The following is a 71828-nucleotide window of genomic DNA, read 5'->3' as shown; positions in this document are numbered from 1 at the left end:
TGCCAATGGGCTCCCTCCCCTGGCAGCTGCCTGTGCCCCTTGTGCCCTCCACCTGCCCCTTCCGCAAGAGCCTTCTCCTCTGCATCTTTTGTGGCCTCTGCCTTGTCAGCCCTTGTTCTCGTCTCAGACTTCCTCTGCAGATGTGCCCTTTCCTCCCTGCCTGTTCCCCTGGGGTGCTCTGCTCACTGCTGCTGGCCTCATGACTACTAGCTGAAGAGGGTGAATTGCACAAAGCCTCCTGTGGATGCCGAATGCTGCCTTGTGCCATTTGTCTCTGCCAAGTGCCCCAGGAGCAGAGAGAACCCGCTCCCCGAGCAGGCGCTGGGAGCAGAGGCAGCAGCCGCAGGGCATCTCAAACTAGGGAGGGGTCAGGCTCTGGTTTCTGATGCTGTGCTTCTGGATCGCTTTGCCGACTGGTTCCTTTCTCCAATTCCCAATGCTCCCCTCACCGGCCCCTGCTGCAATGTCGCCCTCTGCTCTCTGCTCTTGCCCTCCCTTGATCTCCCTTCGTTTCCCCCGCCCAGGCTCCTAGTTGATCATCCACTCCCCTTTCCTCTGATCACACTGTCTCCTGCTGGACAGAATTCCAACAGACAAAACGCCAGCGGGGACAAGGAGGGGGCGAGGAACAAGCCGGCCACTTGCTACCTCTCACCCTGATCACTCTGCTTCTGTGCTCCATCCTGTCCACATCCAACGCTTGGACTGTCTTGTCGGCTTAGTGCCTGCCCCAGAGAGCTTACAATCGCTCTCTTATTATCCGATGAAGTGAGCGGTAGCTCACGAAAGCTCATGCTCAAGTAAATTGGTTAGTCTCTAAGGTGCCACGAGTCCTCCTTTTCCTTTTGCGAATACAGACTAACACGGCTGCTACTCTGAAACCTCTCTTATTACCTGTGGTTGCAGCTCCTAGCACAAGCCTGATTCAGGGCCTCTTAGTGTTACTGGAATACAAATAACAGCCAGCAGTAAGTGTGTTAGGACGCCGTTTCTTGGAGGGACACCAAACGAAGGGAAGCTGTGCCGATGATTGACACCGGCAACTCTTTAAGCAGCAGCAGCTTTACAGGAAGAGTTGAGGGGGGAGAGAGGTGGGAAGAGGTGACAAGGGTGACAGAGGAAGCAGTCACAATCTGTTGTTTTCAGGAGGGAGAGAAATCTCATACCCCGCTGAGCTGCCCATGTTGGACTGCTGAGAGCTCAGACTAAAGACACATCATTGGTGGCATCTCCCTTTAAATGTAGCAGGAGGCTGCCTGACACCGACCCAGAGCTTCCTTCAAAGTTCATGTCAGGCTCAAGGGGCAAAAGAAAAAAAAATCTCCAGCCCTATCTGTCCCCAGGGATGATCAGATCCCAGGGAAGCCAGCCCCAAGTGCAGAAGGAAAGCAATCCAATCCGCCTCAGTCCTTAGGAAATGCAACTGATCTCCCCTCATCCCCCACCACTCCTCACTCGCTTGCTATTCTCGGTCTCCTGGGAGGGCTCCCTTGCACATCTATCCCATTATGTGTGCCCTGGAAGGGATCAGGAGAGTGAGAAATGGCACCGGCACCAGCTCATGGTTTAGAATGTCAGGAAGCAGATGGTAATTTACATGTAGGTGTGAGGGGAAAAAATGCCTTTAACTTGGGGGTATTAGAAGTTTGGAGAGATTGCTTAAGATGAAAGTCTTATGCTTTGTTAGCAGCTGCAGCCTCTTGGGAGGAACTGAAAATTGCATAAAAAGAAAAGGAGTACTTGTGGCACCTTAGAGACTAACCAATTTATTTGAGCATAAGCTTTCGTGAGCTACAGCTCACTTTCCGATGAAGTGAGCTGTAGCTCACAAAAGCTTATGCTCAAATAAATTGGTTAGTCTCTAAGGTGCCACAAGTACTCCTTTTCTTTTTGCGAATACAGACTAACACAGCTGTTACTCTGAAACCTGAAAATTGCCTGTGATCTTGAGTGAAGCTCTACGTAAGGGGGGCACAAAAGGAAGCTAGATTTCCTCCTCCCTCTCTTCTTCCTTCATTATTTAGGTTCCCATAAATCCAGCTCCCAATGGGGACAGTAGGTTGGATTTTTCCCACTACAACTTCAAAAGCAAATCTGGGAAGTATAGAGCTCCGAAGGTGTAACTGAATTGCTGCCCAGCGCAGTGCTGGAGTCCCCCAGGTTCACCATTCCTGAAGGCTACAACTTTCCTATACACCATGGGCATATCACGAATAACCTGCTGTCCTGGTCTGACCATCATCTCCTCACCAGATCCTGGCCTTCCCTCTACATCGCTAGGGAACTGACACCACAGCACTTGCCTGCCAGCTAAAACTTTCACATCTTTTATGTCTTTTTCCGCTCAGTTTAGAAGGCCAATCCATCCAAGAGCAAGGCCAAGGTGGCAGTGAGATGGGAGAACAGTATAATCACCTACCAGCTATTGGCAGCAATACCCTGGCACCATGGCACCTCTCCTTTCCCAGCACCACCCAAGAAATTAATGCTGGTTCACTGAAGAACACTGCTTTACCAGCATGAATCTACTCTGACCTGGAGAGACCACCTTTGGGGAAAGGGGAGTTCTCACTCACTTGCAAGTCTTTCTGTGCTGAGGCTTTTGTGGAGTAGACACTTGTGTCTTCTAAAAACTAGCCTGAAACCACCAGATCTCTTCCTCTAGGCCAGTCACTATCCAACAAGGCTTGATCGGAATTGACAAGTTAAAGGTGCTGTAACATATCAAGCCCCCGAGACCCCCAGTCCCTCTTAGCCCTGAACCCATCTGCATTGTTAGCCAACAAGGGGATGAAAATGGGAAGTGTTGCCTGAAAGAAGACAGGCACATGTAAAGAACAGCAACCTGACCGCAGAAAGGAGACAAGTCAACTCTTGCTGGAATTAGCGAGTATCACGGGGTTGGGGAAGAAATCAGCCAGAAATCATATGATATGAGTTGGATGTGGGGAGATCCCTATGGGAAAATACATGTTTAGACTAAAGTGAACAGAGGTCCTCATTACTCAAGCAGAACAGAGGTTCCTTTCAGGCAAGTAGCTTCCAGCCACTGGAGGAAAATTGATGGAAAAAGCACTTTTATTTTTCATTTCATAGCCGTTAACAAAAGATGCAAAAAACTGCCTCCTGTAATGTAAGGAGTACAGAGCCAGCTGAGATTCCTAAATCTGTGAAATGAGGTGGTTTTGGACTATGCCTCCCAATAGGCTTTTTTATTTTTGTGCTCAGAAAACAAAATAAGTGAGTTATGATTTATTCACTGTCCATATATGTTAAAAGTGCTTTCCACAGATCGTCATCAACATCATCCTTAGCTCTATGGCTGAATGAAACTAATAAAGCACTTTGCAAAGGAGGGGAGACTGAGGCACAGAGTGGTGATGGTCTCGGCTAAGGTCACTCAGTATGTCAAAGTCAGAGTCAGAGAGAGATCCCCGGCTTGCTTACTTCCAGGCCAGTGCCCTTACCCTCTGAACAAAGCTATAAGCCTTAGCTCTGCTGCCTGAAGAGATGCTATGAGAAAGAAAATAATGAAAAACCAATCTTTTTAAAAATCACTTTCATCTGCTCTGGGACAGCAAAGGCTCAAATGCCTTCAGCATAACTGAATGATGTCACTGCAGGGAAGAGTTAAGGTTACCTGAGTGCCCTAATTGTGAATTTCCAAATCTGAACCTGCTTGGATTTCTTTTCAGTTTAACCTTAACTCTGACTTACCTGGGTTTACCATTCTTGTTTTTGGGGATAATTACCCCAGCTGTCATGTGACGTATTGTACCCGTCAGGGACTGATCTGTATCAACCTTACCCCCCACTCAGCGTTGGTTTTGTGTCTGAGATGGTACAGAGCACTCTGGATGCTGACTCCCGTGCTGTGACCATTGCACCCTGTCCTTCCTGTAGCACAAGGTAGGCCATTTGTTAGGTTTCTACGAGAGGCACCTTGACTCCCTCCTTGCCTGCTGTGTTGGAGCAGATCCTCTCTTTCAGACTGTATCTTGCAGAACTCTTATTTGCACCGCCTGGCTTTGTTACTGCTGCACAAGCCCACGCCTGTAACTCGCCATGGCTGAGTCACTGACCTGCTGCCAAAGGACCTGGTGGCATTTAGAGAATGCACGTCTAGTGCCTTGTCTTGTCTGGTGCTTCGTGCTGTTCCACAGAGAAGCCTGGAAGACTTCCTGGGGACATTATATGTTACGCTGCATTCCCTCTGATAAAGAAATTATCCCTAAGTTGAGCACTGGTAGATGAAGCTGGCTGGTAGGGGAATGCCCTGACATGCTCTCAGGGAAAGACTAGATGGCTCTTGTTGAGAAAGTTTTTTCCCCATGACTAAGAGATGATCCCATGAATATACTGGTGAAAAAAGGGAGCACCTCATTAATCTGTGAGGGGAACCCACTGTCCTTGAACCACGGGGGGGTTTAGCCCATGGTGTTTGTGGCTCAGTCAGCAGGTTTAACTGGGGTAATCAATGAGCACTGTGAAGTACATTGTTGGCTTGGAGGGGCTAGGGGCTGGGCTAAGCTGGCATTCAGGAGGCGCTCTGGGTGCCTGGAAAGAGCAGGTGGTTGGGTTGCGGTTCATGGCAGGACTTGGCAGCCAGCAGCTGAGGTGGTGTTGGAGTTGCTGGAGAATGGAAAGGCAGAGGCTGAAGGAGCTGGACTGCCCTGAGATCTGAGCAGGAGTCCTGGGGTGACTTGAAACCAGGGTGCTGCGACTGTGCATTGGTGGGGCTGGTTACTACACTAAGAATGGTGCTGGTTCGGTGGATCTGTACATGCAGAGTATAGTGTGCCACCACGGCTGGCTATAAGCTGCATAGCATCTCCTTCTCTTCCTTTAGCGGCTGATTCTACCTCTCTGCCTGCTGCCCATGCTCACCCTCAGACCTGCACCTCTTTTGCCTTCTGGATGGAGCAGTAACATCTCCTGCCCTTTGTGGAATCACCTCATTGCATTCTGCTCCTGTTTGGATGCCTCCTCTGGCCTTCCTGCAAGGCTCATGGGACAGCTATTTTGGATTTGCAAAAAGGAAAGGAGGACTTGTGGCACCTTAGAGACTAACAAATTAGTCTCTAAGGTGCCACAAGTCCTCCTTTCCTTTTTGCAAATAGAGACTAACACGGCTGCTACTCTGAAACCTGCTATTTTGGATTTGATTCCTACACAATCAGTTATGCAACATGCCCTTTTGCTGCGCTGCCTGTTTTGGAGTAATAGCTATGACACCACCCAGTGTAGGCAACTCCCAGAACTTGACATTTACATGATAGGCTTTTCTTTAAACATCCTTAGCTAGAATCATGGAGATGCCAGGGAGGAGCCTGTCAGCAGCTGTTGTTTTAATTAAAAGGGAAAGGAAGTGTTTTGCTGGATGATTGTTTTGGAAGAGAAATCTGCCACTGGGTTTCTGTACTGCTGACATCCAGCTCTGAAGGGGATGTTGATTGGGAAAACCAGTGGAGAGTAAAATTGCTGTTATCCCTTTATATGTTCCCCCAGGCCCTGTCTGCCGTTGGCAGACTGGTGTGAATGAGAGAGGGTAGGATCTGCCCCCAAGTGACTGTAATAGGAAAATAGGCAAGCAGAAGATATGCAGGGCTCCAGAATCGCCATCCTCCAAGCTATAATGATAATACTTTCCCCCTATATATTCCAGTGCCTCTCATCCCAGGATTGCAAAGCGTCAGTAGATTAAGTCTCTCAAAACTCTTGTCGGGAAGCTAAGTATCATTCTAGCCATTCACAGACGAGGCAGAGTCTCTGAGAGATACCAAGATTTTCAAATATGAAGTTAAGCACCTGAATCTGCACATACAAACCTAAAGCAATGGCTTGAGGCACCCACAATTTCCACTGACGTGCTCAGCACTTCTGGAAATCGGGTTATTTAACTAGGTGCCTTAGTATGGATATAGGTGTCTAGTTTTAGGCATCAATGTTTGGGAATGGCAGCCTTAGGCTCGCATAACACTGGAACATGGGCACGTTCGAAGAAATGGAAGGCACCAGACTGCAAACCAATCAAAGGAAATACTTCTTCACACAACATGCACTTAGACTGTGGAACTCATTGCCACATGATGTCATTAAAGCCAAGAATTGAACAAGATTAAAACACGGATTGGACAGTTATATGGATATCAAGAATATCCAGAGTTACCAACTCAAATTGTGAGGCCCTACACTCAACTTGATGGCATTTCTTTGGATGTAACACACACTGAGCCCCTAGCATGGGGGGGAGGTGGGATGGAGGAAACACAGAGCCCTGGCATGAGGTAGGAGGGTTGTAGCAGGGGAGGGGAAGGTGGCACACAGGAAGTTTGGGGGTGGGGTGGGAGAAATGGAGGGATGGAAGTTGCTCCTGGGATGTGCAAAGAGCTCAGCCACCAGAAACAACAAAGTGTGTCACCCTTTAGTCAAATGCTAACAATTTTTCAAGGGATATTAAGCCTCACGGTTCAGGGTATCAGCCAATCTCTAACTAGAGGAGTTAGGAGGAGGTCTCATGCCACATCTGCCTAATGTGAGGTTTCTTGCACCTTCCTCCGAAGCATGTAATTCTGTAAGAGTCAGGACATTGGGCTAGATGGAGCTCCGGTCTGATCCAATTCCTGTGTGCTCTGTGCCTCAGTCTCCTCAGCTGTAGAATGGGAGATAATGATACGCCCCTCCCTGCCACAGACACAGGGAGCCAGTCAGTCGATGCCTCTCCCGTGCTTTGCACATGTCGCGGCGTGTTCTAATGATGGGCGCTCCCTTGGCACGCAGCCCCTGACGAGCCAACGCGCTGCCCTCCCTGGGCCCCATTCTCCGCCAGCGTCTCGCTCGATGCAGGCCGTCACCCGTCAGCCGCTGACCATCAGCTCCTCTTTTGAAAGCCACTCAGCTGAGAGCTAACAGCAAGCAGCAGAAGCTGGACGGAAGAGCACAGTCAGGGGCCTGTCTCCCACCGGCTGACCGCATCTCAATCACACGCACAACAGGCTTGCGCGCGTGGGCATATGCTAATTGCTGCCATTGTTCCCCCACCACCCCTTTTCCCTCTTCCTCCCGCTGATCCCTCCTCTCCAACCTCTCCAACCGGCCCCTACAGCAGCTCTTCAGCATTTTGTGTGAGCTGCAGCTCAAGGAAGTTTTGTTCAGCTCGGCTAACCTTGGCAGACGGACAAAGGGACGATTGTCTGCCGCAATTTTGCCCTCAATTGATTTCCCGATCAGCCTTCAGAACGGCGCAGCCAACCAGGTCCTCGCTGACTAACATCATTAAATTCAACTCCAGGGCTAGGATAACCAGGGAGTTAGGAGCAAATTAAACCTTTTTAAGGGGGGAGGGGGAAAGGCCTGCGTTTCAATGAATGAGATCTGAGATGGCTGCAGTAGCAAGGGGGCAGCTCGAGCTGCCCTCACCGTCTTGGTCCACGGCCAGTGCTAGATAAGGCAGCCAGGGCGCTTTCCCATTCATCAAAGAGCAGCCCTGGGAACCTCCCTCTCGCCTCTCCCCCACGCACAGCTGCGTGCAGGACATTGAGTGCACGTTCACTTGCCAGGAGAGGGTTGTTTCCTTCCACAGGTGCTTTGGGTTTGTGAGTGTGAGTGTGTGTGGAGGGGCAAGTAGGGAGGCAGTGCTGGAAACGGAGCCATTCGCTGTCCACCTGGAGCTGACACAGAGCGTGCAGGGGGGCTAGCTGGGCATGGGGAGGGAGGCAGAGAGCTTGAAACTCATGCCATTATCTCAAGGAACTGGTGCAGATTTTTGCCTCCCCCCCCCCCTTTCTCTTCACCTTCATTGCTGCTACTTCTGGCATCTAAGGTTTGGAACATTCTTGGAGGCCCGTAGGGCTTCGGGCGGGTCACATCTACCGGAGACAAGAGCAGGCCCTATTTCTGCTTGTCATGGTAACAGCAGTTCCAAAATCTGAGCAGGCCTGGCTGCTGGGAGAGGGTCCCATGCTATAGAGGTCAATTCAAGCAGGCTTCATTTCTAGAAGGGCTTCCAGGAGTACAGTGGGGTTCCAATCGGGGCAGGCCACATTTCGGGGAGTGCCAGGGTCCCAACCCAAAGAAAACATGTAGTGAAAAGATCCATTTAAAGGGGATCCAGCTCTAAAAGGCCGAAAAGAGGCCGCTTTTGTTACAGAAAGATCCCCACTCTGTTCCACTCTCCTCAGGCTGGCTCCTGTTTGCAGATCATCTCAGTCTCTAAGGTGCCACAAGTCCTCCTTTTCTTTTTGCGAATACAGACTAACACGGCTGTTCCTCTGAAACCTCTCAGAATAAAGACTCTCTAGGGCGGCGGGGGACTAGAGCTTTTTGTATTCACTTCAGGGCCTTTATGTGCTTGTTTCAGATAATAGGGCCAATCACTGTCATTGATGGCTGGGAGACAAGGTGCAGGAGGAAATGTCTCTTATTGGATCAACTTCTGTTGGCGAGAGAGACAAGCTTTCCGGCCACACAGGCAGCCCTGTAGAAGAGCTCTGTGTGGCTCGAAAGCTTGTCTCTCTCACCAAGTTGGTCCAATAAAAGATATTACCTCACCCACCGTGTCTCTCTAATAGCCGGGGACTGACATGGCAACAACTACACTTCATACAACAATTGATGTCTGTGGGAATTTTGCCCTTGACTTCCTTGGAAGCTGGGTTGGGTCCAGTATCTTCAACACTAGGGATTCATAGAAGCCAGAAGGGACCATTGTAATCATCTAGGCCCGGGGTGGGGAACCTTTTTTTCTATCACGGGCCATTGACTCACAGAAAAAAATCAATCGTGGGCCACACACAGTCCCATGGAGTGGGGCTGGGGGGGGGGAGAGAGGTGAAGACTTGGGGCTTCTCCCCGCAGCGGGGAGAGCTGGCACTCGTGGCTCCAGCCCCGCTGGTGGTGGTGGTGGGGAGGGGCTCTAAGGCTCAGGGCTTCCAGCCCATGGCACCGAGACTTGCCACGGGACAGACGAAATTAAACAACAGGCCAGATCCGGCCCGGGGGGCATAGGTTCCCCACCCTGATCTAGTCTGACCTCCTGTATAACACAGGCCAGGGAACTGCCCCCAAAATAATTCCGAGAGCAGATCTCTTAGAAAAACATCCCATCTTGATTTTAAAATTGTCAATGACGGAGAATCTACCACAACTCTTGGTAAATTGTTCCAATGATTAATTATTCTCACTGTTTAAAATGTATGCCTTATTTCCAGTCTGAACTTGTCTAGCTTCAGCTTCCAGCCTTTGGATTGTTAGACCTTTCTCTGCTAGACTGGAGAGCCCATTGTCAAATATTTGTTCCCCATGTTGGCACTTATAGCCTGTCGTCAAGTCATCCCTTAACCTTCTCTTTGTTAAGCTAAGTGGATAGACTCCAGGAGCTCAGTCATTAGAAGGCATGTTTTCTAATCATTCTTGTCCCTCTTCTCTGAATCCTCTCCAATTTGTCAACATTCTTCTTCATTTGTGCGCACCAGAATTGGATTCCAGCAGCGAGCACACCGGTGCCAAACACAGGTAAAATAATCCTTCTACTCCAATTTGAGATGCCCCTGTGTATGCAGCCAAGGATTGCACTAGCCCTTTCGGCTACAGCGTCACACTGGGAGCTCATATTCAGCTGATGACCCACCACGACCCTCAAAAATGAGCCAACCGGCTGGGAAAAGAGTGGCAGCTTTCCCGGCCCCAAACCCGCCACCAGCAACATAACAGCTTTCTAGAACCGAGCTGGATTAACGACATTGACCGAGAAACCCCTTCCGTCGATGGAGGAAGCGTCGCCGCGACAGATGCAACAATCGAGTTGTGGCGCTGCATTGGAGGGAGAACCTGAGAAAGATGCCCATTCTCAGCGTAAACACTCCAAGTGATCAAGAGGTCACCACGTCCCTTGGTGATCTAAACCCGTGGTTAAGAGCCCTCATTGTGGTTTATCTTTCCACTTTGAATTTTTCCGAGTTCACCACCCAACCCCTGGATCTTCTCACATCTCTGCCTTATCAGGTGTCAGCAAGGAGCAGAAGCACCCGAAAGGCTGTTCTCACAGTCCTTTGGACTCAGGGAAGTCATTTCAGAAACATTCAAGGGGGCGAAGCAAAGTGGTGCCAGCATTTAGTACATTCTCCATTCCAAACTGCATCATGACAGAGAAAAACTAGGCAATTAGTGCTTTCCTAATGAGCACATCCAAAGTCCGAGAGGGGCTAAACATGGACGTCATGATGGAGCAAATAGACTTGTGAAAAGTCGTGGGGGAGCTGCTACCCCTACTTGCCCCACAGCAAATGACGCTCTGATAGGAATCACAGATCATGCTGCCAAAATGTCTCAAGGGACTGTAAAGCACAGGCTGCTCTATGCCTCTGTGAAAAGGGGGCAGGAAAAATAGTCCTACAGCATCACCGATATTCTTCTGACGGCTTGAAGCAGACTTGGTTCACTTAGTGCTGTCTCTGTGTCTCCCCATTTCCCAGTGGGCTCTGGCTGAGAGGGACAGCCTGGGAATGAGGCTGTGTTTCTAGCCAGCCACTCTAGCCAGACTCAAGCCACCAAAGCAAACTATGGGAAGTCAGGCCACCAACTCAAAACGACGCCAGCGACAGAGAGATCAAGAGGTGGTTTTATTTAACCACACCCCAGGCTTGCAGTTGTGTGCAGCGGGCTCCGCAGCATGCTGGGTGGCTCAACAGCGGGGGCACTTGCCTCTCACCTCTCCTCCTGGGACTATTTAAGTCCAGTCTGAGATCTTAAGTGCAAGGAATCGGTTGGTGCCAGCTGGAAAGCAGCCCATCCCAGGAAACCACTCTGAGCAAACGCAGTGGTCAGCCTATGGTCAGGAGACTAGCACTGAATAATCGCTCCACCTGTGGGGCGCTTGTGGGCTTTCTGAGCTGTCTTGGGAGGGTGGAGGGGGTTCTCATGGAAAAGGACATGCATGGACAGAGGAGGGATGAACTCCGCTGGATCCCGATTCGCGGGATTTTGCCCCATACCTGGAAGGCTAGCCAGCATTTTGCAAATCAGCTTTGAAGGAGCTGCAAAAAATGGAGCCTGTTTTATAAAGATCCAGGCAGGTGGCAGCCTGAACTCACTCCTCTAATCCCATCACTCACAGTCCCATGAAGTCTCTGGGTATCGGAACTCCCAAGTCTTCTTGAGGGCAATAGTTATATATTTTTTGTTGCACAGAATATGCCCGAACATATCCCAGGAACGTGATGGAACAGGGAAGAAACAGACTTTCCCACCATTGCTTTTCCAGCTCCTTGTCTCAAGGCTGAATCTTTTTGGAATGAAAATGAATAAGCAAGTGGAACTTGGAACACCTGCTGCACTTATAGTCCTATCTGCATCAGATAGTCTTAAAGTGGAAGATGCAAAGCAGCTCAGTGGCCTTTGCTGTTGTCAGGCACTTGGCTGCTTGAATTATTGTAGAGCAGGGGGTTCTCAAACTTCATTGCACCGCCACCCTCTTCTGACAAAACAAATTACTACATGACCCCAGGAGGGGCCAAAGCCTGAGCCCACCCAATCCCAGCCACCCTGAGTGCGGGTGGGGAGGCGGGGCCAAAGCCCCACTGCCCCACAGCTGCGGGAGAGGCAAAGCTGAAGCCCAAGGGCTTCAGCCCCAGACAGTGGGGCTCGGGCTTTGGCCCCTGGCCCGAGCAAGTCTAAGCCAGCCCTGGTGACCCCATTAAAACAGGATCGCGACCCACTTTGAGGTCCCAAGCCATATTTTGAGAGCTGCTGCTGTAGAGGATGCTGCAAGCACTGATTCACTAATGAGATGGGTTTTAGCAAAAGTCCCAGCCAATTCTATGTTAAGAGAATCAGACCGATTAACTCAAACAAAGGAGGGGAGGGAGTAGTAATTAATTAAGATATATAAGGCCAAATTCTGCTTTTAGTTACCCTGGGTGGAAACTGGGCGTGATACTGAAGGCAGAGATGCAGCGGAGAGCAAAATCTAGCCCCTGAAGTCCACGTTTCCTCATGTGGTAGCCCTGATAGGGGTGGTGCATGCTTGAAAACTCCATTGTTGACTCAAAGTTTTTATGTCTCTGGGGTCTACGTCACCAACAAATTCATAGGATCTAGGAGAACATCCATCAGTCTCTCTCATGCAATAAATGTGGTCAATGACAGATCTAGGCTTTCATCTGAAAATGAAGACCCTTAACCTTCAGTAGTTTATCTCTGCTTCAAGGCTGCACTTAGGAAGCAAAGCCAATCAGAGGCTATTCGAGGTGGGCAACCAGATCTCAGTGCTTCTTAACTTCTCATACAGCAACGGGGCCTTAGATTGGCATCATATTCCACTCGGCATCCAAACACTTGAAGCTCTTTGCAGCCAAGTGGTAACTGGCTTCAGCGAGGTCTGGATAGGAGTCTGGAACAGCATCACGGTCTTTTTAAACTCCCCTTCTTCAATTCTGCCTTCAGCCAACTCAGGCACCTAAGCAGCACCAACTGTTATGATTTAAAGTGGAGTGATCTCTCTTCTCTGGAGGAGTGTGAGGAGACGGAAGAAGAAGGATATCATTTGTTCTTTTAAGAAGCAATTGGCCCAACCACTCCTGGCCTACAAGAAAAGGGAGAGAAGATGAGAACAGGCAAGAGGAAGGGAAGCGAGGAACAGACACTGCCCGATTTCCCCTCCACCCCTCTCTCTGAAGCATGGGATGTTGGCTACTACTAGAGACAAATCATGGGGCATTGGTCGGAGACCCAGAATTTTCAGAATAGCTCAATGCCCACAATTGGCATCAGATTTTCAAAAGAGCTGAGCTGTCCCTGAGGCACCTAAATAAGGGGTGGATTTGTCAGAGAGCTGGGGAGAGGGCTAGCTCGGGGGGAGGGCTAGCTCAGTGGTTTGAGCATTGGCCTGCTAAACCCAGGGTTGTGAGTTCAATCCTTGAGGGGGTCATTTAGGGATCTGGGGCAAAAATTGGAGATTGGTCCTGCTTTGAGCAGGGGGTTGGACTAGATGACCTCCTGAGGTCCCTTCCAACCCTGATATTCTATAATATTGGATTCACCTTGGGTGTTGAGCCCTTTTGTAAACCTGGCTCTTTATGTAGGTGCCTCCATGGGACTGAGCTCTTTTGAAAATCTATGGCCAATTGTGAATGCTGAGCATGCAAAAGCTCTCTTGAAAAACGGGCTCTCAGTTCCTAGGGGAACAGACTTTCCTTCTGGTATTTCAACACATCTCCTTCCGGTCCCAGCTGGAAGAGAAGCAAAATCTCAGCAGGCTGTTTTGGAACTGTAACTTCACCTTGTGGGTGTCTCGTCATGGCCAGGGGTGGCTCTGTGGCACCCGGACTCAGTTTCCCCTCTTAGTTGCTCAATAACTCATAAAAAAGAGGCTTTCATGAGTCCAATAACAACAGCCTTCCATTGGGTCTGGTTTATTAACAAAGTAACAAAATACAGATACCCACGCCGAGGCACCATCTTTCCTGCAACTTCACTTTGCAGCTCCCCTTTCAGCCTCCATAGTCCTCTCTTTTAACGATTTGCCATTTGACTTAATTCATCCTCTCCACTAGTGGGAGGCTAATCAGCTGCATCACACCCACCTCGTTTTAGGAGGGTCTGTAACAAGAACCTGTATAGGCGTTTTGGATTTGATCATTAATGAAGATTATGGGAAGAGGCTGTAATTTTTTCCCCAAAACCAATTTGTACCCACAATTGTCACAGAACTGTGACTTCACTTCAGGAACTGGCCGATGGAAAAGCTGGGCAGCCTGGGAGAAAATTCCTCTCCACATGCAAATATTTGCCATAGCAGCAGGGAAAAACAGAGAATTACAGGCAAGAGACATGATCCTCGCCTTGCAGGCTCCCTTTGATCAAGTTTGCCCTGATAGGAAAGTCTCTCTGTAATATCACACTGGACCCTTTGTCTTTGAGATATTGAGTGAAATTCATCACTGGTGTAATGCAGTTGATAGCAGCAGAGTTGACCATAGGGATGAATTTACTCCTCTGTGCTTCCCTTTCCTGTTGTCTCCTTTTTGAGCAGCTGATCAATAGAGTGTGCACATCCTGGAGTTTTGAGGGAAGAAAGAGTGGGAGGCAGCTATCCACAAGTAACAATGAAGGAGCTGAAGAAGCTAAGCTTCAGCTTCAATGCAGAGCCATGTTTACAAAGCGGGCAAAGGCAGCTGGGCTTCCAATGGGGAGCAGAGGGAGCTAGGCGGGGGGCAGTATGACATAATGTTTGCACAGAGATTCCATGGTAACCTTGCTGTAACTCCAGCTGAGGCTCTAGGCCTGTTCCTTCTAAACCAGTAAAAGAAAAATGAAGAGGAGAAGTTGGGCAAAGAACCAGATAGTCAGTTCTTTTAATACTCAAACAGTGGTAGGATCTTTGGGGGAAAACACTCACAGAGGGCATCTTATTCATGGATCGTTGTTACACCATGTCAGTGACTTAGAAAACCACATGCAGTTGAAATAAGCATGACTGCCCAAAACTTTCATAGCTCAAGGGATGCTTTCTCTAGCTGGCTAGTCTCTGCTCAGCACAGCTGAAAATGTCATTCAAGAAGCCAGGCTAAGGAGACGCACTTTACAATGACCCCTGAAGGCGGCCGTGCTGTGGCAAGCCACCTCATGGAGGGAGCTCAGTAAAGGAGGGCCTGCTGCTGGGATCCCCCAGCTGGCGCCCTACAGAATTCAAGCCCATTTGCTGACACCAGAAATTTCCCAAAGGACCATCACTTCCAAGAGGGATCATAGGCTCAGGGAAGGTTTTTTTAAATAACCAAAATCCTAGGCCATTCAGAGCAATTTGAGGTCATAACCAGTACCTGGAATTGCCACTTGGGAGTAAATTAGGAACTGAGACAGAGCACTGCCAATAGGCATCATACGTTCCTGAAGGTTGGCCCTGCCTAGCAGGTACAGAACACCATTCAACACCACCAGCAGCTTCCTTATAGTTTATATCCTGTTACTTTGACAGCCCTGGGGTAGTGCAAATTCTGTAACTAATTAGTCCATCAATCAGTGATATAATCAGTGCCTCCAGGTCTCATTCTGTTGGAATCTATGAGAGAGATTGGTTTGGAGAGCTCAACGGAAGAAATTTTCCCCATATATACAGAATAACTTTTCAATGTCATAAGGTCACTTAAGCTTCCTTGGGATGGCCAGTTCAAACCTGAACTGATGATCCTGTTCCCGGGAGTGAGCTGATATTTTACTTACCGTTTCTGAAAGAAAACTGAACTTAAAACACAAAGTTCATATGAGTGAAGAAGTGCCAAATTGATCTAACATATCCAGACAATATAGATTGTAGTGGAACTCACATCCAGAGGGCAGCGAGGAAATGCTATCTACACCAGTAATCAGTCATTAAGATTCTCAAACTAGACTCACCAACCTTACCAAACAGAGCAAGAGATGAAAGAGAGCAAACAATTTTAATCACATGTTCTACTGGGGATAATTAATCATGATATTAAAACATAAAGGATGGGATTTTTCAGATCAGTGCATACCTACTTATTCATGCAAAAATATGCATGTCATTGTACACCTAATTTTCACATGACTCTTTGCAGAATCATTGTACATTATGCATACAAATGGTCAGTGATGTCACTAACTGGTATTTACTGTACAAGTGTCACGAATGTATGTACAAATGCTGTGCTGATAATCTGGCCTAAAAAGATGAATCATCAGGCACGACGGATTTTTTTTATATAGGAATTTTCCATCTATTATGTCAGTTTGCCCCAATATCTGGACAAGCTGAGTTTGTCTCTCTGGGTTGATTCTTGGCAACCCAAGAAAGCTATTGTCACACAGCGGTGGCCAGCAACTTCTTTCTCTTTTGGGATGCAATGCACACTGTACCTCCCATAGAACTGGCAATTAAACCTTGAAATCAACATAAATAACTTACTACATCCAAGCCAGCAAAGGGGACTAGCCATCTCTTCTTGGGGTCATTTCTCCAGCCCTTCCTGTGACTCCTAGAGGAAGTCTTGTATCAGCGCTTAGTGTTTGTTATAATGAAATGTACTGTTACCCCAAACTTGTCTCTCTCTCAACGATAGCAATTTTCATTGTAATGGTATGTTTTACAGGAAGCCTGCGTAATGACGCCAGCCTGATAGCTGAAGGGATGCGGAAATCTGGACGCTGTCACCAGCGTGACAGGAGTTGGGGAACCATTTTATCTCCACCGAGAAAAGAGCTTTTCTAAAGCAGGGGTTGGCATGAGGAGGTAGCTGGGTGGAATGAGAAATCTTGCTCCCACTAATCGCCCCATTACCTCTGTCATCTGTACAGCACTTTAGCCGTAATGCATGCCCCGCTGCAGCCCTGGGATGGACGGAAATACCACCATGGCTCCTTTTACGGATGGACAAACAAAAGCAGAGGAAGCACTCAACTGACGTCAGTGTCAGAAGGGGGTTAGCACTCAAGAGCTCTTGTCACCTGTGCTCGCATTACTAGAGTGTAACTCTTTCCAGGCCTAGATTCATCCTCGAAGCCAATCAGCTCAGCCCATTCCTGGTGCCTTCCAGGCCACTGGGATGGCTGCGCTCAGTAATCCGAAGCTCGGTATTAATGTGGAGAGCTAGCAGCTGTATTGAAACACCTCCCTTCTGGCTGGCTAACAAACGCCAGCTCTAAATGGAGAAACCTAGTGGGCCAAGTTTAATGCTGGTGTAAGCAAGCACAACTTTTGAAGCGGATGGAGTTATGTAAGGGCCAAATTCAAGCCCGAGGGCTTTTTCTGGTTCCGGATTAAATCAATGGCAAAGCTCCTGTTACCTTCCATGGGTTTTGAATCAGGCCCATAGACTGTAACTACACATAAACAACATGGAGGACTGGGAGTTCATATTCTATCCTCTAATGGAGAAGGGGTAAAAATGGGGTGGTGGCATTGAACAAGAATTTGGCTGCTGAACACCTTGGCAGAGAGGAGCACTGGGATGCAGAGCATGCCTGAATCAAAGGGAGTTTAATTAAAATTTCCCATGGAGCGAGATGAATGGATCCAGTGCCCCACAGGGAAGGCTCTTCTCTGCATCTGCATGCGCAGAACCCATTTTTATTTTCAAATATAGCTGATGATCCGTGGTCAGCAGGGAAAGCCAAAGAGACAATTTAATAGCTTCTTTGTGCCTCTGTTCTTCCACAGCCCAAGGGCTTGTGAGGAATCGTTGCCTTCCTTCTACCATTTGGTTCCTTTAAAAGTCTGAGGTTGGCACAGTCCTCACGATTCCATTTGCATCGGTTCAACATACAACCTGGCAGGAATGAGCTCGTAGGATCCAGCCAGCGTGGTTCCTGGAAAAGTGAAGCATATCTAACTATGTTCCGAATCCTGGCAAACTCAGAGCCAAATTTTGCTGCCCTTCTTTACATCAAATGGTGCTTTACTCTGCTGTCAAATGAATTTCCGTGGGACTAGTGGGGGAGTTAGGGAGTACTCGGGCAGAGTCTAGTCCTGAGATGACAATGTAAACAAATCTCGTAGCTCCGGGCAGAAGGGGATCAGCTGGGTGATCCAAGAAAGAACTCCTCCACACTCACCCCCATGCACAATTTGCTACCTGTAATGGGTTGTTTTCATCTTCCTCTGAAGCATAAGATACTGACCATTGTAAGAAACAGGATGCTGGACTCAGTGGTTTAATCCAGGACTCGGTTTAACCAAGGGTGGCAAATTCTATGTTTCTAGGATTTGGGGGACTTCTCCCAAGGTAGGCAAATGTGAACTTGAACCTGCAATGGGAACACTTCCTCACCGCCCCCCATGTATTCTTATAGACCCTAACACATGTTAGATACTTACCCACATGCCCTTCCTCTCTTCCTGACAACTCCCAGGTCTCCTCCCTTCTTACCATAGATGTCTTCAGGGGAAGATACCGAAGCTAGAGTTGAGGAAGGTGCACATCTCGGGTCAGTTGTGCAACCCTCCTCAGTCCAAGTTCCCTGACCTTTCGCTAGCATGGTCTGATGTTCCTGAATGTGTTGGACCTCAGAGGCTGAGTGCATGCACATTTGGAGGTTCAGGTGACCACTCTGCAGGTCTGATGTCTGTCCCAGGAGAGGAAGAGGAGAAATGGATGTTGTAGGCTGCTGGCCTGCTTCTCCAGCCCTGGAAGGACTGATACCCCACTCAAAGTCTTCAAGCTCCTGCCTCAGGGCGGCGCTATTTATTAATTCAAACTATAAAACTCACCCCAAACAGGCTGTAGGGACTCAGAGCATTTTCTCCTTGCATCTCTTCCCCGCTATTCAGGACCAGCCGCAGGAGCCCCCTTGCTGCCTATACCTCGTCTCCAGAAGACACCTCTGCCCTGCTCAGCTGGGTCTGAGAATGGAACAGGGTTGGCAAGCCCATTAGCCCTTCTTACTGATGTATTAATAGAAAAATAATATTTCAAACCCCTAGTGCTAAATAAGCTGGGCTGCCTTTTCATACTAGAGCAGCCCAACCCCTCTGCTTGTAAGTCAGTCGCCTGCCCGCCCTCCCCATATTGGCGTGCTGCAAGAAAGAAGCTGAGTTGGAACAGCTGCTGGAATTACTAGGAGCTGGTGGCTGGCAGGAGCAGTAAGTAAATCCTTTTGCTGCACTATTTTCTTCTGAAAGGCCCCATTCAAAGCCCATTGCTATCAATGGACAGACTCCCATTAAACTCCAGGGCTTTGGATCAGGCCCTAAGTGTGGGATTTGGAAATTTCATGATCAAAGAAGAAAACATTCTTTCCACTTGGTGCACCAGGGGCCTGGAAACGCATTCTGTGGGCATGGGTCATGTAAGGGCAGGAGGGACTTTCTGTATTTTCAGACCACACAGTCTGCCTTTTGCTTATTGCCAAGGGTATTATAATGATTGAGGCAGGTCTTCACCTGGTGTAAATCAGCTTAGCTCCATTGCTGGGATAGTCCTTGGAACTGCAGACTATTTACACCCAACTTCAAAACCAAATTGAGTTCAGTGGAGCTCTGCTGATTTACACCAGCTGAGAATCTGGCCCATTATTCTATACAGAAATCGAAACAGACGTTACATTCTCAACATGGGACAGTCTGTGTTAGTCTCAGGAGAAAAAAAATCCTGAACAAGCCTAGAGATTTTCACTGATTGCAAAATATAATTCTAAGAAACCTGCAAGGGCCAAAAAATGTGAACTCATAGATTCATAGATATTAAGGCCAGAAGGGACCATTATGATCATCTAGTCTGACCTCCTGCACAATGCAGGCCACAGAATCTCACCCACCCACTCCTGCAATAAACCTCTCACCTATGTCTAAGCTATTGAAGTCCTCAAATCATGGTTTAAAGACTTCAAGGTGCAGAGAATCCTCCAGCAAGTGACCCGTGCTCCATGCTACAGAGGAAGGCGAAAACCCCCCAGGACCTATTCCAATCTGCCCTGGAGGAAAATTCCTTCCCAACCCCAAATATGGCGATCAGCTGAACCCTGAGCATGTGGGCAAGACTCACCAGCCAGACACCCAGGAAAGAATTCTCTGTAGTAACTCAGATTCCACCCCATCTAACATCCCATCACAGGCCATTGGGCCTATTTACCATGAATAGTTAAAGATCAATTAATTGCCAGAATCATATTATCCCATCATATCATCTCCTCCATAAACTTATCGAGTTTAATCTTGAAGCCAGATAGGTCTTTTGCCCCCGCTGCTTTTCCAGAACTTCACTCCTCTGATGGTTAGAAACCTTCAAGTCTAATTTCAAGCCAGTTTATATCCATTTGTTCTTGTGTCCACATTGGTACTGAGCTTAGATAATTCCTCTCCCTCCCTGGTATTTATCCCTCTGATATATTTATAGAGAGCAATCATATCTCCCCTCAGCCTTCTTTTGGTTAGGCTAAACAAGCCAAGCTTCTTGAGTCTCCTTTCATAAGACAGGTTTTCCATTCATAGATAGATATTTAGGTCAGAAGGGACCATTATGATCATCTAGTCCGACCTCCTGCACAACGCAGGCCACAGAATTTCACCCACCACTCCTAAAAAAGACCTCACACCTATATCTGTGCTATTGAAGTCCTCAAATTGTAGTTTGAAGACCTCAAGGAGCAGAGAATCCTCCAGCAAGTGACCCGTGCCCCATGCTACAGAGGAAGGCGAAAAACCTCCAGGGCCTTCCAATCTGCCCTGGAGGAAAATTCCTTCCCGACCCCAAATATGGCGATCAGCTAAACCCTGAGCATATGGGCAAGATTCATCAGCCAGATACTACAGAAAATTCTTTCCCGGGTAACTTGGATCTTACCCCATCTAAAAACCCATCACAGTCCATTGGGCCTATTTACCATGAATATTTAATTACCAAAACCATGTTATCCCATCATACCATCTCCTCCATAAACTTATCGAGTTTAATCTTAAAGCAAGATAGATCTTTTGCCCCCACTACTTCCCTCGGAAGGCTATTCCAAAACTTCACTCCTCTGATGGTTAGAAACCTTCGTCTAATTTCTAATCTAAATTTCCTAGTGGCCAGTTTATATCCATTTGTTCTTGTGTCCACATTGGTACTGAGTTTAAATAATTCCTCTCCCTCTCTGGTATTTATCCCTCTGATATATTTATAGAGAGCAATCATATCTCCCCTCAACCTTCTTTTAGTTAGGCTAAACAAGCCAAGCTCCCTGAGTCTCCTTTCATAAGACAAGTTTTCCATTCCTCGGATCATCCTAGTAGCCCTTCTCTGTACCTGTTCCAGTTTGAATTCATCCTTCTTAAACATGGGAGACCAGAACTGCACACAGTATTCCAGGTGAGGTCTCACCAGTGCCTTATATAACGGTACTAAAACCTCCTTATCCCTACTGGAAATACCTCTCCTGATGCATCCCAAGACGACATTAGCTTTTTTCACAGCCATATCACATTGGCAGCTCATAGTCATCCTATGATCAACCAATACTCCAAGGTCCTTTTCCTCCTCCGTTACTTCTAGTTGATGCGTCCCTAGCTTATAACTAAAATTCTTGTTATTAATCCCTAAATGCATGACCATTCCTCGGATCATCCTAGTATCCCTTCTCTGTACCTGTTCCAGTTTGAATTCATCCTTCTTAAACAGGAGCTTTTTTCACTGCCATATCACATTGGCGGCTCATAGTCATCCTGTGGTCAACCAATACTCCAAGGTCCTTCTCCACCTCCATTACTTCTAATTGATGCGTCCCCAGCTTTTAACTAAAATTCTTGTTATTAATCCCTAAATGCATGACCTTACACTTCTCACTATTAAATTTCATCCTATTAGTATTGCTCCAGTTTACAAGGTCATCCAGATCCTCCTGTATGATATCCCGGTCCTTCTCTAAATTGGCAATACCTCCCAGCTTTGTATCATCCGCAAACTTTATTAGCACACTCCCACTTTTTGTGCCAAGGTCAGTAATAAAAAGATTAAATAAGGTTGGTCCCAAAACCGATCCCTGAGGAATTCCACTGGTAACCTCCCTCCAGCCTGACAGTTCACCTTTCAGTGTGACCCGCTGTAGTCTCCCCTTTAACCAATTCCTTATCCACCATTCAATTTTCATATTGATCCCCATATTGACTCCTTAGAAGTCAAAGGGATTTATCCTGAGAACGTGCTCAAAACTTTTATTTGCCCTGATGACTTTACTGACAATGTTCTGACAACTTATTGGAAAATCAACCAGAACACTAAGTGGGAAATCCCCATCTGTGGAGACAGCCAGCATAAGGCTTACAGAACATTTATGTCCCACTTCAACACTCAAAATAGGGTGTAACTGGTACCTGGACCTTGGACTAGCTCTGCACAGGGATGAGTTTCGCCTAAGGAACCAATACCTCAGCCTTTCCTCTTCTGCACTTGAGCAAAGCGATGTTGACTTCAAGTGAGGCTGGAGCACATGTAAAGAGCTCATGATCTGGCCCATTAGGAGGGCTTCAGAGTCCCTTTATTTGAAGAAAAATGATGCGCTGGCTGAGACCAATCGTCAGGGATCCTCAGGTACCCCGCAAACATTAATTTACCAGGGCTCTCATCTGCACTCCTCTCTCTCTGTGTCTTAGTGTGCCACCCATCACTGTGGCATCTGAGTGCCTTCCATGAAAAACCAAGAGCAGTAGCAAAGTCCCCAGTGGAGTTCATAGAATCAGAGAAGATCAGGGTTGGAAGAGACCTCAGGAGGCCATCTAGGCCAATCCCCTGTGCAAAGCAGGACCAACCCCAACTAAATCATCCCAATTCTCTAGCACTTTGCTCTTGGTGGGGTCAGAACTCTGTTTCAGTTAGGTTTCTGGGGGTAGGGTGGAGGGTTTGGGGCCTCCTGACTCAGGCAATATGTCCACTGAAATCAGGAGCTGCATTACTATTGGTTTTGTGGATTTGGGGTTTTCTCCTGCTGCATAATCTCCAACCCACTGGTTTATATGCTTCCCTTGTTCCCAGCATGCCTTGCCCCAGATACTACAAATGGATGCCCGGGGGACTACATTTCCCAGCCTGCCTTGCTTTGTGGTTGAGAGAGAGAGAGAGAGAGGTTGAGGTTGAGGTTGAGAATGAGAATGGCTGGAGCCATCCTGAGCCACCATGGTCCCGCCACCATTGAGGGGAGTTCCAGGCAACCCCTGCTTATGGAGCTGCAGCCTCAGGCAGCCTTAAGCCACAACTGCTTCACAGAGATGGAGGCCTCCCACTCAGTGACCAGCCACCTTCCCTATTCCAGGAACGTTTTTACAGGTAACCCTGGACCAGGTGAGTGGGTTCTAGAGGGTTTCTCTTACAAGCTGCAGAGGATCTGTACACTTCATTATAGCGGAGTTAAGATAAAAATTGTAGCGAGAACTTCTAACGTCTGGTCTCATCAGCCATAGAGCTGTCTGACCCACAAAACAACGGGCCCCCTTTCTGGTGAAATTTGCCCAAAAAATAAATCCTGCTTTTTGACCAGCGGTAGTTGGCCAGAAGCAGAAGCATTGACATGGGGGCTGTGTTCAAATCTATCCTCCGCTATTGTGCTTCACACCAGCTAAGGATATGCCCCCTAGGACTTCTGGCAAGTTCCAGCCTGAGAAGAAACAGTCCTCTCTCCACTGCTTCCATTCCTATGGGATCATTAGCCTGATCTGAAATCCATAGAGGTTGGACACTACTCCGAACCAAACCTTCAAACCAGCCTTTCTGAGGTTCACCCACTACTGAAAGGTTTCAGAGGAACAGCCGTGTTAGTCTGTATTCGCAAAAAGAAAAGGAGTACTTGTGGCACCTTAGAGACTAACCAATTTATTTGAGCATGAGCTTTCGATGAAGTGAGCTGTAGCTCACGAAAGCTCATGCTCAAATAAATTGGTTAGTCTCTAAGGTGCCACAAGTACTCCTTTTCTTTTTGCCACTACTGAAAATCCACCAGAAGGAGTCAGGTCTGCATCAAGCAGAATGCTTTAGAAGTTGCTTGGAGGTTAAAGTTTAACTCCTAGTTCTAAATATCAAACCAGAATCTGAATTCCAGTTTCACTGCTGGCTTCTTTCTGTAAACTTTGCCAAAACAACCCCCCTCCCCCACAGCAGGATCTGAACACCCCATCAGGTTGGTGAGAAATTCAACGTCTACCTCTGGATCTGAATTATGCAGTCCAAGCCCAGATCTTCAGGGAATATTGCAATGACCAGTGCAGACAACACCGCTGCCAATAAGTGGTGCTGTATCTTTATCTGAATAGTAAGTTGTCTTGTTTTTGGGGGTGATTGGGTGGAGGGCTGGGGAGAAGCAGAAGTTAAGTCCTGCCTGTGTGTGCTGGAGTTGTCACTTGCAGCATTCCAACAAATCCTTTTTTCTGTAAGCGAGGACTACTGTGACTGAAGTGGAAGAAATATTGCTGAACTCAATGTGAAAAGTTCCCAAGCTAGTCTTTGTATCCGTGTGTTTATTAGCCTGATTTTAAAGCTCATCTGAGTGAGTGCAGCATTTATCATCCCTGGGGTTTTACCCTTCCATTCATGGTAAAGTATTTTCATATCAAACCTGAACTTTTAACCCTTTTGGGCAGGTCAGTGAGGCCAGGCACAAGAGGTCAAACTTTGTCCTGTGGTTGCTGAGAGCTGTTCGCAAACGTTACCATCTTTAAAATGAAGGTTTAGAAATACCTCACTATTTTAAGAGGTTAAAAGTTGGAAGCTTGTTAAGGAAACTCTGCATTGTCTCGGGCACAGTCTGAATTTCAATCTGCCTTCAGATTTTAAAAAAGCAGTTCAGACAGAACAAGAGATGCTTGTTTCCCCCCATTTCCAAACCTGCATGCTAAGTCATGCTCTGCACCAGGCTAAAATGAATATGTATATTTCAGTGACTTAAAGAGAAGGTAATCAATTTGCTGATCTGAAAGCAGTGGGCACTGAGCTTTTCCAAAACGCGCTCTTTCAAGTCAAATCAATTATTAGAAACAAGGGCTGTTATGAGGTCAGGGCTTTCTGAATACCCAGCACATTTCTGAATAGATCACAGCCTTTATGGTACCTTGTTCAACTAGTAAAATATTGATCGGCAAAGTACTGTGAAGGTTATTACAAAAGTTAGCTTTCAACAAGGAGCAAAATCCTGAACTCCTTCCACAGGAGTAAGGACAGGGTAAAGCCTCAGAAATTGGCCCTGGAGTTGTAACATTTGTACTTGATTTCAGTGTATGTACAAGTGAGGGATCACTAGAGCTGGTGTAGCATGGACAAGTGTGCCATTTTCCCGACTGCATATCTATTGGACCTGCTCCTTGTTGCCTGGTCCTAGGTTTCTCTTGAACAGAGGCTGAGTATCCTGCCAGTCTGTGCAGTGGTTGTGGACAAACAACCCATCTGAAAAGCTGGTTGCATTTTTTTTTTTTTTTAAAATTTTGACAGGGGAAAAGGAGGAAAAAAGGGGGGAAATTTGGAGAACATTTTCAGGATGCATCTTTCACGTGTTTTGACCAGCTCTATGCAAGGAACTAGGATAAGATTTACAAACCCATTCTGCTTCTAATCTAAAGGGAATGTGAAACCACAGTGGTTGCCATTAAAAAGTCAACGTTTACCAAGTTGCCACATAGCAGCAGCTGAGATACTGCCATATCCTCCACCCGGTCCTTAAAATAGGAAGTCACTATTATGTTGTAGATGCTACTGTGTGGGAACAGGGGAGAAATGCTAATTTTTAGCACCTTTAAATTGGGATTTCAATGCCTTTGAGTGGTGCCTCACTACAGCTCTGTAAGGAAGCGTAGCAGGGCATGGCAGGGCCCCCTTGCTCCTGCATCTTCTAGGTCCACAAAGTCACTCTGAGACCCTCAGGCTAGTACCCAGTAGTGCAGTTTATTCACAGGCTTGTTCCCACCACTGTTTCGCCATGTACAGTTGGCCCTTCACCATCTGCAGGCAGGAGGGGAGAGCTACTTCCCTGCTTCTACTCCCTGCCTTTTCCTTTTCTTTTTTTCTCTCCCCACCCACCGACCCCCAGCTTCCTTCCTCTGAGGCTTTTATACAGCCCCAGGTTAATGAGGCGGCAGCTGTCTCTGCTTCCCCAATTAGGGCCAGGTTATCTCTAGCCAGCTCTAATTTATTCCCCTAAATAGGAGCTGGCATGACAGAGGGCTGAATCAGCAACCCTTTGTCCAGCACCTTGTCACAGGAGGATAGTTACAGAATTATTGTCCCTATTTTACAGCTGCGGAGACTGAGGCACAGGGAGATTAAAGTGGCTTCCAAAAGTCACACATTGATGGGAACAGAACTCAGGCATCCTAATGACCCATCCCCATCTCTAACCACCCTGCGCAGGGCACACAAGATGCCACCCACCAACTCAGCTCCAATTGCTCCTTTCAGACTCACAGGCTCCTCACTGAGAAAGTAAAGAGTTAGAGATGTGAGAGGCCCATGCCAGTGACAAGCCAGTGCCTCGACTGTCAGCCGTTTGTTCCAATTCCCAGTATCAACAAGAACAGCACTGGCCAAGCCTGTCCTTGGAACAACATCAGGGACAAAGTAATGAATATCATTGCCAATGACTTTAAAGGATGACATTAGCAATAAGAAGCAAAGGAGAGATGGAAGGAGAATCTAGGCCTTTGATCCTTTCCAAGTCTCCTTTCTCAGCTGCATTATGGGTGAGGTTTGTGTGTATGTGTGTCCTTGACACTGCATTAAAGCTACAGCTGAGGCCACTATCACTTTCTTCCCAGACATTCCTCAAACACAACTGCAGACCTGACCCAGCTCTGCCCTCGGCCTTCATGTGGTGGAAACAGCTGCCGGGCCAGGGGAGTGGGATGAGAGACGGAGAACCCTCGCTGTTTATTTTCATTCAGAGTCACATTGTTCCCATTATTCCTGTGAATGTTCAATACTAATGAACCCCCCCACGTGTGTTTGTACAGAGGCATGTGGGTCTGTGTTTGCATGTCTGGGGGAGCAAGTGGATAAAGTGCATGTGTTTCTGTGTTACAGGCAGGGTGACCTCAGAAATGTTGGGGTCTAAGTTTGTCCCGGATAAGCCTCTGTCCATTGGCAAACCAATCCAAACTCTCTGAATATGTGGGGGCTGAGACTCTCCCCAGATTGGTGCCCCCTGGGCAGCATTTCATCTGGTGACTTGGCACTTCTGGGCTCAGTACAATGTACTGAGACTGGCCCACTGGGCGGTTTCAATATGGCTTGTAAAGCACATTGAGATCCTCGTGGGGAAGGTGCTCAGGAAGGACACAGCAGGATTATTATAAGTGGATTGCTGTCCCCAACCACAGCTCAGCACAGGAAAAGTACGAAGAGCAGCAGAAAAGAGTTCCCAGGGTATTTCTACGTCGCCACTGAGGAAAACCTCTGGCTCTGGGCCGAACGCAGAGATGAGGGGTGTACGTCTGGCTCCACGGTGCTCTGGGAGATCCTGCCGCACTCAGTCACCTGTCGTGCAAGGGAGTCTGAGTTCGAGGTTAAAGCAGCCCCACCTTCGTTAGCTGAGCATAGGTGTTGGTGTCTAAGGTAATGGCACGTAGACCATCTTATGCAGCACTTCCATATTGGGGCCTCCTGTCTCTCTTTCTCACCCCCGCCCCCAGGTTTGCTCTTTCCTGCTGCATGATAAAATAAATGGATCCTTAAGAACCCCGGGGCCCTTCCCTCCCTGCTTTCCACAGGATCGGAGTAACACCCCTTGACCTCAAATCCTGAAGTCATTGGGAGTTGTGTCTAGGTAACCCTACCCAGCCCCAGGGAAATCGAGTGGTGACTTCAGGCTCGGGCCCATGGTGAATTTCCCTAGGAAGGGCACGTTTGCTTCTCTGCATACGCTGAATGGAGAGACGTAAGCACAGGCCAGCCAGGGAAGGCAGTGGGGACAGGTGCTGTCAAGCAAACAAACTGCCTGCGGCCCCTGGGCTCAGCTAAGAGCTGCAGGTAAAAAAGCAAACAGGATGTGGAGTTGCTGGGCCTGGGAACCAGATGATAAACCAGCCAGGGACAGAAGCGGAGGGGGGGTCCAGGCGATCAGCTGATCAGTACCAATGAAGGTGGCCCTCTGCCCCAGGGTGGACTGCAGTGTAGGATCATGCAGTAGTCAGCTGACATTGAAAGTCAATCCAGCTCTTCTCACTGCTACTGCTGCCCTTGGGATGCTTTTAGAGGCCACCCTTTTCCAAGGTTGCCTTCGGGAGGAGCAGCGAGAGAAGGTGTCAGCTCCGGCCAGGCATCAGCTGCAATGCACAAGGCAAAGTCATGCTAAGTAGCGAGTCATTATAAACCCGCCATTAATACTACTCCACCATTCAGCACCGGGCTGTGCACCACCAAAGCCGATGCCATCTGATGCACATTCTCCACAGAAACATTTCAGGCTATTTTCTTTCAGAAATACCCTGTGATTCTTCCCCTCCATTTTCCCCTTCCCTCCCCCCCGGCATGGTTTGTACATCCCAGAAATTCTGCAGCTTTCCCCAGGATATAAGGCAAAGGGTAAAATGGATGCAAAACCAGGCACCATTACCACCGTCCACAGTTTGTGCCATGACAGCAACTTACTCTTGAAAGTGGGCCTGTTCCAGTGCAAACGTTGCACAAAAAACACAACCAGTTTTCTTGCAAATATTTTGTGCAACTCTGCAAATTGTAGGCCTGACCCAGCGAGTCTGTTACAGGATTTGAGTCAAGCCCCATGGGAGTCAGGAGGACTCTTACCACTGACTTCCAGGATCCTTGGATCAGGCCCATGCTGAGCATCCTCATGCCTCATTGACTTAGGATCAGCACCATGGAGGACTAGGCTGGTTACTGGGAAATCCCTGGTACAGCAGAAACTATCATCCTTTTTTGCACGCAGCTGTAACACTTGCGTGTTAGTTTTTACCTTCCTTGGTGTGAATTTTATGCACTTCCTGTTCCAACAGGAAAATGACATTACCGTGTCACCCATAACACTTCCCTGCTTAAAGCAAAACACCTATTATCTTAATGAGGACTGGAAAACTCCCTTTGTTTGATAATAAGCAGCTCCAGTCATGAGAGATAGTGGGGAAGCTGATTAGAGTTTGGATGGCTTCGGAAGTTATAACATTCAAAAACCAGTCGGAGAACACTTCAGTCTCTTTGGTCACTCGATTAGAGACCTAAAAGTTGCAATTCTTCAACAAAAAAACTTCAAAAACAGACTCCAACGAGAGACTGCTGCATTGGAATTAATTTGCAAACTGGATACAATTAACTTAGGCTTGAATAAAGACTGGGAGTGGATGGGTCATTACACAAAGTAAAACTATTTCCCCATGTTTATTCCCCCCCCCCCCACTACCCACTCTTCCTCAGACGTTCTTGTCAACTGCTGGAAATGGCCCACCTTGGTTATTACTACAAAAGGTTTCCCCCCTCCTCCCCCGGCTCTCCTGCTGGTAATAGCTCACCTTAAGTGATCACTCTCGGTACAGTGTGTATGGTAACACCCATTGTTTCATGTTCTCTATGTATCTAAATCTTCCCACTGTATTTTCCACTGAATGCATCCGATGAAGTGAGCTGTAGCGCATGAAAGCTCATGCTCAAATAAATTGGTTAGTCTCTAAGGTGCCGCAAGTCCTCCTTTTCTTTTTGCGGATACAGACTAACATGGCTGTTACTCTGAAACCTTTGGAAGTTTAGTAGAAGCTTATTGTAAATCAGCACAGATTAGTAAAGATACCAGCTCTAAAGATATCAGCGTACGTAATTATATGTATTCAGCCACAAAAGCAGAAAACAGCCAAAGAAAGAACTTAATTCCTGCTTCTCCAAAAGATAACGATAAACATACATGACTTGACTGGGAAACAGGTTCCGATGCAACAGATGTGTTTAAAGCTGTGATTTTCAAAGGAGCTGAAGTACAACCCCTCGTTGAATTTCAGTGGGATTTCATCACCTAATGCTCTTGGGTTTTGTTTTGTTTTTTTCCTGAAAATCCCCCCTAAACCTCTTGCAACCTCACTTACACTTGGACATTACAGGCAACTCAGTTGGTCTCTTGCAGTTGCCTAGAGATGAAAAGTAGCTACGGCTGCTACCAGCATTGCTAGGATTGAGGTTCAGGGGTTAGAGGGTGAGAGAAGAAGTCAGGGCTCAGGGTTCGGTCATGAACTCGCTACAAGACCTTAGACAAATCATCTCACCTCCCTGTGTCTCAATTTACTTGATTATAAAATGCGCCCGATAATAATGACTTACTTGACAGGGGTGATGAATCTTAGGGTATGTCTACACTGCACACCTCTTGCGGGAACATGGAGGGTCTGTGTAGTTACACGTGGCAGTGAAAAGGAGGCTGCGTCCACACTGTGGGATGTAGCTACACGTTTCAGTGAAAGGCCCTGGCAGGGGGAGGCAGCGGGATAAAGCTTGTTCGCCGCCAGAGCCTTTTCCCATTGCCTCCACCCTGCCAGAGGCTTTCCCTGCTGGAGTCTTTCTTTATGTCAGGGTAGGACTTCCGCAGTGGGGACATGGCAGGACAGAGGGGGGAGGCACTGCTTGGGCGAGTAGAGAGCGCTGCAGGGTACATACCCAGGGACATGTTCACAGGGTTCAGGAGTGACTTTATTCTACTCCCCTAAAGAGGGCCTCGTCGTCAGCACTGCTCCTTAGACCTGTGCTAGGGGAGGCGTGTAGCATATGTACTCTACACACTACCAAAAGGAGAGTCAGTGTCGATGGACCTTAAAACAGTTTATATCTGAAGTGCTTTGAAATCCCAAGAGGCAAAGCGCTGCACAAGTATAGAACAATGTCGTTACAGGCACACATGAAAACGCACGGAATGAACGTACCTTGCACACACTTCAGACCGCAAAATGACACGGCCTTCTGAACAAATCAAGGCAAAGCAACTTGAGACACGGCCTACAAATCAACTATAAGGATTGGTAGGAGGAGCCGGGAGGTCCAAGAAGCTGGCACACCAGGCCTGAGAGGAAAGTGGTTTCTCTGGCTTTGACCTCTGACAACGGAAAGCATTCCTGTCATTGCTCAGGCTCTACAACAGCTGAGAAATAGCAAGGAAAGATGAGAAATGGCCCTGGATTGCTATATAATATCCATACTAGGATGGGTTTGTAGACATATGGTACATGTAGCAGAGACGGACTGGGAACCGTTTTGTTTAACCTCTCAGCCACTCAAGTACTTGGTGAAATCACTGTTTACTGTCTCATTGTGTGCATAGCTCCCTGGAGAGGCACAGGGCTAACCTGGGGTAGGGTAGTGACTGTGAGTAGTAAAGCAAATATGAATGAGGCGTGGCAGGTGGCTGGAGATGAGCGCTCTGTCCCTGGGCAATGCTAGCAGTGGTGGACCCAGTGCAGCAAATGGCTGGCCTGATGGAACCGACATGAAGTGCAAGGAGCAAACAGAGGGACGAGGCAACCGTACAGCTGCAAGAAATAAATTCGCAGCAACTACAACAAATAAGGCATCTTGAAAGCAACCCAGAGGAAAGCAGAGGGGGCTGGGTGTATCACCCAGGCTATTCACGGGCATAATGGGCCAGATCCTCAGGTGATGTAAATTGGCATGGCTCCATTGAAGTCAATGGATCACTACCTAATTACAGCAGCTGAAGATCTGGCCCAGGATCAGCTATTTGTTTCTTCTGAGCCCAGTGCAAACTCAAAGGCTGCAGAGGCCGAGGTATTTGCACGCTAGTTTGCCTGGTTGTGCCAAAGAGGCTGGTACGTCGCTCTCAGTCAAGGACAATTCGCTTTCCAACTACTTCCGGGCTGGTTAGTATAGGGTAAATCCTTAGCTGGTGTAAATCGGCTAATGAAGCTACCCTGGCTGAGGAGCTGAGCGTCAATTTGCCCCATCCCTAGAGTGCTCCCTTTCTTGCAGTGAGTGCAGCTGTGAGCATGTGTCTTTTTACCCTCTGGGACACCCCATGGTCTCTCTGCTCTCACAGAGCAGGGCTGCATGATCTTTTGCTTCCAAGAGACCTTTCAGCCCTTTGGGCTGGGTTTCTGGTTGTGAGAGCATCGGGGGCTGTGATTGGTTATCTCCCGGGAGAGATGGCTGGAGCCGTCAAGATCTGCGCTTAACAATGGTTTCCTTTCCCAGGCACCTTTTTAAAAAAAAAAAAAAAAAAATTCTTGCAGGCTTTTTACCAGCCCCTCTGTGCTTTTCCTGCCTAGCCTGGTGTGTTCCTGCCCCCACACATCTTCCTGGCCCAGTGATCGTTCACAGCCTTTCGTCCACCACTCACTGCAGAGAGGTTCCTCCCCTTAAAAGCATTTCTCCTGGGGCCCACTGTTGATTTATCCCACTGATGGTCCACCCGCGGCTCTCATTCAAGCAGCTGGGTTCCTGTGCAGTGCTCTCTGCACAGCGTGGGGCTGGAAACCCAGACAGTAACTCACTGAATCGTCCCTCCTGGGCCACGCTGGGAAATCACTCGCTGTCTCGTCCTATTGCACAACCCGAATCAAACAGATCTGTGGTCCAGACGTGTTGAAAAGGGTTACAAGCGGTGCAGTGCGAACTGGAGAGCTCACCCCGCCCCCCTCCCGAAGGAAGGGAAAGGGGACCCTGGGGGCGCGTCCAGTTGGTGCTGGGCTGTATCTGGTGTCACATATTGGGCATTGCAGTCACTTGGGCTCTGCTACTTTAAGATACATACCGGAGAACAGCTGCTGTTGAGATACTGCAGCTGCCCTAAGCAGAAAGCAAGGCTCAAACTACAGATTCCACAGACATCACGAGGACGCAGATGTGGCCACAGACTTGGAGTCTGGCATGGTGCTGTGGCCCGCATTTAATAGAAAAGACACTGCACTTTCTCCCCCAGCTCCCACGAGGCCTCAGTTCACAATAGGTTTTCTTTGGTTGAGGAGTGCTTCAGAGTGCCCCGCTGTGTAATTCATACATCGGCCAAACCCTAACCCTAACCTGGGGTTCGTCTCAACGCAAAACTCCACTCATTTCAGAAGCATCTAGTTGTCTCAAAATAGGCATCCCAAATCCATAGATACCCTGAATGGGTGGAGAGCTGTGAAATGATGGTTCCAATAAGCAGACTGAGGGACATCTGGGAAGAGGAATATCCTTGTGACATGTTTACCACATAAGTCCTCTCTCTAAGCAGGCTCTCTGCTGGAAGTTGACTTTTAGAAGCAAATGTGTTTTCATTAGGGATGGAACCAAGTTGCAAATTTGGGGGCAGGGCCCACAGCTGAACTTTCCTGAAGTTTGCAGGTGTTCAGACAAATCTGGCCCATTATTGAAAATGCTGCCAGCTGGGGAAGCAAGATCCTGGACGAGTTTTCCAGAGTTCGGAGTGGTTTGACCCTGCTCCCCTCTAGTGTCTAGAATTTTTATTGAAATGTGCCGTGCCATTGCTGAGGTGAAGGAGTTCCCAGCAGGAAGAAGACAAGGGACTTTCCCTTCTGCCCAGCCAGCCCACCAGGCGTGAGATGTGATGCGATGGAGATTTACCATGGAGTCATCTACTTGTGGAAGATAACCTGCCCTGCTCACCTCCCAGGAACTGACTGCTGAATTATATGTTGCAGTGACACCCTGACCCTTCTGTGAGAGAAGGAGCATGTGCCCTCACTCCCTGAAACAAGGGAGCCAGAGAAAAATGGCCAGGCTACTCCTGCCCCGGAAAAGGTTTGCACAGCACAATGGGAACTCAGTTTTGGTTGAGATAACAACAGGCTTCCCTACAGCACACAGCTACTTGAGAAAGCCACTTAATTCTTCTCTGCCTGTCCTCAGGACCCACTTCTGATCCCTGCAGCAAGCTAAGTCCCTCCTCTGCAGAGACCTAACCCCCAAAGAGCTTGGTTTCCTTTCCCTCCCAGCTCCAGATCAGCCCCTCCTACCTGGAGAGAAACTTGAGAAGAGAGCTAGGTACATAGTTGGGGTCCAGATCAGAGTATCCTCCCAGTGTGGGGATGTTCCCATTTGGGTTTCTGGATTGGACCCATTGTAGAAACAAGCCAGAGCTGTGGAGTTAAGAACAGTATCCAAACTTTCCCCAAGTTTGTGTGAGTGCGTTTCAGAGCCGGGGGTCTCTAATATGCAACTGTGTGTTCCCGGGGGCAGGGCCTGGGCTGCTGCTGTGTTTGGAAAGCACAGCTGGGCACTACTACAATCCAGATAACAATGATCATTGGCCTCTTATAAAACCCCAGCAACAGCAGCCAAATGCCACCAGAGCCGCTGTGCTGGCTGTGGGCTCAATCCAGCCGGGTGCTGAGCACACCGGCCCCCATCCCTTTAAACACACCAGTGGTCCCATTGACTTCAGTGGGACTATGCAGGTGCTGTGCTGAGTCAGAGTACCTTATGGAATGTTACCCTAAAAAACACGCCAAAGAGTGCCATGTGTTCTGGTAAAGGAAACTGGAGTGATAGTGCGTTTCCCATTTACATGGGGCTTGATCCAGCAATCAACGAAAGTGTTGCCATTGACTTCAGTTAGTGCTGGCCCAGATTTACAGCACCTTTCCAAACATTAATCGCAAGCCAATGTCATAAAAGGCATTGCTTCAGCCACCATCAGAGTGCAGCCACTTCTGGGGCAGAACAAGTCAGCTGTTTACCACTGCACAATAATGCTCAATAATAGTTTGCCAGAGGGGAAGTGAGGAATACACGTCTCGTGGCAGGAGGTTGCTTCAGGCAGGTGGGACAGAACCAGACTGGAATCTGGCCAGGTGCAGTTCTAGATCTTTAGTTGCTGTGTAGTTTGTCGCTCTTGCATTACAACGTGTAATATGAGTTTGTTCAAATAAAAGCTGCTGTTCATCTAATCCTTATTTAAGGACTGTATATTTGTTTTGGAGTTTACTGCAGTCATCAAAGGTTGAACAGCCTGAGGTTTACCCAAGGGACAGCTGTTCTTGGCTGACCTGCTTCAGAACAAGGGGTCTAAGGGAGTGTCGGGGCATGGTGCTATCCACCGGAGAAGGATGAACGCTGCAAGTGAGAGAAGCATTCCTGGCTACTTCTAGAACCAACCTCTGCAAGGACCAGGCAAATGAGGAAGAGAATGTGTGTGAGAGTGTCCACCTGTGTTCTGGTCGGGATGGGATCAATCAGGGGTATGAAGACAGGAGGCTGGACTAGAGGAACAATGGGTCTGACCCAGTCTGGCAATTCCTAGGGTCCTATTGGATGGAGAGAACCATCTCTTTGTGTCTTAGCCCTCCTGGCTCAGCTGTAAAATGGGGATAATAATACTGCCATGCTTTGTCTGTCTTGTCTATTTAGAGAGTGTAGCTCTTTGGGGCAGCGTCTGTCTCTCACTATGTGTGTGTACACCTCTGAGCACGAGGGTACTGGGGCACTACTGTAATAACAGTAATTAAAATAAATACATAATAACCAGGTCACAGCAAGCAAGCGGTGAATGCAGCCTTCTCCGTAAATCCACTCTGATCACCAGCCTGAGCTTTCCTGGGCTCCAAAGCGAGGCTGGCTCAGTTTGTTTCCTCCCCATCTTTCTCCGTTGTTTGGTGTAGTTTTGGCACTTCCAGGTTCCAGCCTGGCCACAGCAAAGAACATGGGAAAGGCTGTTTCCTTGGAATTTTGGGCCCGGTCAGAGCAGACAGCATCAGGGATCTTCTGGAAAAAACCCTCCTCCACGCAGGAAAGCCCAAGACAATTCAGGTTTCAGAGTAGCAGCCATCTTAGTCTGTATCCGCAAAAAGAAAAGGAGGACTTGTGGCACCTTAGAGACCTTAGAAACAAATTTATTTGAGCACAAGCTTTCGTGAGCTACAGCTCACTTCATTGGATGCATGCAGTGGAAAATAAAGTGGGGAGATTTAAGTAACTGAACACAGAACATTACCTGAGCTGTTTGGGAAATGGGAGAAGGGGAAAGATCACAAACATTTCGTGAGCTACAGCTCACTTCATCAGATGCATATCATGGAAACTGCAGCAGACTTTATATATACACAGAGAATATGAAACAATACCTCCTCCCACCCCACTGTCCTGCTGGTAATAGCTTATTAGATAATATTAGCTTAATAATATTAATAATTATTAATAATTATAATAATAATATAATAATTAATAATAATATTAGCTTAATAGATAAGCTATTACCAGCAGGACAGTGGGGTGGGAGGAGGTATTGTTTCATATTCTCTGTGTATATATAAAGTCTGCTGCAGTTTCCACGATATGCATCTGATGAAGTGAGCTGTAGCTCACGAAAGCTTATGCTCTAATAAATTGGTTAGTCTCTAAGGTGCCACAAGTACTCCTTTTATTTTTGGTTCCAGTTTTCACTCGTATGTTTGTTTTCATTGAAATTTTCTCACATCTCTCCATTTTATTATTATTAGCAGCATTGTGCCAGCCATGGGTGCATCCCTGAGTTTGCTTGTTCCTGGTAGTATGAGTCATTGCAATAAACATGATCCTTCACCTAGGAGCTCCCCAGGCTGTATTTTGTACATTTCTTCAGCAAGTGCCACAAAAGGAAAATGATGCTGATTGGGGCTATAAAGTGCTATTTTCATACACACATTAAATAATCACAGCAGCATGCTCACACGCATTCACCTGTATGTGGCATGCACCCACTCCAGACCTATGCCAACACACCTGAAACCTGCCTACACTACCACACACCAGTACTCTGCATCTCTCCCTCTCCCTCACACGCAACCTCATCCCCAGATCCTACTGTGATGAGCAGGGCTTGATTCTGCATTCATTGAAGTCAGTGGCACAGGATCAGCCCTTAAAGGGTTAGTAACTAAACCTGAAACCAAGGGAATTTGCCCAATTTTGGGGATCCATAAGGAAGGTTGCCATGATGGGCCCTAATTCTCAGTTGGGGTAAACAGACACACCTCCATTGACATTAACAGGATATGCTAGTGTGATCAGATGGCAGGATGGAGTATTTCTGTTAATTTAAAAATTACATCCCCTCCCAGATATTTCTAAACCCTGTAAATGAGGAAATGCTGATGCTTATGCCATATACTGTCCTTTCCTAGCTGCAGAAGTCCCTGCTGACTTCAGTGGGAGTAGGAGTCAGCCCGGGATCTTGGTTTTTAAAGTCCGGTGCATGTTGTGTCTCTCTCTTTGGGAGCTGTAACATTGCACAGACATGTGGAAACATAACATCACTTCATACAAAGTGCAATATATTCTAGAAGGTTTAAGAATTGGAGCTTCAGGACACAGGGCTTGAATCTGGTCTCACTTACACTGCTGTAATGTGGCTTACTCCTTATTTACACTGGTGCAACAGGCTCTAACTTAGACTGACACTAGATCTTGCAATACAGATTGCAGCTGCAAACCAGCCAAATAGCACTGTTGCATTCACTCACCTCAAATAGTTCTCAGAACAAGAGCTTGTTATCAGCCCTTTTGGGCATTCCAGTGCAGACGGTCCCTGCTTGCAAAACAAGCAGCTTCTAAGAGGGACAAACCGTGACAGCCTGATCCCTTTGGGCATGGCAGTCCTGTGTGACTCCTGCCAAAAGCAGAGTGTTCTCATGCCCTCCTGTCCCCCGGGGAGTCACCAAGAGGCAGATGTGGCTGCTGAACCCAAGCAAAACCTGCCGGCAGGATTGACAGCCTCGGCAGCATGGAGGTGTCCATAATTCATTCTGGCCAGCCTGAGATGCTTAGTCAATTGTTCTCAGGGTCTGTGTTTGTCACTGGGGAAGACGCCAGCGTCCTCTCTCCTCCTCGTGGGCCTCCCAGCTTTACATGTTGCAAAATGCAAGGCTTGATTATAGTCTTAAACACATCCATCCACTGTGTACATGATGTCATCGAATGACCACGCATGCAAGCATATTATACACACGCCATTGCTCTGTGAGGTTTTATTTAAGGGGCCGTACTCATGTAAGATAAACCGGAGCCAATTCAAAGGCCTCTCTCTATTGCAATGGTTCATGGATTCGTTTTTTAACTGAAATATTCTCTGTGTGAGTGAATTTAGTTTAATTGGTACTTGCTCTAGCGAGAGACCTGAAGACTGATGTCCTCTGTGGATATATAGAACAGAATGGGTGAGGGCGCTGCAGTCTGTCTTCATGCTGTCTTGCCAATCTGCCTCAACCTTGTCCTGGATGGACAATATTTAGGATTAATAATACTATTTAACCCTTATATAGCCCTTTCCCCATACAAACATTCACTAAATAATCCTCACAAAATCCTTAGGAGGTGGTAAGAGAAGTCTCAGAATTTTGCATGGGGGGAAACTGAGGCACGAAGCGATGAAGCGATTTTTCCCAAGGCCACCGGCCGGTCAGTGGCTGAGACACGATTGCGCTAGTGGATATACAGCACTGGGGTGGGAATTAGGAGACCTGGTTTTATTACTGTCTCTGCCACTTTGACATGCTGTGCCAGTCCACCTCTCTGTCTCTCCAGTTCCTCACCTGCTGTTTGCCTGACTTGTCCATTTATATTGTAAACTCTTCAGGGCAGGGACTATCTCTCACTATGTGTATGTAAAGCACCCAGCACCGTGGGGCCTTGATCTTAGCTAGGTTCACCAGATGCTATTGTAATATGAATACTAATAGCTTTCCCTACTCCATCAACTGTGCTGTACTCTGTGGGCAGGATAGCATAGTTCAAGCCTCAGGAGCTCACCCAGTCCTGGGCTTCTAATATGAGTCAAGCAGCCAGGTGGGCAGATAGTTGAGGGAGGTGTGGCTTCTGTGGACACCTGTGCACTGGGAACTCAGCTGAGACCCATCACACTCATTCCATAGGCCAATTTCCTGCCATGCTTGATAAGCTAGTTACGCCAGATGCGTACCTTTTCCAAGAGACTTAGGCCCAGATTTGTAAAGGTGTTGAGATCCTTAAAGGCTCCTTTATGCCCTAGGACTTCATACTTCCTTAAACTGGCTTGAGCTAAATCAAACTCCACTCAAGTTTCATCCTAACCATGGGACACTAATCTAAACCCTTGTAGGTCTAATGTTCGCCCATTAGAAGAGCTTCTGCCCTGTTTGTCTATTTTCTGAGCTGGTTCAGTGGTTTGGGATCTGTTTTGTTCAAACAGAGTGTATTTTACCCTGCTGATTATGAAATACACTGTGCCCTGTTGTTAATTAGCCTAACTGCTGAGAAACTCAGATTGGTTTTTAGACTGGGGAGGGTGGGGTGCCACTCCCGCCCCACTCGATAAACCTATAAAAGAGCACATTAGTGCAAAGGCAAGGTAGAGGTCCTCATATATAGGCTATGGGGGATGCCAGGCCCGGCCCGGCAAATATGCCCAAGATCAAGGAATTTACATCACAGGCAAAGATCTGTTAAACTGTCTTAGAGTTGAGTTCAGACGCTGAGGGGTTAGGAATAAGATCTTAGTGAGTAAGGGGTGGGGAATGAGGAAGACTGGGGATTTTTCCTTCAGGGAGGGAGATGGATTTAAGCCCAGACCATGAGCGTTGGGGCACTGGTTTCCTTGGCTGGGGTTCTAGAGAGGGTGATCTTCCTTGTGCTCTCTCTGTATTTGAAGTGGGATATGCTTTCAGATGCTGCCCATGGGCCCCTTCTCACACCAGGCAAGAAAGCTATCCGAATGCCAGCTCTGCCACGCATCGTGGGCCTACAAGTGGAAAGACAAGAGTCCCTCTGGTTCTATACCTCCCATCCTTCCCGACACCAAAGAAAGGTGTTCATCTTTAGTTCCACTGAGACTTCCTCTCAACTCTGGCCGCTCCAGATGTCCCCCATCCCTTTGCTTCATTGTCATCTCTAACGTTTTCTCCCGGCTTCTATTTCCCCTTTGGCCTGTACGCCAGTGTAACAGGCTGTGCGAGGGGCAGGGCAATGGGGATTCGAACCCAATACGTTTAAGGGGCAAAGCAGACATACCCAATCTGCTCCCTTCCAGGCTAACACAGCTGCAGGATAGTTTGCCATGCACTGGCTAGAGAATGGGATCCTGCATCAGTGATCTTAATGATGTATCTCACTTTCTGGGGAAGCCTTGCAAATGGTGTGTTACAGAGATGGCTTCTCAGGGTGCCCAGGACAGTGAGTCATCTTGTGATACTCCACCTCAGCAAGAGAGAGAATTGCTTGTGCTTAACTGGTTATCAGCTCCCTGACTCCCCATGCCCCCCCTCCCCCATCTGTTAGCCATCCAAACAACCGCCTCAGGGCTCTGCCAGCCCTGACCTTGCCTTGCAGGTAACAACAGATGCACTCCAGTCCCTGAGCTCCTTGAGAGCGGCCCCCTGTAGTATGGAGCCCCCGTCACTGGCCACTCTCAGAAATTACCAGGTTAGCTGTGCCCAAGGGAATAATTCACACAACTTGACTGGTACAACTCTGGATCAGGTCCTTTATAACATCACTGCACCGAGACATAGTTATGATAGATCATCAATTCATCATCAAAGGCTAAGAGCGAATGACTACGGCTAATGGAAACAGCAATGGGTGCATATAACCAAAAGTACAATGTGCTTCTTAGAGTCCAAACTTAAAGTTAACAGGCTAAAACCCTTGTCTAAATCAGTTTCTCACCTAACACAATGTCCTAGCATCACCCACCAAGGTGGCGGGGATCCACCTTTCATGAATGCAAAAGGAGCTTGCCTTTTTGCTTCCTCAGTAAAGGATCCTTTTGTTATTCCTTATATTTCCCAAAACTCAGAGTTTTGTCCCCAGAGCCAGGACAACCCTCCCCATGAGGTTCATTTCCTGCCGTGCTGGCTGCAAGTGTTCTTCACGTACTCATGTTGATTTCATATGCAAAATGGGCTTCTACTGGAGTGGTTTACAATGCTTAGTGTATGAACCTAGGCAGACAGCTGAATCTGCATCCTTTGGTCTGGCAAAACCTGGTTGTCAATTCTGCTTGGGACATAGCTTCAAAAATATATTTTCAGCACACAAACACAAGTCCTTAATGTACCTCACCCATACGTACCTCTCCTAACAGTTATGGGGATCATCATGACACCAGCTTTTATTAGACACCTCATAGGACCCTTCGTGGATAAATACTATGAACGCAGCATGTTAGGCGTAGCGAGTTTGTCAGGCCTTGTAGGAGTTGCTGTTACAGAACAGTGAACGCTTTGCCAGTTGGCATTGAGGGGTTTTTAGAGTCACAGTTACACCGTGAAGAGAGGAAAAGCGAAAGTCCACCCACCTTCTCTCTCCCTCGTTCTCTGCCTAGGTACATATCTGGCCAATCTCCGTAGTATCCTGATGCCTCCCAAACTGGGAAAGAAAGCAACAAGCAAACTTTACCCGCTCTCTTTTCTCTACCTGCAGGGGGAGCTAGGAAAGGGAACTGGGTTTTTTTTTTTGTTTTTTTTTTTTTGTCACCTCTTTTTCTCCCTGCTTCTTTGGCTCTCCAGCAGTCCCTTATGGGTGTGCAGCCTGCTTGGTTGCTATTGTGAGGAAGTTAAGAGGCAAAAGGCAGCTGCTTTCAGTTGCTGGCTGGAAGCGTCTGAGGAGCAAGAAAGTGCTGAATTTTCAAGGGGCCGGGATGTTTGCTAGAAACACTGGAAGGGTAAGACGCTGTTCCTGTGTGTATGGTACCTGGGCTGAGCATCTTCCCACGCTGAGGGCATTCTGGGCTGAGTGGGGCATGTTACATTAATGTAGCAGCAGGGCTGGCAGGCCAAAGCTAAGACCCCACATCTGACCAGAGCCCTGGAACTCTGGGCAAGTTTCGATCTTGATCAGAACTTTGCAGCTGTTTCCTTGGGCTGACCCAAAATTCCAGGCCTCACTCCCAGGTTTGCAGAAGTTTGGATACGGATGTGGATCCAAAGGTTCCTGCTCTGTCTCATCTCCAGTTAAAATGAAAAGCATTACAGGCTGAAAGGGGAAAACCTCACAGTGTTTCGGCGTGCAACCCTGCCGTGGGTGGGGGAAAGGAACGTTCAATCACATGCTGAATGGGAAGACGTTGAAAGGAAATGAAAGCGAGATATATCTCCCTTTTTCTTTTGCTAGTATCTTTCTCTTTTGCTGTTGTGCTTTCCGTATGCAAAGAGCAGCTCTCTACTGGTTTGGGGGAGAGAATTCTGACTAAGCAAAATACCCAAGAAAGAAAGAACGCAGAGTGTATGAGACTCCGTCTCAAACAGCCGTCATGAATTCATGCCCAGCACTGCCCCGCTCCTCTACTCACATGACTGAAAGGTGCAGTTCTTGGAAAAAGGAACCATAACTTGCCCCGTATACTGTACCCCATGCTTACCCTCCCTTCCCATCTGATAAACACCAGGGATCCTTTTAGAGCTCCTTTCTCTCGCAGGTTTGCATCATTTCAAATTTTTTCTTCCTGATGCTAAAACTCATGGTGGAATTTAAAAAAAAAAAAAATCTCTGTGCGCTCTGTTCTTTTCAAGGGGTTATTGAGTCCATGGGACTTAATGCGGTGTATCTCCTTCAAAAGCCCCTTTTGGCTGGCAAGGTGGCATGTGTTTAATGGGGCTTCTCAAAGGCTCGGCTTAATGTGGATTAGGTCACGGAAGCTCTGGCGCTGAACAGAAGGGGCTGTTCTGAACGGTCAGGCAGAGGCGAATGTGTCTCAGAGATGAGCAAAACTGTACGAGACTCGGAAAAGAAAGAACGAGATGTGGAATCGTAGAAATCAGCGATGAGCATCCCACAAGCACATCTAGTCAGTCCCCCATCAGGGCAGGAATGTTCAGAACATTTGCAAGGGCTAATACAGTATTAAATGGACCGACCAGGAGGGCGCTTCCTCCATGTCCTTTGGGAGACTAATCTGCAGTCTAAAACATGTCACTCTCAGGAACTTTTTCATTAGACAGCCTTTATTACCCTTCCCTTAACATCTGTATTATTGTCACTCCCTTAATCACATCTCATTGCTCCTAGTAATTGCCCTAGGTGCCATGCTACGCAATTCCTCCCTGTCCTGGACATTGGCAAAGATGTAACTGAATGCTAAATGACCCTCTTTAACATAACCAGGAAGATCATCCTGCAGGGGGAGATCCTTTACAAATACGCAGAAAACACCCTGAATAAGTTTACACCATTACTACAACTCCCCTTTTTTCTCTTGGATCGCTGTCCGTTTGGTAATTTATGTTCCTGTTCTTTTCTGCAGTGGCAACAGGTTCCCTTCCCCCTCCTGCTTCTACAAGGGATGTTTACTTCAGGGGATGTGCCCAGTCAGTGACATTTCAGACCCAGCCTCTAGATCCAGATTTTTTTTTTAAATAGAGCTTTATTTCTCCCTCAACAATAAATAGATTCTGGTGGGAACAGAAGAGCACAAGCCTGTTTTTGGCACTGGGCTAGGAAACCGCGCTCTGCTCCCTGAATGAAGGAAGGTGGTTGAACTGGAACAGATGTGGGCTCCCCATGGAAGGATATTGCACACATTATCTCCGCAGAGACAACATTTTTATTCTGAGCTTTCCCAGATTCCTTTTCAAAGCGGCTGTATATTGTGCTATTGAACTGTGTCCACCAGGAAATGTGCGTAATATTCTGAGCAGGAACTTTTCATGGGATCGTATAAAAGCATACATTCCCCCCCCCCATGCCTTATCCCTACGTCTAATTATAACCATATTTCCACAGACTTATGAAAGCCACAACTGGCTGTGGGATCGCAATGCACCTTCCTGCTCAACCCCAACCCAAAAAGCCATCAACAGCCCCCTGATTACAGTGCTGAGGGCTCGGTGCGATGAGAAAGAGACTGGATCCTTAGGCTTCCAACACGCACATGAGCCTGTGGAAAATCAGTTTTCCTTATTTCATGTCTTGGTGCAGCCTTCAGTCCAGCCACTACCAAATGCATCTTTCTGGCCCTAACGTGAGCTGGCATGAGGGATCTATTCAGGCTGCCCAGAGAGGAGAGGGCTGCGTGGGAAGATGGCAGAAGGGGAAGCTACTCACCACAGGGATGCCTAGTAGGGATGGGTTTGTGCACGGACTGATGGACTCAGATGTCTAGGGACCTGGGAGTCTTTTCTCATGGGGCCGAGCACTCATCTCTCCTTAAGAGGTCCCTGCAGCCTTCACCTCAATTTTCATAAGTGCTTTAAGTCACCTCTTTGGGGAAAGGGGTGGAATCAGGTGAACTAATTGCCCAGTTTGTGTATTTTAAGGTGATATGTTTGCATCATTTCCCTTATCAGACTGGGAAGCTGCTGGTAGCTGGATCACCTCCCGAGCGAGTGTTTAGTAGAGTTGGGTCCTGAGTCATGAAATCCAGACCTGGGCCCAACCCCCCACCCCAAAAGTCAATGGAAACTCTGTATCAGCATTCTGATTCAGATCCGATACGACAGCGAGGAGCAGCAGTGTGAGATAAGATAGATCAGTCTCTTATTGACACGGGTCTGAGATACAAACTTCAGCCCTGGATCCCGACCGTGGTCCAGACCTCCCCCATGTTCGGTGCAGGAGGCTTGGAACTGGTGATCGAGTTTGGGCCCCTCTCTGGTGCACACATGAATGAGCGAGGCCTGGAGAACAAAGGGTGGCTGCTGATGTGCACACACTCGGTTTAATATTAACTTCGGCAACGCACATCCCAGGGGAATCGGGCGCAGGCACCTGAGCCTGCCTCTGCCACCTGCTTTCAAAGCTTTTTTTATGGCCTTTTTACTCGGGGTTAAAGATAAAGAGATGGGAGATCCATGACCCCAGGAGAAAACTCGGCTGTGTGAGAAAATCAAGCATTGCTCCTGCCTGTGCGGTAGTTGCTTTGTGGGGAAGCAACCTCCAGAGCTGTCAAGCCATCACTTCTCACTAGCTCTACACCCAGAACCTGCTACCTGGGAGACCTGGAGCAGAACTCACGTCTTGTGGCATTTGCTGACACCGTTCTGTTCAATAGCTTTGAATCGCAGGCAAGCTTACAGGACTTTGAAACCAGGACTACAGGCAGTGAATGCTGCCAAGCTGGGGTATAGCAGCTTGCCTCTTTCAAAGCACCACACCTGGGTCTATGTCCTTCCGACTGACCCCAGTGTCTTGTGCTTTGTTTTGTCGGTTGGGTGTGGACCGATTGCTCCACTATTCTGTCATGCTAACGACTTATTATTATTTCTCTGCCTCGCTGACTCAAAGATGTATGGGAGAAGGCAGGAAAACCCAGGTCTTCAAAACTGTCCCTGCAGCAAGCCATAATAATCCCAAAGGAAAAACAGCTCCAGAGCTGGGATTGTGATTGGTTATTTTCTAAAGAGGCTGGGTGACAGCTGGTTAGTCTCTGCCACGCACAATTCAGTGAAAGAATAACCTCGTTTGTCTGTAATAAAACAATACGAAGAAAATAACCCTTTGAATTTCCATAGGTCAGTTCAGCTGAAGACCTGCAAGAGGTTGGCAAGGTTTAATGGAGCCGCACTGCGCGCCAGGGCGGTCGGATAGCTACCACCCTCACTTAGAGATGGGCAGACTGAGCACTGAGAAGCAAAGTGCCTTGTCCAAGTTCTCTCTCTGGCCTCGTCCACCAAGCAAACTTTTATAGCCCGGCTTCACAGCTGGTCGTACAAATGCCTGCACCCTGTCTACACTACAGCTCCTTCGCGGCTCACGTGACTGGCAGCGAATTACAGCTACCAAGCTTGCCAGCAGAGGCAGCTGGTAAGTCAAGGCCAGAGCGCAGAGTAGTACCCCGGTCCCCTGTCTCTGCTCTAACTACTAGGCAATATACCTGGCCTTCAGCAGCTGGTAATGGGCTCTAGTTACTATACAAAGAAAGGAACAAGCTACTGGAGGATAGAGAGAAGCACAGGGTCACTCAGTCCTTTGTTTCCCTCCCTCAGCTGTGCCCAAATTTTGGCCAGGTATGGGCAGTTACATTTACTACCATTCCCAGTGATTATCCATCAGAGCTTTAAATCCCTCTATGCTACCTTCCTTGGCTCTCCCTTCTACTCTGCTGAGCCTCTGCTGGGAGGGGGTTTCTCTGCTATCCAGCCTAACTCACTTGGACTCCAGTTCTATCACCCGTGTCCGCCTTCAGCTGGTCATCTGGGGCCTGATTTGAAGAGCATTGTCATTAACGGGAGTTCTTCAAGTCAGACCCCAAGGCCTGCAAGGTTCTTGAACCAAAGACGGTCGCCTCGCCTCGTGGCTTATCTGGCTGCAGAACAGGCTGAAAGTCTGGGCTCGGGAGCCCCAACTCCAGCCATGGCAGCCCCAGGGCTAGTCCCTGGCATCTGCAGTGAAACCAGTCAACCCACTGCTGGCACTGCTGCGCTCATCCCGGGTTCAAGCAGGGGTTCGCTGCACCACTGCAAAAGCAGCATTGCTTGTCTATGTGAGGGTGTCACCAGGGCAACCCCCCCCCCCGGTGTGATTTACCTCAGACGTTGGGCCCCATTTCTGCCGGGGACAGGAACATCCCCAGCACCACGCTAGGTTCCAGATGGGGGTCTGACAAGTGCCCTGCTTGGTGACAGTAGTCTCTCTGTTGGTTTGTGCTTGGCCCCGTGCTGATACATGGCAGTACCTTGCTGGCCCTTTGTTTCATCACTGCCATGTCCTGGCTGGCTGGTTCGATGATTCGTGATTGGGAGCTAGCTGGGGTGGCTCGTAGACTAGCCAGCCGGGGTCCCAAGAGAAGTGGCCGAAAACCCATCCCAGCTCCCCACCCTTGGGAGCTCAGGGCAGATCCTCAGCGGGGCTCTGGGGCACAGCTCTGTCGCAGTCAGGGGAGCCAGGTTGATTGACGCCAGCTGGGATTTGGCGTTATGAGTTCCTAACCCTCCCCTTCTTTCCAGGAGAGTTCCCACTGAGCAGGATGACACGGCTCACCCTTTGCCCTGCCGGACGTTTCCCCAGCCCAGGAAGCATGAGGCTGATCTGGAATATGGTACTGTTCGCAGAAGCCTTGCCCAGGACTTGGCCTCTGGGCAGGTAGTGGAGGGGGTGAAGAATGGGCCTGTGGACACATCAGGCTGCCACAAGCACCCGTCCTGCACCATGCAACAAGGAGCATTGGATTAGAGGAGATGTAGACCTACCTATTCTAGCACTGAATGCACCCGCCTGCCAGCACAGAGTGCATCCCTTCCAGCAGGAAGTATCAGCTGTTAAACTTATATTACGCTTTGTATTAGCCCAAAAGACCAGATTAAAGTACTAAAGTTAGTGCATTTCCCATTTATTACCCCTATGATTTACTATCTAAATATTGATAACAGCTGAATACATTGCTCACAGGTGCAGCTCATTGGGCCTCCACGCCTCCCTGCCTCTGAGATGCCAGATCTCAGCCAAGCCCAGTCAAACTCTCCCATGGGATGGGCTCCGTGCCCTGCCCCCATGCCACCTTGTGCTCCCCAACTTTGGCAGTGCATGGCTTCACCCTTAGCCCAGCAGGATGACACAAGTGACTTTTTAACCTCTTGACCTTTCTCGTGACTGTTTGGAATCGTCTCCTGTGCAGAAAGGGGAAGGAAGCATCTCTGTTTCCCCAGCAAGACTCGGTAACCTAGCCCCAAAGGTCAAGTGTATTTTGAAAAGTTGTGTGCAGCTTTTCTCTGCTTGCAAAACTCTTGACCTCTTACGAAAGGCCCTTGTCTTGCAAAACTGATGGGTTTTGGGAAACCTGCTGGATATCAAAAGGGAACTCACAGGTCAACGTGAGTTGTCTGATCAGTGTGGTCTAGTGACTAAAGGAGGTGAATGAGAGTCAGGACTTCAGGGTTCTGTCTCCAGTTCTGCTACTATCTGCAGTGCCTCAGTTTCTCCATCTGTGAAATTGGGATAACAATACCTGCCTCCCAGGGGGAAGACTCAATTAATTAATATGCGTAAAGTGCTTGCAAATTCTCAGTGCCTGTCCATGGTACTTACCTGGGCCCCATTGCTGTAGCTGTAATAGCTAGGCACCTCACAATATTTTTTATATTTCTCCTCACAACTCCTCTGTGAGGCAGGGCAGTGTAGTTATCCCTGTCTTACAGATGGGGAAACTGAGGCACAGAGTTGCCAAGTGACTTTCTCAAGGTCACACAGAATGTCTGTCTGTGGCAGAGCAGGAACGTGACCCCAGGTCCTAGGCTAATACTGTAACCATTAGACCATCTGAGTACTCATCAGCATCAGCCTGCTGCAGAGAATTATATCCCCTCGTCTTATGTGTGGGCTGAGTGAGAACTGAGTCAGACTAGCACCTTCTGGTCTATCATTCTAAACTCCTCCCCCTCCCCCCAGCTCCTGTAGAGATTATTTGAGATGGGACCATGTTGCTAAACCTAAAATGTTTAGCTTTAACTTTGTCTAGTTGTGTCTCTTGCCTAATTCATTTTTCTCTGATGTTAGGGTAACGGCACTGATTTGTCTCCGTTCCCACACCTCTCCCATCTCCAATTCATTCTAAGTGTCATTCACTTCCCAATAATTGTTCTAGCTTCCAAAGGCAACTGGAAAAGGATAATTTCTTGTCATTCTTGCATCTCTGTGTTTTTGCCATGAAAGAACGATTTTTGCTACACAGGCTGGATTTCTGTGCCGATGTTACCACTTTGGACAAAAATCACAAAAAGCATTCTCCTCCAAGCCAGCAGAATTCATTTATTTTAAATGTGGAAAAACTGCTTCGACTGGTGAAAATATATTTCACCTAGGACACAAATTGCAAAACATTTAGGAACTTGATGCAATGAACTGGTTATAGTGTGTGTGTCTGTGTGTGTCTGTGTGTGACTGCTGGATAAAATCAGAATTGTATGGCTGTGTGTCATAGGTCCTGTACTGCTCTGAGCAGAAGGTGATTCTCCTTCAGGAGCACAGCTTTTGCAGAGGGAGCATCTGAGTTCTATTCCCGCTGCTGCCATGGAATTGTGATCCCTCACCATGTTGTACAGCACAGGGACAACTGTGAAGCTCTCAATAGTCACAGGTTTGTGACAATTTCTTTGCATTGCAGAGACACATGAAGTGAACATGAATAGCTTCACGCAGCTCTAAGTGTGAAATCTTCAGCTCCATGTGAGAGCCAATGAGCTTTATGTCTGACACTTCAATCTCATCGGAATCTTTCTTGCTCCTCTTCAGGGCTCATTTAAACTATGGTTCTGCACTGCAAAGGTGTGTGTGCTTCTATAAGACATCCTGAGTTGTACTGAGGCTTTGTGTGCGTTGGTAGCAAATCACAGCGGAAGTTAATTGAAGAGATGCTACGGCCCACACAGTTCTTTAAGCTGAGCAGGATTCGGCATAAATGAAGCTTGGCACTGATGCTGTTGCTCTCAGCACTAAATGACTTCACACTGTAGTAATTGCGAGCATGTACAGTAGAACCTCAGAGAGTTCTCGGGAATGGAGGTTGTTTGTAACTCTGAAATGTTCAATAACTCTGAACAAAACATTGCGGGTTGTTCTTTCCAAAGTTTACAACTGAACGTTGACTTAATACAGCTCTGAAACTTTACTATGCAGAAGAAAAATTCTGCTTTCCCTTTAATTTTTGAGTAGTTTATGTTTAACACAGCACTGTACGGTATTTGCTTTTCTTTTCTTTTTTGGTCTCTGCTGTTGCCTGATTGCATACTTCCAGTTCCAAATGAGACGTGTGGTTGAGTGGTCAGTTCATAACTCTGATGTTCATAACTCCGAGGTTCTACTGTAGCTATGCAAAGGAACAGCTAGCTAGCTGGCTTCATCCTGGAGAGCCCGAATGCATACATGCATGAAATGGCTTTTTCCAGACATCAGTCCTAGTTCGCTAATTATGCCATATTCACTCTAATAACTCCTTTCAGCACAATGCATGCAAAAGCACCTTTCACCAGGTGCCCTGGATCCTGCAATGAGCGGAGCTGGAGGTGTTCATTGCTGTGGGCCCAGTTCTAATACTCCTTATTCACACAAAAGCCCCATGGGATTGGGCACTATCTATTTAGCAATCTTTTCAGCCCCCACTGAGAAGCAGCCACCTCTGAGCTGGAGGTCAGGCAAATAATATTGGTGATGGGAGATTTTAGCCCGTACGTTACGGTAAGCCCCAGTGATTACCATTGACGTTCACGCATGGCAGCTAGGATCTGAGTTTCTAAGGCCTCATCTGCGTTGGCAGAGACTGAGTTTTCTACCTCTGAAGGGTGATGGGCTGAGTCACCCCAAATGGGATTTGAACCTGGAGGTCCTGACAGTTGGAATAGCTCAACCGAGAAGCTCTGGCCACAGTGCCCCCTGTTTGAAAATTTCTGCCTCAGCCTTGTGCCTGTACGAAAAAGGCCCTGAGGCCCAGAAGCCGTGTGCAGCGTGTCCATGGGTTCACGGGAGCTGGACCCTATCTCATGCTGGCGCTATAAGCTGGAGGCTTTGCCTGTGCTCATGTGTGCTTCCCAGACTCAGGCTGCTCTGGCCCAACAGGCTGGCACCAACTAGTTTGATGTAAGGCCAGGAGAAGGGAAGGGGCTGTAGAAAATGTCTCTGCAAATGAATTTAATGGTGCAGCTAGTTCTTCAGCTAAGGGAAAGCGGGAAGCCAATTTCTGAAGCCTGAGGCAGGGCTAAAGGAGGGGTTGGGGGTGGCAAAACTTGGAGCCCAGCAGCTGAATGCTATAAGCCACCCTTTAGCGCCTTCCTCTCCAGCTCCATAACAGAGGTAGGTCTCAAGACCTGATCCCACTGAAGTCAATGGCAAAGCCCTCATTGACTTCAGTGGGGCCAGGATTTCACTGGGAGTCTGCAGGGGCTGCCACTTTCCCTGCACCGATGCTGGAACCGTTCTTTACTCCCTCCCAAGGTAGGTGGTGCCAGCACTACGAGGGGAAGGAAACCTCAGAGTAGGCTTCCAACACGTGAATGCCTGCAGGTGAATCACTGCTTTTATTAACATCCTTACTGCAAATACAGCCTGTAATGTGATTTCCTTGTCCGAGCCTCTTGGCAATGGGTAATGGATACATTAGTACTATGTCTTTAAGAACTGGCTGCCTAATTGGACTGTCAATCAAAAGTATAACTTCCTCCTGTCTGGAAAGCTCCATAGATGATCTTTTATCACCGAATAGAACAGATCTAAGCATTCTGCTGTAGAGCAAGTATTTAATAAATGGTTTCAGAGTAGCAGCCGTGTTAGTCTGTATCCGCAAAAAGAACAGGAGTACTTGTGGCACCTTAGAGACGAACACTTGTCTTTGTTACTAGATAGAGTGAACTCTCTGTATTGCTTTCATATTGTGCTAAAGGACAACTTCAAGACATCATCCACTTCTTGCTTCTTGTTAGTTACAATTAACAAGCACGGGAATTACCAGACTGGATCACACCCATGGTTGATCAAGATCAGTATCCTTCCCCTGACAGTGCCCAGCAGCAGATGTTTCAGAGGAAGGTATAAGAACCTAGCAGCAAGCAGGTGTGGGCTAATCTGGCTCCCACGGTGGGTCTCATCCTGATCTCTAATGGTTAGAGCCGTGCACCGCCATTCTTTCTGCATTGCTTCCTCCTTGGCAATATGGCTCTTGCAGAGAAGTTCTAAGGAGCAAAAGCCCATGGTGTAGATTAGAGGAGCACTGGACTGGGACGTACCTTTAGGATGCATTTCGGTCATTGCATCCTAGACTCTGTGATTGACACATGCTTCAGGACTGTGCTGAGTTAGAGAAAGGGTGAACGAACAGACCTATACTCATCTCTGCTGTCTCTGAACTAGAGCTGTGCAAATAACTGATTTCTGGTTCTCAGGCCAAACAGAAAAATGGAAAACAAACAAACAAAAAATTGTTTTGGGTCAAACAAAATATTGTTTCATTTTTTTAGTTTCTTAACCTTTTTTTTAAATCAAATTGAAGTATCATTTGAAACAAAACGTTGTTTCGAAGTAAAATAATCAAAAGTTTTCGTTTAAAAAAGGTTAACATGAAATATTTTTATTTTTTCTGAATTTTTTTTTCCCACCGAAACAATTTGGCGAATCGGCTGTGAATCCGCAAAATGCTTCGGTTGATCCAAATCTGCAGTTTTGGGTGGAAACAAAATTTGTTGTCTTGAAAAATTTCACCCAGCTCTACTCTGAGCCCAGCTAAAACACTGTGTGATTTTGTGGCAGAGACCTTCTGTGACAGGATAACAGCCAGGAAAGGACTAAGGGACACCTGCCTGCCACATGACCCAGCAAGGAAATTAAGGGACCTGTGTGTCCTTCCAGGCCTAGCAGCTGAGAAAGGCGAGGCTAAGGTCTGTGGAGTTGGGGGCTGCAGCCCACGTGAAGAAGGGGAATTGCTTTGCTTTGATGTTACTTCTCAGTTTTTTGTTTAACCAGCAAATTATGCCCTGCGGCAGGGGCTGAACCACACTAGGTGTGGCATTGCCTCCTTCCTGGGTGGGTGGGAGAGCTCATCAGTTTACACCTTCCCTGGGAGCTTAGCGAATAATTTAGTGGATAAGCAGAAGTTTGGCCTCTGTTTCTGCTTGTGAACTGATCTGGAGACCCGCAAATGTTTCTGCAGCTCCAGTTTCCTGGCTGAATCTCTTCCTGGAATAAGAAAAGGAGTACTTATGGCACCTTAGCCCTGGTCTACACTAGCAGCGTTAAATCGATGTAAACCTGCACCCGTCCACATGATGAAGCCCTTTTTTTCGACTTAAAGGGCTCTTAAAATCGATTTCCTTACTCCACCCCTGACAAGTGGATTAGCGCTTAAATCGGCCTTGCCAGGTCGAATTTGGGGTACTGTGGACACAATTCGACAGTATTGGCCTCCGGGAGCTATCCCAGAGTGCTCCATTGTGACTGCTCTGGACAGCATTCTCAACTCAGATGCACGATTGTTTGACGTTGCTCTGACGCAGGGAGGGGCGACTGACAACACGGCTTACAGGGTTGGCTTACAGGGAGTTAAAATCAACAAAGGGGGTGGCTTTACATCAAGGAGTATTTCAGGCAGGACTTCACGGAGGGTTCCAATAAGAAATGGTGCACCTAAGTAATTGTCCTTATTGGAACAAGGAGGTTAGCCTGGCCTCTGATTGATACATGGCTAGATTTACCTCGCTGCACCTTCTCTGTGAGTGACTGCAGTGTGACCTAGAGGAATGAGTCCCCTAGACCGGGGCGGGGAGGGAGTTTGCAAATGAGTACAAAACAAATCTGGTCTATTTCTTGTTTTGATATACTCCATCTATCTTTTACATCTTTGGCTGGCAGCAGACGGTGCAGAAGGACTGCATGCCATCCACATCTCATGGCTGCTCGGCAGAAGATGGTACAATAGGACTGCTAGCCATCCTCATCTCTTGCCTGCCCGGCAGAAGATGATGCAATAGGACTGCTAGCAGTCCGTATCGCCTGCCCGCTCACCATAAGACGGTTCAATAGGACTGACTGCAGGACTAAAGAGAATGACCTGATCAAGTCACTCCAAATTTAGTCCCTGCGCCCATGTCTGCCCAGGCGCTTCTGATCGACCTCACAGAGGCGACCAGGAGCACCTCGGACATGACGATGACGGCTACCAGTCCTATTGCACCGTCTGCTGCCACAAGGCAATGGGTTGCTGCTGCTGTGTAGCAATGCAGTACCGCGTCTGCCAGCACTCAGGAGACGTACGGTGACGGTGAGCTGAGCGGCTCCATGCTTGCCGTGCCATGGCGTCTGCACAGGTAACTCAGGAAAAAAGGCGCGAAACGATTGTCTGCCCTTGCTTTCACGGAGGGAGGGAGGGAACGGGGGCCTGACGATATGTACCCAGAAAGACCCACAACAATGTTTTAGCCCCATCAGGCATTGGGATATCAACCCAGAATTCCAACAGGCAGCGGAGACTGCGGGAACTGTGGGATAGCTACCCACAGTGCAACGCTCCGGAAGTCAACGCTAGCCTAGGTACTGTGGAAGCACTCCGCCAAGTTAATGCACTTAGAGCATTTTCTGTGGGGACACACACACTCGAATAGGTAAAACCGATTTCTAAAAAGCCGACTTCTATAAATTCGACCTTATTCCGTAATGTAGACATACCCTTAGAGACTAACCAATTTATTTGAGCATAAGCTTTCGTGAGCTACGGCTCACTTCATCGGATAAAACCTGTCTTCCTGGAATGTGTCACTCCACAAATCAATGGCAAATATGCTTAGATTCAGGCAGGGGGCTCTTGCCAGGGTCGGTCCGAGAAGTCGCGTGGCATTGTTTCCATTCCTCTACGGCGTGAGCCTGCAAGTGCTTGTGCGTGCAGCTATGAAATGAACTTTCCGAGTGCAGGACTCAGTTTGGAGCGAAACTTGGTGCAGCAGTAGGGCAGGAGTGCTTTTATCCCGTTCCCTTCCCGTGCAGATCACTGTGCCCAGGACCCTGTTTGTTTGGGCTCCCACTGTCTATTTTTAGAAGGCATGCTAAAGGCACAGACTAGAGTCCAACGGTGAACACCCAGCTTTAAACAGACACCTTTATTTAGCTCAGCTGACTCAGAACTTAATCTAAGTGTGTCTGGCTACACTTACACCAACTAAGGCCATTAGTTGATTTGATTAGACAGCAGGAGGCAAGCCGGGAGCTGCGGTGGATTCAGTGTTGAGTGGCCTGGCATCTGCAGCCGGGACCTTACAAGGGCATGCTGTCAGCACTATCTGTAAAGCAAACTATCTGGCCTACCTTAAGAGTAACAGCCTCTGGGGAGCGAGTGTGGCCTGGTGGGGTTACGACCGAAGGCTGGGAGTCAGGACTCTTAGGTTTTGCCATGAATTACTTTGTGACATTGCCTGAGTTAACCCATGCACAAGGGGATACTCATAGTTACCTCCACGGGGTTGTAAAGCTCTAACTAATCCATTTTATTCAAGGCTTATCTGATATGCCCATCACGGTATCTGTTTGCCAGCTCCTTCCGTAGAGGCTAGATTCTTAGAGGAAAGCTGCTTTGGAAGTGTAACAAGCCCATGGCCAGCTAAGAATTTCCAGGTTGCTATGGCTGTGAAAGAGCCTTGCAAACTGAATGAGGGAGCTGGGTAGTCTCCAGAGGAACTTAGTGCTAGTGGACATGAGTGGATGCAGTGCGGGAGGGAGCTGTGTTGTTCTTTGTGAGTGTTTCTAGGCAGGATCATCCAGTTGCTGGGGAGGTTTATGTGGTGATATCTGAAAGCGGGCACCCAAAACTGGTAGGAAAAGGTGTGCTCAGATTGGGTGCATCCTGACTCAGGGCAGAAGAATCTCTGCTACGTGGCATTGGCTTGACAGAGCCTGCGACTAACCTGTGAAATAGAACAGCCACCTTGCCTGCAACTTTCTTCTCCTAGCTTGGCTTTCACTGGACTTCGTTGCAGTGATGAGCAGTTGTCTGGAAGATGGGGCTAATTCCTTGGATGGGATACTATCCTGATATGACTCTGTCTCAGGCCTTTGCAAATGTGGCACACGCGAAGCATGATAAAAGCAATGGCTTAGTACATTCAGACGAGAATGTGTTTGTGTCTGTATTTTGCAAGCACCACATCATTCCATGGAGATATGATTTACTATACAGCATATGCTAGCAGGGATATTCCTAGTTCCTAATTTTCATAACTGTCTCTGCATAAATATAAGTGAAAAGAGGAAGCTCGGGAAATGGAAATACCATGTTGCAAGCTTTCTGAGTTGTCCTGACAAACATGCTGCTTTTTAATGACAATTAAAATTGTGCAATTGACATTTTGGCCGGGAGGAACAATACAGCCGAGAGCTCGCACCGAAGCTCCAGCACCTCCATCAGTGGGTGAGCCTCGCGTATATTGCAATTAAAACACAGTGAGCTATTGTCTCCACTGCCTAATTGTGTTTATGGTCTCAACTGCCTGCACACACACACACAGAGTATTTCTTTAAGAAATTGCATCATTGTTTAACCAGTCAGCTGGCAAAAATGTATGTGCTCTCTCTCTCTCACTCACTCACTCTCTCACACTCTCTCTCTCTGTGGCTTGGGCGTGTGGAGAACTTAGAAGGCAAAACTATAAATACAGAGGAAAAGGATTTAAATAGAGAAACAGCTGGGGAACTTTCCATAAACATACAATCTAAGCTGGGATCTCTAGAAGTAACAGGCCAGGGATAGCTCAGTGGTTTGAGCATTGGCCTGCTAAACCCAGGGTTGTGAGTTCAATCCTTGAGGGGGCCATTTAGGGATCTGGGGCAAAAATTGCAGATTGGTCCTGCTTTGAGCAGCAGATTGGACTAGATGACCTCCTGAGGTCCCTTCCAACCCTGATACTCTATGAGTCTGATCGCAGTTACATGGGGGTATATCTGGAGTAATTCCACTGACCACAGGAGAGCTCAGTAGAGTCACACTGGATAGCTTGGCACTATGGTCCAGTTCCATTGAAGTCTATAGAGCTATGCCAGTTTACACCAGCTGAGGATCTGACCCCCCATCTTTAGTAACTTGAGACAAGACCCTCACCTATCAAGTTCTACTCTTCCCCCATCCCTAAGAATTTTTTTTTTGGATGGGGGGAGTCCTGATCTGAATTTCACAGTTCAGACCCACCTCTCCCATTAAACAATCACCACTTTCTTATCCACCTCTCTGTTTAGCAGTCCCTATCTCCTGTTCCCCACTCTGGTATCTAGAAGCTTGTGTGGGATAGGTGCTGTAGTCCAGGCATTTGATTTTTCTCCTGATATCTTTTGTGTGCCTTGGGGAAGTGAGAATCTAATATCAAACTGGTTCTTAAATCCAGATTTTTTTCTCAGTGCTTCTGTTTTTAACCAACTCACCGGACAGCCACCGTTCTTACTCGAGTTCTGTTGTCATGGTGTGTTCTGGCCAAGCAGCGAGTGAGAGTCCGCTGGATTCCTTATTCAATACACAAGTGTCCCACAGTCCTCTTGCAGCTTCCTTTCCCAATTCCACCCCTCCAGCCAGCCCTTCAGCTCCTGCCCTGAACTCCCTCTGGCGCTCTCATGGGTGCGTGATATTTGCTCATTACTGCTCTAATCATCCAACATTAGCCACAATGCTTGTTAAATTGTGCTGAGTGGCATAAAGTGGGGGCAGGATTAGGGGTAGAGGAGCCAGTTTAGATTAAACACAACCGACCCTGATCTCTTGCCCAAAATTCACACCACACCCAAACATTTTGAAAGATTCAGTAAAAAGTTTAGTTCACTTTTTTTGTCTTGCCTGGCAGTCTGGCGTGTGCTGAGACCAGAAGCATAAATGCCATGAAGAAGACGATGCTCACACTAGAGTTCTGATCTGTTCTGTCCCACTTGCTACAAAGGGACTTGAAAGAGCTTTGGTAACTTTTGAGTGCTGACCTGAACCCAACTTTTTTTTGAGGTACGCCTGTCACTTGGAGGGCCCTGCAGCAGTTTGTTGTAGGAGGGCTATTTACACTAGATCGGTCTGCCTCCATGTGTATGTGGGGGTGGTTAATAGGTACCAGCACATAAAAATATAAAGCATTGTTCAGCAAATAGTAGGCTCAATAAAGCTGCTTCTGTTATCCATTGCAAATTACTTCCGCATTAAACATCTCTTAGCACTGCTTTTGCTAAAGCCCCCTACGAAGACAAAAGGTCAGCCCAGTCCTCCCTAGAGAAAGCCAAAGAAGACATCTGCCTTGGGAATGCCTTTAGCAACCTAACTTTGAGCCCATCCGGCTACACTGTCAACCAAAGGCAGGAGGGGAACGCAGCAATGAAAGGCAGGAGAAGACCAGATTTCAAGTAGCACCATGTGATCAACAGTGTCACAGGCAGCAAAGAGGTTGAGAAAGATGAGGGTGGAGCACAGGCTCTGGGACCTGGCCAGGACAAGGTAATTAGAAGCCAGTGGAGGGAAGGCAGACTGAAGTGCCAGGTACATTTATAGCCCTGCATAAGCATAACTGACAAAGATTTAAAGAACCTTTCTAATCCTTGTAGTGAACATACTTCAAAGAGCCAAGGCAGCATCCAGCACTGTAATAGTGTGGGCAGAGAGGACGAGTCTTGTTAATTACAGTCTCTGCTGCGATAGCTGTTAAATAGTTGGGGAAATGAACACTTGGCTGCAAAAGCTGAATTTGATTTTCCTTTTCTTCTCTCCCCCACTCCCCTGAATTCTAGACTAGTGCCCTAAAGCCATAGAACATCCAGCTGCCTGTCTTGAATTGGATTCATTTGGTTTCTGATTCCATGGGACTCTGCCACACTGGTCTCGCCCAGATGATAGATTTCTATCAGTTCCCAGCTCTTCCTTGCAGCCTTCAGATATTCTGGCTTTGACCTTGTCACATCTTTCTAGGAGGAGGTCCCTGAATGACTAAGTGACAGGAGGAGGGGACTGGAAGGGAATTCCAGTCACAGTTGCTGATTTGAGCTCTGGTGAGGAAGCGCTAAGATGCAGGAATATCAGATCCCTGGCCAGTGGATGGCTCTAGTGACTATGAATGGGCGAAATATAGAGCTTTTCACTCCTCAACTGCCTGCTTGATTGGTGCAGGAAATTCATATTTGTCATCGTCTGACGCTTAGTTAACCTCTGAGAAATAACTCCGGTCTCTGAGGCACGTGGTGATTTTCAAGGTCTCAGCACCCAACGTGCCCCCAGCAATGCCAACTTCTGTTCCAAATCTGGCCACTCCCCGTGGGCGCCTAATCAGGAGCCGAGCTCTTTTGAAAACCTCTCCCTTAGTTATTACTGTGATGAGTGTGTTGTAAACCCCAGGATCAATAGAGAGACTGGTGCTATAGACCGGGCCCTGTCTTTAGTGTATAGAAGTCCATATGGTACCCGCACAATTCCAGCCTGAGCAGGCAAGCCAACAATTGAATGGCCCCTGGAGACTGAACTCCCTCTAGGTCAATGTTAGGTTGGGATCCGAGTCAGGGACTGGGGGCTCAAAGCAGATCTGCTCTGTGCTATGTCTGCTAGTGAGTCAAGAGAGGATTTCAGCCCCAGGCAGCCAATTCATTAGGGTGGAAAAAATGTTTTAACAGCCCCCTCCAGCCGTCGGCAAGGACTGGAGCATGTTGTGTACGCTGGAAATGTTCCACTGCTATCTACCCGCTGAGGAAGACTGGCGTGATCTCAACAAGAAGTGCCCGGTTGTGCTCTCTGCACCCCATTGTCATGGGGTTGAAGGATAAACACAGCCGCAGCATGCATGCAGTGCGATAGCCCTTCACAGGGCTGTTTAATGTATCCTTTCACCGACAGAGGAGAATGCAGGCTAGCTGCCCAGGGCCCACGTCTCATTTACACCAAGCTCTAAGGCGGGGCCAGGCTGCAAGCAAGGATCAGGCCCTCAGCCTGCTGAGCTGTGGCTGGATTGGTTTCCATTCCGTGGAAAGTCTGAGAAAGCTCTTTTCACGCCAGTTCTAAAAAAGCCAAAACAACCCCCCACCCATTTCCAGCCTGCTCTCTCCTGACCTGCTGGCTCTGTCCTTACAGGATAGTGAGAGGAGATAACTTTCCAGACAGTTATCTAGGCCCGAGATATGCAGCTGAAAATGTCATTGTTGGATGGTGGGAGGTTCTCCCAGGGGACCAGCGTCGTTAGCGCTGTTGTCAACAGGGTTGCTAACGGCGGTGGGTTTAAAATTGAGACCGTGCTGATGCAAACCCCTCTCTAGTTCTCCATTTCTAGCTCTGCGTTCTTGCATAACTACCAGAGCACCTAGAGACTGCAACCAAGATCGTGGCGCCATTGTGCTAGGTGGTTTGCAAACGCACCGAGAGAGACAGTCCCTGCCCCGAAGAGCCTGCAGGATAAATAGACCAGGCAGGCAAAGGGCAAACCCCTACAGAGCAAAGTGAACAGCGATGGCTAGCAGATGGCAGGAGTGGGATAACCGGAAAAGCCCAAGGCAGTGGGGAAGGGGAGAGAAGGAGAGGTGTGGAGGGGCGCACAGAAGGGAGTGTGAAGCTGGAAGCAGAGTGACCGCGAGGAGCACAGAGCAAACCGACAATCAACAAAGAGAATGCCTTTGTGCCTTCCTCACTGTGGTATATAAGCACCATCCATTGAGCTCCTGCAGCAGCTCTGTTGCCCTAATGTCCTACCCCTGGCTTGTTCCCTTGTGCCTCCTCCTTCCCCTGGGGTGTGAGCATTTCCCTCCGCTCCTATGGGCCCATTCCTCCCCGATCTCCCTACCTGACTGTCCACCCAGGGCTCTGTTTGGGATGGTGCTGACTGAGGTGCTGACATTACGCAGAGCGGGCAGGGTTGTTTACATTTGACAGGGTCCCACCTCTCCTTAGATGGTGCAATCAGTTCTAATAAATACAGGCTGAGGAGAGCCTATCCAGCCTGAAGGAGAGTCTCTTGCGTCAACGGCTCTGGAGACCGGAGCGCTCTAGTTTCAGGCCCCAACCTGTAGGATTTTCAATCTCATGAGTATTTTCTTACTTGCAAAGGAGCAATTAAAAGTCACTAGAAGACGCAGGGGCATGTCGGGATGACTCACAGCCTGTTGCTGCACCTGTTTCACGCGCAGGGTAAGCAGGCTCCTGTCGGCCCATCATGTTCAAAGGGGGCCAGAGTGTCACAGTTAGTAATTGGGGCTGGAGCTTGGCATTTCCTTGGGATCTCCCGGGCCTCTGGGTTTGGCTTTCAAGGGAACGGTGCTTGGGTTTAGGCTGCTGAACTAAGGGATGCCATCTGAGTTCAGGTATCAGAGTAGCAGCCGTGTTAGTCTGTAGCCGCAAAAAGAAAAGGAGGACTTGTGGCACCTTAGAGACTAGCCAATTTATTTGAGCGTGAGCTTTCGTGAGCTACAGCTCACTTCAGTCAGTCACTGCTTGTCTTCTCCATCCCCATCTCCTGAGCATAAGGAGGCTGTTCTCCCCTCACCAGCTCTCTCCCATTCTTTCCTACCAGCAATTTCTGGAACGGGCTCTCCTTTCCCCTGGGTGGAGATCCTCATGCTTCCCGCCCTTTACCTTCACCACCAGCCCTGCTCCCTGCTGGACCTGCTGCTCTTCCTCACCCTGGCCATGGCTACAGCTGCCGCAGACCCCAAGTGAAGAGAAGGGGCAGATGGGACTAATCAGTGGAGGGAAGCAGGGCATACTGGGAATGCAGGCGTGGGACAGAGGGAAGCAGCTGGGTCAATTAGGGCTCACGGCAGGCCAAAACCCCATCTGTTTCCAGCCTAGCGATGCTCTGGATGTTCCACCAAAGCCCTGGGATGTGGCCAGACCTTAAGGTGTTTGATGCCTCAGAGTGAATGGCTAGGGTGGAGAAGCATGTGCAGAATATTATCACTCCTGTCTTCCAGCTGGGTGAGAGGGCTGCCTGGCCTCTTGTATCCGGCGTGTGCATGAAAGATGGGTCTAGGTCAGATCCGGCCTCCAATCCCATCTCAAGTTCCGGGGACCGTTGGCTTGGAATCTGCACCGTGATCCATCCTCTATCTCCTGAATGGGCTGTGCCAAATCCACAGATCCCTATGCCCCCCGAGCATGGGTGAAGGGCTTGAAATCTGGGTCTGAATTTTGTCGCTTGGGGGCTGTCTCTAATATAGACAGTTGATAAGCTACAGAGTATCTTGGGAGCAAGGGGCAGATGCTCCGAGGGCAGTGGCACCCAACCAGAGGGGTTATTGGAAGATATTCAGGCCAAATCCTGGTCTAGTTGAAGTCAGGGCTAAGCATGGCTCCAGTGTCTATCCTGGCCCTCTCTTGGCTGGAGAGCTCCTGCAAACACTCCGTATTTGCCCTTCCGTTCATGCCTGGACACCGGAAGTTCCGTTCCACTTCAGCAGGGTGATATTTGATCCGAACCATTTTCTGCCCTCTGGTATTTAGCTCCCAGTCACCATTACATGCTGCTCTGAACTGGGAACTGGTCATACTGGTCTCAGGGGCAAGGCTCCAGCCATAACCAAGGTGGGGAGCAAGTGACCCTGCATGACTTATCTAGCCGTGCACCACTGCCTTCTGCTGGAATATATATGTTCTTCCCCTACCAGCACCTGGCTCTCCGATGTTAACGCTCAGAGAGGGTTGGGCATGTGTGGGTCAGACCCTCTCGAAAACGCCAATGGGGTTTTTCGTGTAGAAATAGAAATGGGCCTGAGTCATAAAGTTGGCATCCAGATCTGAAATTGGAGGGACTCAGTGTCTGCCTTCAGCTCCCTCTCTAGTTAGAAACGATTCCTAGATTCTTAGGTTTTAAGGCCACCAGGGACCATTAGGGTCATCTAGTCTGACCTCCTGTGTGACGCAGGCCATAGGGGTTCACCCAGTTACCCCGCGTTGTGCACAGTAGCTTGTGTTTAACTGATGCATATCTTCCATAGAGTATGGTTCTCATCAGGAAATTGGCTATGAAAATGATATGTTGGGATCCACATTGTAGGGGGGCAGAGGTCACCAAATTAAAGTAGGAGAAACTTGGAAAGAAACTCTGAACTTACCCAGTTCTTCTGCGCTGTCATCCTGACTACATCTGCTCAGTTGACAAACTAGGGTGGTTTTTCGTACTTTCCATGTGGGATTTGAAAAGTCCAGCCCTTCTCGTTATGCCTCTTCCATCCACTCCAGTGACAAAGATTCTGCAATCAGGACTCCATGGATGTGCGGATCAGAGCAGAACTCCGTTTGCTCTCCCGCAGCTGTGTTGGGGCCGCACGGACAAAGCACAGTAATCATTTGTGTTTGTCAGAAAGGTAACCAGGACTCAGACACAACAGGGGCTTGATTGTTGCAGCACCTTGTACCTTGTGCAGCCATTTGCGCCTCTGCAAAATGTTGTTGTTATTTATATTGTGTGTAGAGGCCTCAATCAAGCCCCAGCGTGCGGGTGCTGTACACTTATATAAGGAAAAGATGGTTCCTGCCCCAAGAGATTACACTCTAAATACAGCTCCAGCATTCTGAGTAGGTGTCACTCTTCCCTCCCTTTATGCAGCTGTAAATGGTTTGGCAAACAGGGGACAATGGATCAAACAAAATGATCTCTTGAATCAGATGTTCCCAACCCATTGTGTCTTTTCTTAGTTGCACTTTGATCTGATTTCTCAAAAATGCCTCCTCTTTACTTCTCTCTTATTCACATACAAAACAGGGAGTGTTTCCTGACATTAAACTTTACATTAAAGAAGGGGCCTTCACAGAATAATGAAAAATCATTCTGGGACTGATGGAGAGCTGATCCCCGACTCCTGTCCAAATGTGCTGTTTAACCTTTGAAGGTTTTTGTTTTGTTCTGAAGACATTTCTCCCCTTTGCATAGTGACTTTGATCTCCTATCTAATGAAGTAATTATTTTTTAAAAGCAGTAAAGTTACAGCCCACTAAATAACGATGCAGATAAAAATGGCACTCCAGTGTGGTTTGTGTGATAATTTATGACTCTTTTGTCTTTCATTTTCAGTGTATGATACATCATGTGCTGAAATGTGTATCAGATGTTGGTCGACTATCGCATGTACATGCCTGCCCATGTATGAGGGCACAGAGGCATTTGGTGACCTGATCCAAAGTTTATAACATGCAGGATGGTGAGGTAGAAACAGGTCTTTGTGGCTAAGTACTGAGTCTGACAATGCTCTGCTAATTTACAGAGACTGGAGGGAAGAAAGGGAGATTATTAAAGACATTCAGCACATCTGTGCATGCAATGAATGTGGCCAAACCCTGAAAGAACTTCACAGGCTGGACTTGCAAAGTGGGGTCCAAAAGATGAAAGATATTATTGGCTGTCACTTTCTGCCCACTGTGCGTGTGTCCAGCCCTCCATTCTAACAACTGCAGGCTAGGACATGCAATGGTCTTGTGACACTTATTGCTGCTGTTTGTGCAGTGCCACCTAGAAACCCCAGCTGAGAATGAGACCTCCTTGTGCTAGGTGCTGTACAAACATATAATAAGAGAGAGAATACCGCCTCCAAAGAGCTCACAATCCAAATAGGCAGGACAGATTCAGGCTGGGAGAGAAAACAGTCACAGAGAAGTGAAACGACTTGTGCAAGATTACTGGTCGTGTCCCTAGGCCAGGGTCCTATCCACTGGACCATGCTGAGAAGAGCAGGCTCCAGAGAGTCTGGATTCCATGGGTCTATTTCTTCTTGTTTTGTAATTTGACATGCTTTTAAATTGCCCAGACGTTGGTCTGACTCTGACTCCAAAGAGAAATCCTGTGTTCCCAAGCAGAGGGGTATGGGTCAATCAAGCACAGACCAGACAGGACTTTCTTCCCCCTTTAAAAAGGTGTATTGAGTGTTTGTGAAAATCACTAGAATCACAGGCCTGAAGGCTGACACCTTCTCTTAACCCACAGTGCAGGGATTCCTCTTACATTTACCAGAACACAATGATCAGGAAGCCAACAGCTCCCAGTGTACTTTTGGGACATGCCTGGACATAATCCTTTCTTGTGCTGTAATGGCAGAGGATAACAGAGCCCCCGTCCCCGTCACCAGGCCTCCTCCTCAACTGGAGAGATGAGATTTCAACTGGGCAGGTGGATTGGCCAGGTGTTCAAACGAAACCGTACATGTCTCAAGCCTGTTGCCCAAGAAAGGAGCAAAACTCACTTTCCAGGATTACCAGCAGAGCACTCAGATTTGGAACTGGTTGGGAAATAGTATCTTGCTCCTCTGAAAAGTTTCAATGAAAATGAAAATTACTAGTTTATGGCAAAAATTTTCTCCACAAATTTTCAGGCTTTTGAAAAATAAAACCCCAAACCAAACAACTGCATTATTATTGTTTTTAGTTATTTATTATTTTATTTTTTGCACTGGAAAAGGCAACTTTTAGATGTTGTTTCCTTACCAAAAACTAAACAAACAAAAATGGGGTTCTGTTGTTTTGCTGAAAATGTTTAATGAAAAAGCAACGTTTTCACAAAAATCTCAGGTTTGGCCAAAAGCCGACTTTTCGTCAGAAAAAAGTTTGGACAGAAAATGTTTGGTCACCTTTGTTCAGAGTGTTTTGGGCAGTCGCCAGGAAAAGGTCCCCAGGCTGTTCCGCTTGTATCTCTAACTTTGGTCTGGAGGGACCTTTCTGCGGGGGCTCTGCAGTGGTTATCTCCTCCAGTTGGCCCTTTCCCTGTCTACTGAGACTGTCAGCAGTTATAGTGACACAGACAACTGTCCACTACCACCTGGAGTGAGACCATCAGTTCATTTCATATCAGTGACTGAATGGCGACTGTGTTCCGTAGCTACTAACATTGGCTGGATTTGAACTGGTGACACAGAGGTAAACTGGTTTTCCAATCCCCTGAGCCCTTGCATCCATTATATATGAACACGGCTGGATCTTCCCTTGAAAAATGTTCTTACGGTTAGTATTCTTTTTAAGCATGTGCTCAGGAAAGTGCCTCTTTGATATCATGTCTCTAGCTCTTGGGGAGGAGGAAGAGCCGTTAGTTATGCAACTAAAGTTGTCTTTTCTCCACCACTGTTAATAGGATGGAATGTATTGCATGCCCAGATAAATGTGTTTGAAGATGTGCAAGAATCCAGGCCACACGAGGTTTTAAGTCATGGGGACTCTTGGCTGAATAACAGGGTAACTCACCACCTGGCTCCTGGTTCTGATTTTATGGCTCCACTTCTCAGCAATGCACAGTGGTGACAATAGGTGTTCTTTGGAAATGAGAGACTGGCAAGCATGCTTTGCTTCTCGAGATGTAGCTCTTTTTAAAGGCACAATGAAGGTATTGTGTGTTTGTCATTAGAAGTCAGTAACAGGACTTGTTTGGGCTAGTCCCGTCTTCAGTTGTGAATTTTGGATGGTTTCCAGAAAGCTGTTTTCTCCTGGCATAATGTTAAACCTCCAAACCTTTTGTTCCAAGGGACTGCCTAGACTCGGGGTCCCTTGACTCAGGATGGAGAGAACTGCCTGATCTGTCCTTTGCCACACAAAGTTGGGTACAAAGACAGGACCAAGCCAATAGGATCCTCACCTGATCTCCTATGCGGATTGTGGGGTGGCAGAGTACAAGTTGGATCCATAATCCTGGGACACTCCAGCCAGGCATTGTCTGGGAAGTTGTTACCATTTAATTGGGGGGTTTACTGAGAGCAAGGTAGGTAATTTGCAATCATCTTGTCAGAGCGAGGAATTATAGCCTGCTCCAACGGAAAGAGAACTAAATTGTTCTCTAAATTGCCTGCTTTCTAAGGGAATGAACTTGGCAATGCCAACAGGGGGTTTCTGATCTATAGCGTGTTGCTAATGTGATAGGAATTTTTCTGACAGGTGGCAGGCCTTTCTTTAGGCATGACTTGCACACGTTGCTAATTGAATGGGACGCTTGGGTGCTCCCCCAGAGCACTGTAGAGGGGTGATTTTCCTCAGTGCCACCTGAGCTGCACCATTTGCATGACTTGGATCCTGCAAAAGTTTCTGTTCCTGCACCGGTTCAGAGACTGGGCCGGATGATCAGCAGATGTGAATCAGCTAAATGCAGCACATCAACCCACATGCTTCAGAGCACCAGCCAACCTCTAACTATGTGGGTTAGGAGGAAACATTCTCGGGGGGCAGGTTATCTCAGAACTGCCTACTGTGGGTTTCTTCCATTTTCCTCTGAAGCATCTGGTACTGGCCACTTGCAGAGACAGGCAATGGGGCTAGATGGATCATGTGTCTGATCTAGTCTGGCAATTCCTGTGGTCCACTGAAGTTATAAAGGAGCTAGCTTGAGTTATACCAGCTGAGTATCTAGCCCATTAATTTTAGGAGTGTAGCAAGTTTTTCTGGGATCCCTGTGAGTCACATGCTACCACAGCTCAAGTACAATCCAGTGGCTAGAGCACCAGACTGTAAATTGGGGGAGGGCTGGGTTGTAATCTCACCTTTTATATTGACACACTGTGTGATTTTAGGGAAGTCCCATCAGCTCTGTGCCTCAGTTTTCCCATAAGTAAAATGGGGATAATGATGCTTTTACCTTTGTAAAGTGCTTGGAAATGTATGGAGGAAAAATGCTGTGTAATTACTGTGCGTTCATTATTCTAATTCAGTGGGGAAGGACGATTGTTCACAGAGCCTTTCAAAATTCTACTCACCCTTTCCCCTGAGGCAAGTAAAGGCATCAGTGAAATATCATTTGTTCTTTCTGCCGTCATCCCAATAAGGATGTGATATGTTTTCCGGCCCGCTCTGTGAAACGTTAGTGGTGTAAGTATTGGGTTTGAAACATTTAGATGCCACGTATGAATGGGTTCAGTCCCGCTAATGACCTCTCAAACCTTGAACCAGACAAGCTCACTTCCCTGCAGGTGGCTCGGTAGGTGAAGTCTGAAGGTGACATGTTCTGCCCTACGTGAGTAGTAAATAGTTCTTGGAGCTTTTTGTAACAGCTGCGTGAGTCAAAGTTTCCTTTCCCCCTGCCCCACTGTGATGCAGAGCACTGAGCAGTTGCTGTTCACCTGGAGTTCAGGGTGGTGTTTGAACAGCTGTTTCCTCCTGTGGCTGTCCTGCTCTCCTGGAATACACTGTTCGGCAGATCCTCAGCGGGTGCGAATGGTCAGAGCTGGTGGAAATTGGCATAGCTTCTTTGAATTCAACAGACTTCAGTGGAGCCCTGGACACCAGCTGAGGATCTGCCCTGGGTAATGCAATGCTTTAGGACAGCGGCAGGGAGTGCCTAGCTCTCTCCTCCCTTTGGGATTGGGCTCCTGGGCCTTCTCCGCACTAGCCCCTTCCCCAGCTGTTGGTCTAGCTGGGCTCCTCTTGATCAGCTGCGTCCTGTTGTTGCATCAGTGGTTTGCGTTGTGATATTACAACGCAAGCGCTGTGACATGGTGAGGCAGGCTTGGCCCTGGGGTTCAGAGTCTATACAATGCTAACAGCCTCTGCAGCTACCAACCCATACGCTTAGCTTGCAAGAGTCAAAGGCAGATGAGTAGAAAGGGAAAGGGAAGGCAGTGCAGGTTTCCAATCCCCAGGAGAGAGGCAGGGGACCGCTTCACCTCATGCGGGGTTTGACTTTCACAAGTGCTGAGCCCCTGCAGCTCCCACTGACTCAGTAAGAATGGTGGGTGCTCAGCACCACTGAAAAACTGAGCCTGTCCTGTCTTTGCAGCACCTCTGTCATTTAACCAGGGCCCGGCCAGCAGATGCTGAGCTCTAGCGTGCTCTGGGACATGCCCGGACACAAACCGTTCCCTTTGCTGTAACTGTGGAGGATCCCTCAGTTAGTGCCTTCTCTACAGTGCCTTCTCTTCCACCTAAGCAAGGAGATTGGGAGCAGGTGGACTATCCCGGCAAATGACTCCCCCACAAAACCACCCGAGTCCACATCTGCCTTCCTCAGGGGAGGAGGCAAAACGAAATATCGACTTGCAGGGCTCTGAGATTTAGTATAAGCTCTTGAGGGTAGGGACCATGTCTTTCCTAGCTCCCAGGAGGTGGCTGGCATGCCAGACACTCAGAAATAAAGGACAGAAAATGTTCAAAGGCTGTCGGTCTGTTTACCAAATGCTGAATACACAGAAAATCTTCCTGGAGCCGTAATAAGCAGTCCCATACCAGTGTAGCATGGTTAACTGTAGAATAAATGCCCAAGGGGTTAATGATGGTCAGGATGATTCCCCAGAAGCATTTCTGAAGGTCTTCCTTCCCATAAAGAAAAGGAGGACTTGTGGCACCTTAGAGACTAGCAAATTTATTTGAGCATAAGCTTTCGTGAGCTACAGCTCACTTCATCGGATAAATGCAGTAGAAAATACAGTGGGGAGATTTTAAATACACACAGAACATGAAACAATGGGTATTATCATACACACTGTAACGAGAGTGATCAGGTAAGGTGAGCTATTACCAGCAGGAGGGCGGGACGGGGGGGGGGGAAGATCTTTTGTAGTGATAATCAAGGTGGGCCATTTTCAGCAGTTGACAAGAACCTGTGAGGAACAGTGTGTGTGTGTGTGTGTGTGTGTGTAATAAACATGGGGAAATAGTTTTACTTTGTGTAATGACCCATCCACTCCCAGTCTTTATTCAAGCCTAAGTTAATTGTGTCCAGTTTGCAAATTAATTCCAAGTCAGCAGTCTCTTGTTGGAGTCTGGTTTTGAAGTTTTTTTGTTGAAGAATTGCCACTTTCAGGTCTGTAATCAAGTGACCAAAGAGATTGAAGTGTTCTCCGACTGGTTTTTGAATGTTATAATTCTTGACGTCTGATTTGTGTCCATTTATTCTTTTACGTAGAGACTTCCCCATGTGGCTATTCTGCAATGCAATTGATTGCTAAGTGGGCTGTCTGTCTAGTTCACTTCCCATTGTCTATGGCTCAGCCTTGTTTCCATTTAGAAAGCTCTCTCTCTCTCTCCAGAATGGTGCTGTTCTGGAGAAGGAACTTATTTTGTCATGAAATAAAACAATATCATTCAGGAAACACTGGCCTCTTCCAGCCTGCCAGCCTGGATCTGAATACAAACCCCACAGAAGTCAGTGCAAAGACTCCAGTAGGTTTGGGGTTAGGAGGATGAGTCTGTTATTAGCCTGGCATTCAGGAGACCGGGATTAAATTCCCGGCTCTGCCGCAAACTCCCTGCGTGACCTTGGACAAGCCAGTGAGCAGCTCTGTGCCTTAGTTCCCCATCTGCCCGGCCTCAGAGGGTGGGTGAAGATAACCACATTGAAGACTGTGAGTACTCAGATGCTAAGGTAACATGGCTGCCATATATTGATAGCTCGATGGATCCAAGCTTGCATACCAGAGGTTTGCAAACGCTAAATTTCTGTGAGCATTAGGGTTTTTTTTTTTTGTTAACCTTGTTCCTTAAACAACATCAGTGGTGCCTCAGCATCCTCGCTGCAGTGTCTAGGACTGTTCCCCTGCTCTCTCTCACATATAGCTCTGATTCCGTAAGGTGCTTAGGCCCCACTTCAGCAAAGCACTTTAAATATATGCCACCCTTTAAGCATGTGCTTAGGCCCCAGGTGTGCTGAATTACTTACTGAATTAACTACTTTGCTGAATTGGGATGCTGGCACTGCTGTGCGGATGAGTACAGTATGAATACCTAGCCAGGAGTGCGAAAGATACAGCTCGTAAAAACTAAACTGACTCTGGCCCAGATCTGATAAGATGCCCTTTTGTTTGGAAGAATTCACAGTTCAAACAATGGTGGTTAAAATGAACATATATTGACACTTCGTGCTCTTTTACCCATGTTTTAGTGAGGGCTCTTGTTTGTTGAATCGTTCTTTTCTTTGCAGTTAACTTCTGGACCGGGAGAATACAACATACACAAGCATGGAGTCCTCAAATAATTCCCAGCACTGGAGCACTAACCAGCATATGGGTGGCTAGGATAAGCCAATGTTAACAGAGAGGGAGACCAGAATAATGGGAAAATCGGAGAGAAGCCAGGCTGCCAGATATGTGGTTGAAGGATATCTGAGGGCTGGGAGCTCCTTTGTCATTTATTCTAATGATAATCAGGTGGTATTCACGGGGTGGAGATAAGCACCCTGAAGGAATTTCCAGTGCAATTCAGCATTCAAGAGCTGGGCTAAGACAACTCAGACATTCCCTACAGAGCCTTAGTAGCTGAGAGCTGCTCTCACCCTCTCTCTTGGAGAACGCAGGTCTGGGATTTGTGTGCTTTTGTTCAGGAGTCACTTACGGGGGCTGCCCACTTCCAATCTCCTCTCTCAGGTGGAAGGGGAGGTACTGCGACCGAGCTGTGGGATTTCTCAGCCTCTGCAGTTCCAGCAAAGGGGAATGGTTTATGTCTGGGCATGTCCAGCAATGTGTGAGAAGCTCGGCATTGCTCCCAACAGTTTATTCCCCGGTGCTTCGTCCAGTCTAGTGTTAATCTCCTTAGTGGGGTGAGCTGAGTGCTGGAGAACGGTGCAGAATTGACATCTTGGGGCGCGTCTTCCCCTCCCCGGTGGGCACTGAAGGTGTTATTCTGCCAACTGAGTGTTCGCCCAATGTGAATGTAGCCCTTCTAGGTGTGAAGGAAACCCTCTGAAGAGCAAAAGCTTCAGTAAACTTAGGGTTGAACAGCTAGCCCTGGACTGGGGACGAATTAGCTACGGATAATACAGTGTAGCCTCTATTAGGGACCATGCTTACTGGGCAGCCGCCTGCTCTCAGAGACCACCCTGCTGCACCCCCAAGTGCATTGAGTGCAGTTCTGCTCCAGCTTTACTAGAAGGCTGACTCCGTAAGGCAATTGGCTTTTGCTGGTCCCTTGGGTGAAAGCGCTGTAGGGAGAGAGTATGGACAGAGACAGTGAAACGCCCTGCCTCCACACCATGCCCCATCAATATGGGTTGACCCCGAGATGGAGGGACCATTACGGAGTGGGGGAGGGGCTGTTTGGGTTCTGTGACTGCCAACTGCACAGGAACACTGGCCTAAATTTTCAAAAGTGACTAGTGATTTTGGGTGCTTTGATTTTTGAGGGGGCTGAAGCTGAACCCCAATTTTCAGACAGCACTGAGCATCTGCCCTCTGCAAACCAGGCCCCTTTGAGATGCCCCAAGTTGGGGCTCCCAAAACTGAGGAACTGAAGAAGACTGGACACTTTTGAAAATGGTCTGTAGTCCTGAGGGCTTGGAACCGAGGGCTTGTCTAAAGCAAGGAAAAGTGCCCCGGGTAACTTGTCTAAGAGTGCAGTTAAACTAGCAAAAACCCCTACTGTTGGCATGCCGTGCTAATGCCCAAAGGGGCTCTCTCTGGGGTCACCAACCCTGATGATTTGCAGTCCCACTGTGTGTGTACATTGGCAGTTTGTGGTGGTGCATAGCTCAACTGGTGCAAGAAAGCCCAGTAACGAGTGGGTCCAAGGCTGTCTGTGGTGCCTGCAGGCTGAGCTCTGTCGAGCACGTGCCTGAGAGCACGAGCGTTGGATTCTGTGGAAGGGGGGAAAGAAACCCAAAAACCTACTTCACCGTGAAAATATCAATCATATGGAAATGTCCTTACAAAGTTGATCCTTCCTGGTATTTTCTCACGCTCTGAAGTTGGCAGCAGGCTCCGGGAAGCAATGTTGGAACTTGTCCTGCCATCCCATCAAGGCAGTTTATCTCCACCATCAAGCCCTGGAGCGGGGAAAGCTGCAAGTAGAGACAAGGGTGCTCCTACTCGCTACTTTCTATAGCGTCATAGCAACACGGGCTGAGCCACTGCCCCAGGGGCAGATCACACACACACCGTCAGGCCCGGACATGCAAAGCAAAGGTAAATCCTCCATCCCTGCCCATCTCCGTCATGGAGAGAAAAGACAAAAGCCCATCAGAGCTCTAATTATAACTGGCCAGCGGCTTCCTGGCTCCCCATTCCAAAGAACATTGCCTGCAAGGAAGCAACTATGTGATCTCCATTGGCCAACCCCCAAGATCATTCCTCCCTAAGGCAAACCCACCCAGAGGGATCTCAGGATGCAACTCACTCACCTTTGGGGAGACTAGAGAAACCACCCTCAGACGGACTCCTTAAGAATGGCTAAGGAACCCTACA

General features: G+C 48.0%; 1 long non-coding RNA gene across 1 annotated transcript; it reads right to left on the bottom strand.

The window, feature by feature from the left end:
* Nucleotides 1–12494: 12494 nt before the first annotated feature.
* Nucleotides 12495–32014, bottom strand: LOC140899295 (uncharacterized). Its single transcript, XR_012155266.1, has 3 exons — nucleotides 31904–32014; nucleotides 18227–18358; nucleotides 12495–12580 (listed from the first exon to the last, which is right to left on the bottom strand). It is a non-coding gene; the product is annotated as an uncharacterized LOC140899295 (long non-coding RNA).
* Nucleotides 32015–71828: the final 39814 nt, after the last annotated feature.

This window comes from Lepidochelys kempii, chromosome 16, assembly GCF_965140285.1.
Source record: "Lepidochelys kempii isolate rLepKem1 chromosome 16, rLepKem1.hap1, whole genome shotgun sequence".
NCBI lineage: Eukaryota > Metazoa > Chordata > Testudines > Cheloniidae > Lepidochelys > Lepidochelys kempii.
This window is presented reverse-complemented; position numbering and strand designations above follow the sequence as displayed.